The sequence below is a fragment of the Pelmatolapia mariae genome, linkage group LG4 (assembly GCF_036321145.2).
Source record: "Pelmatolapia mariae isolate MD_Pm_ZW linkage group LG4, Pm_UMD_F_2, whole genome shotgun sequence".
Lineage (NCBI taxonomy): Eukaryota > Metazoa > Chordata > Actinopteri > Cichliformes > Cichlidae > Pelmatolapia > Pelmatolapia mariae.
Window position 1 is genome coordinate 12,526,208 of NC_086230.1, and position 60,948 is coordinate 12,587,155.

General features: G+C 41.1%; 2 protein-coding genes across 5 annotated transcripts in view; both read right to left on the minus strand.

Annotated features, from left to right (window-relative positions):
* rbbp6 (retinoblastoma binding protein 6) overlaps nucleotides 1-14,321 on the minus strand; it is a 27,128-nt gene extending 12,807 nt beyond the window's left edge. For 3 of the 4 annotated variants that reach the window (XM_063471495.1, XM_063471493.1, XM_063471496.1), the window contains exons 1-6: nucleotides 6,590-7,125; nucleotides 5,621-5,708; nucleotides 3,105-3,153; nucleotides 361-405; nucleotides 156-244; nucleotides 1-9 (exon numbers count right to left, since the gene is read on the minus strand). The exon at nucleotides 1-9 is cut by the window's left edge and continues 88 nt beyond it. In XM_063471495.1, coding sequence (XP_063327565.1) covers nucleotides 1-9; nucleotides 156-244; nucleotides 361-405; nucleotides 3,105-3,153; nucleotides 5,621-5,708; nucleotides 6,590-6,755 — 446 coding nt within the window. In that variant the 5' untranslated portion in view covers nucleotides 6,756-7,125. Of the gene's footprint in view, nucleotides 10-155; nucleotides 245-360; nucleotides 406-3,104; nucleotides 3,154-5,620; nucleotides 5,709-6,589; nucleotides 7,126-14,271 lie in introns of those variants that run through there. The other variant, XM_063471497.1, reaches the window with a different exon arrangement.
* A 10,033-nt stretch (nucleotides 14,322-24,354) lies between these two features.
* cacng3b (calcium channel, voltage-dependent, gamma subunit 3b) lies at nucleotides 24,355-58,880 on the minus strand. The gene is made up of 4 exons (XM_063471498.1): nucleotides 57,480-58,880; nucleotides 34,455-34,538; nucleotides 31,288-31,428; nucleotides 24,355-28,847 (listed from the first exon to the last, which is right to left on the minus strand). The coding sequence occupies exons 1-4, from the start codon at nucleotides 57,694-57,696 to the stop codon at nucleotides 28,336-28,338; spliced, it is 954 nt and encodes a 317-aa protein (XP_063327568.1). The 5' UTR covers nucleotides 57,697-58,880; the 3' UTR covers nucleotides 24,355-28,335.
* Nucleotides 58,881-60,948: the final 2,068 nt, after the last annotated feature.

Sequence of the window (60,948 nt, forward strand, 5' to 3'; positions counted from 1 at the left end):
GTGTTTACACTGGAGAATAATAGGAAGAGCCGAGTGAGAATGTGTAATGTAAAAAGGACATCAACCAATAAAGAAGGAAAACGTAAAGAGAGATATGAGAACATGAGAAGAGTTTAAGAGATGGAAACTCGACAGTGTGATGATACATGACTCACTTCATGGGGTCATAGATGGACTGATTTATCATAACTTTGATCTTATCCTCCTCTGATGCATCCACATCAACCAGGTTAGCCATCTGCATCTAAATGCATGATGCGCAGCATACACAAAGACGTCGGGTGAGGATCAGTGTTCAGCTTGGACTGAAGCATGTAAACCAAGATAAACGTGCGTAACAGAAATAGAAAATAGCATTACCTTGGAGAAAAAGGACAAGGCTCTTGTCGAACTGTGATCATCCATCTGTTAGAATTAAACACAAAAAAAGTTTCATAAAAGTAATCATGACGGCCGCCCCCGGTTACCCAGCTCGTGGAAAAAGATTAAAATTGTTTATCCAAAAATGTCTGAAAATAAAGTTTGAGGTTTGACATACAAGCATACACAAAACAAGACATTTGAGCTACAAACTTTTACCCCCAAACTGGGCTAAACCACAATTCACAAAGTTTTAGTTGTGATTTCGTAAAACAAACTGAAAGTAACAAGTGTCATTTAAATGAACATAAAATTTGCATCAGCATCCATCTGTGATTTTCACAGTGTGACTGATCACTGTCCACACAGCTCACACTGCATTTCTCCAAACTCTTCAATTTAAAATGTAAAGAAAACTTTACAAAGCATCCTGGGAATGTACACTTGTCCAGCCAGCATTTTTCTGAGGGGGGGGGGCATTTATTATTATTGTCTGAGCATCTATTTATGTTATCCTCCTCTACTGTGCTGGAACAGAGGAGCAAAGAAAGAAATCCAAACTGCATGTGTGACAGAGGCTGTGAATTGTTGGACAGGAAAAACCTGTTTAACAGGTTCTGGTGTAGTAGACTTTAAATGGAAACACTGTAGAAACACGCATGCAGAAACACGCATGGCCCCAAGAGGATTAATCCTGTGAGCTTTACCAGCTTGAAACTGAGACTTTGGCTAAGACCAGAATGTCTCTGTTGGACTGTTGTGAAAGTTTTGTGCAACTTTCAGAGCTGTAACTGCTTTAATGAGTCTTTAGCCTCATGTAGATCAGTATTTTGATTTGTACAAATGTTTGGCTGATAGGCCAGAAAGCATGCCAAATAGGGTAAATTAAACTAAGATAAAGATAAAACATCCCTGAAGTGAGCCATTAGCTGAAGCTCCTACTATACAGAGAAATTAAATTCACCAGCATGGGAGTATCCTCATTACTTCAAAAAGATATGCAACATTCACAAAAAAAGGCACATACAGTACACATATGACTCAATGTTCAACGTTATGAAGGTCAAAAGATGGTACTCTGAAACATCTGTTTGTTTCGCTCTGATATCATCATTTAAGGACGTCAGCTGTAATAATTTATACTCAAGTTATGTTATACAGGAGCTGCTGATGTTAAGTGTTGTGGCTACAATTCTTTGTTAATGTAACACATTTTTGTAAACATCTAAAAAGTCCAAATTCACACTTACACCACTTACAATGTAATTTATAGCTAAAGCCGCCACTTAAACCTTAAAGTTAATGTCACATTTAAAATGCAGCATTCAAATCAAAAAGAAACACCTCTTGACTGAACTATATGATATTGTTAATGTGAATTTCAGGTGATGTCTTTTTGGTCTGCAGCTCTCTGTCTCTACAGCTTTGATTCCCAATACCAGTATTGTGCAAGCCCCCCAGCACGAGGAATCCAGTATAAAATGGGTGGAGTGGCCCTATAAGCTTGTTAAATGGCCTGTGATTCCATTGTCTTTTCTCTGTGTAGAAGTGTATTAGCGTCACCCTCCACAGTGAAGAAACACATACTCAATACATAACACAGCTTGATATAAATAACTTTATTGGTAGAAAAAAAAAACAACAACAACACAAAATTAAAAAGTCTGTCCAAGTCGGTCCAACAGACTCAAAAGACTAGCAGACACTTCTCCTACTGAGAAACCAAAGAGAGAAATCAGGTCAGTGCACACCAGTTAAGACTGCAGCAAGTGAAAGCTTGACTTTACCATCTTTAACTGAATTACACACAAGACCGCACTATAGTGTTTTAGAATGAAATACTTACAATGCACAGCTTGGTCCCTGAGGAATGAGCTTCTTTTGTTCTTGTTATAGATCAGAGAATAAGCCTTTTTAGCTCTGTTACTTTAGCAGTCGATGGCATTTATTACTTAAAGGCATGTAACATGACATGGCTATACAACTCTAATTTCAGCACAAATCTGCATATTTCTCCACTTGAAGGGTGTCTTCTAATAACGGTGTCCATTACACCAAGGCAGTGATTTCAATTATGGTGGTTCTAAATTAATCACATTATAAATCATCAGTAAGAATTTGAAACTTTACAGCAGCCTGATAAATTAAAGCTATGCAGTATTTGCCCAGAGTTGATAGAATTTAGACCATAAAAAGTGCTAAAGTGGCTTCTGGATGAGGCACAACTGGGCAGTGCCAGCATCATTACACAGTTGGGTTTATCAGCTGTGAATAGCTGGCCTGCATGATAATGTTTGACCCACCCGCGCAGCTCCACCTCCCACAGACAGATACTGAACAATCTTCAACAATAGACGCTGACTGGTGACACAGCAGCTTGATAACATAACAGCTGAGAACATTTATTTAATAAAAGTGAGCACATACGACCTGTTTAATTGTAAACTTTTTTCTTTTTAAATGTTTTTTTAAACTTTTTTAATCAGTTATATCAAACACTTAAATTGTTATACTGTGATTGTAAAATACATATACTGAGATTCCCATCAGCTTTGATCCATTTTGTCTGCTTAATTAAAGAAAACGATGCATGTCACGTGTATTCTATGTATTATTATTCTTTGTTATAAAATGCAGCCTGCCATTTTTAAAAGACACAGCCTTTATTAAAAAAAAAAGAAAAAAAAGTGTGTGTTTTGTGGAACTGAAGGCAAAGTGCTGTGGGATGTGGTTTGGCTACATACTGCTCTGCTGGCTCCAAAGGCGTGGTGAAGCTGGACCTCTGATCGCTCACTGAAAAACAACAAAAAAACATTTTTAAACCAGAGTCCTCTACGACGGTGTGAGGCACAGATTTATTTTTTTTTCCCTGACAGAAGTCAGTTGTCCATATCCAAACAGTCTTTCCATGTAAATTAAAGAGCACTTTTAAAAGCTGCTTCAGTGAAAGTGATGGATAATGAAATCTACAACGGAGTGCTTTCTCTTGTTAAGAAAAATGCAGACAAAGCAGGCAAATCAGGTTACAGCAGCGTGCATTAAACAAATCAAGAAGATATCTTCCCGCAGTGACCTTAAAATAAGATTTCTGTGTTTTTCCATACAGAGCATTCCCTGCCGACGTGCACAGCAGGGACAGTACCACACATACATAATTTTATATATCAAGAACAACAACCCTGAAAGCTGCCTACTTGATTTGCCTACTCACACTGCTGAAGCTCCACATTGGCCTAAAAACAAACAGAGCAGGAATGCAGAGTTTGTCCCCTGTGATTACATTGGAAATACCCCAGGAGGGCAGTTCTTGATGTCCACTCAACGAAAAGGGCAATTTCTGAAATGCCAGCAAAGCCAGTTGTTCACATGGGCACCTGTGAACAACTAGCAAAACTGAAAAGGATGAATATTTTCTGTTTCTGAGAGACACATTGGGAGTGTTAACACACTCAGAAGAGTGTATCAGAAGAGCTAATACAAAGGTACAGACAGGCTAAAGTTCAGTTCTTGTGTTGTTTAGATCTGATGGAACAGAAAACAGTGAATCACCTCAGAGTTCAGGGTTCTTCCTGATATGTGGACTAAATCCTTGGTGTGGATCTCATGGGCGGAAAGCTAAACTGATATTGTTAAACTTCTATAAACCCCCATTCCTCCAAAATTTGGATGCTTGTGTAAAATGTAACAACATGTAGAAAAAGTGTCTAAAGATACAACTTATTTCTATTTGGTTCTTTGGTTCAAATGATTATTTTCCCAAGTCGTCTTATGCATAGGTCAGCATTAAGGGGCTTACCAAAGCAAAACCACGCCTCTAAGAATGATCAAGGATGAGGACTGGACTGAAAATGAGTAAAAAAGCAGCCAATGTCCAAAGAAAAGCATTGAAAGACTTTCAGAAAGCCTTGAGAACTATTGCTGAACACCACTTTAAATTAATTTAATAAATAAATAAAAGTCTGGCTCCTGGGAAGTAAAATATACAGAAATGATAAGATTTGGGAAAGTGTTATATGAAATGAATAAGCGCCTTGAGGCAACTGTTGTGATATGGTGCTATATAAATAAAATCAAATTGAAATGTAATTGAAAGATGTCAACATTGACAATTATTTTGTTTGAAAATATCCTCATATTGAATTAACAACAAAATGTTCACACAAAGTTAGAACAGGGACATTTTTTAAGTCTCTGGGAACTATTAACCTGCATTTGTACATGCAGCAATGAACCACATGACCAACAATAGTTTTCTTGAGCACATACAGTTAGTTCCACTCCCTCATCTAGAGATTTTGCTAGATTACAAAAATCTTTTAATTACATTAATTACAGAAGGTGACGAAATCCTTTTTTTTTTGTAGATCTTATGTTGAGAAATACTATTGAGAAAACTATTGGCCAAAGCATAGCATGCCTTTCATTACAGAATATTTTCTAAATTAGATACACTTGATATTTGTTTGGACAATGTTTAATAAAAACAAGGTATGAATGATCACTGCATTGTTTTTATTTACATTTTAAAAAGTGTCCAAGCTCTTTTTAGAAACATAATTAGAAATGATTGTGATTTATTGTTGATTTTTTGTTTGTTTGTTATTGCTTTTTTGAGGATAAACAAGTCCCCTCATGCAGGTGGAGAGCTCATTTTCTGCTTTTAATCTTGTTGGCAGTGTTACGCCACTAATTAGCCCTCATTCCTCTCACCAGTCTGTAGGGTGCTGACACGGCTAGTCACATGACCGCCAGTCTGTTCCAGCGAGGTCCTGCTTTCCAAGCATAAAACCCACAACACTGCTGGTTCTACTGCGTAAGCCTGACCAGTGATTTGGGTAACCACTGAGTTTGTCACCATGTAGTTTCCTCAGAGTATTTTCTCATGGTCATGTCATGCAAAATCCTCAAACTGAAATGGCCTCTACCTGCAAACCAGTGCTTTTCATGAACCACAGCAAAAGCTTTACAGTCAATGACAAAATAAAGCAAATTAAGATTCTTTTGCTTATTAAAATTATTGTTTTTTGGGGGTTGGTTTTTTGGGGTCAAGGTAGACTCTTATTAGCTTAACTGAATCTTTAGCTAGTATCCACTGCTACACCTGGCTCTTGATAAGTCCTCTTGCAGTGAAACCTCAAAACTGTAGGTAAAGCTTTGGATTCCAGGTTGTAGCTTGCTCAGGCAGGGTGGAGCCTTTGCTATGGCAGGGACTAATAACAGTGCAGGAAATCAGATGGCAACTCCAAAAACATAGACTCACTTGTTGTGGGTCTTGCTGCTCGAGCTGGGGATCCTTCTGACGATGACAGATGAACCTTTGGGGATCAGACTGCCACTGTCAGTGTACTCTGAGAGGGAGAGATGAAGATAGTGAGGCTTTAAGGGTAATGATTAGCTCACGAGAAAGAATCTTAACTGGAATCTTACAAAAAGAAAGAAGATAAGAGCATAAGATTAGGTCTCAGCTTGACTGACAAGCCAAATAGGTAATAATGTAAAGTCTTAAAATATGCTGGGATTGCAACAAAGATAGATTTATCCATTTGTGAAAAATGTCTGTCTCAGCAGCCAGCATTGAGCCCTTATAACTTCATGAAAAACTTCTGATTGCTTGATGACATGCTCTGTTACCTGAGCCACAGCCGCCCCACAATAGCCAAACATCCCAACGAACTTGTATCACCCTCATGTGCAATATTCACAACAAACCTGCTCCATTACACTCATTTGATCCACCCCCATCCTCTTACAAAGTTCATTACATATTTAATCTATTTTTTGGCCATGTTTACTTTTGTTCATGCCACAGTATATGACAGCAAATACTCTAATAACGGATTCATGTGCATGCGCATCTGGGAGCTCTTAAGCGTATGGTAATGAATAAAGAGGTGCTCCTGTTCCACCTTTGCTATTTTTAACTCAGGCTTCCCCTGAGACTTGCACATGCACTGACAGGGCTCACCCACCACCACCGTCAGGCCTCACGATTAAAAGCATGAGGCGTAAAAGCGGCAGGAATGTGGTCCATTCATTAGGCCCTTTTGTCCTAGCTTGACTTTTCTGGACCCCCCACTCCCTGCCCTGTTTAACCTGAAAGAGGTGACGCACCGCTTACCTCTGTCTCCAAACAGCTGTGATAGCAGAACCACGTGCTTTCCGACAAAGTTGAAGACGTTGACTTCAGTTTAAACAAGCTTGTTATCAGTGCACACTCATGTTTTATTACCTTCTTTGGTCTGCGCGTTTGTGATCTGCAGGTCGCAGTCCGCGGCTCGGAGCTTCTCCCTGCCCATGATCTGCCTCTTCAGCTCATTCAGCGTGATGTGCACGCCATCAAAAACCACCGTGTCGTAGCTGAGTCTGGAGGAAAATTTATAATGAATGTGAGGCATGATGAGAAAAAAAACCTCCTTCAGTCCAAAGTTGACTAAAAACCGACAGCTGACAGCTTTTCTGCGATGCCAGGAAACCTGCACTGTGCCAGTTGCTATGGGACTACAAAGTTAGCTAGCTGACGTTAGCAGCCGGTGCACCGAGCGATAGCGGTTCAGTGCTAACAGGCTGAAGCGTCAATTAACAAGTGCCTCACAAAAAGTGGCTTTTACGGGATGACATGACCCGACGTCTGCTCCGACAGCCGCAGAAATTTAAATAAGAGCGCCTTCAGTCGGTTTCGAGTCTATTTTGAACTTTTATTCGCAATAACGTTGCTCTCGATCTCGAGGAGTTCGCTGACAGAAACCACCAGCTGTTTCCACCAGCAACGGCTCGTCAGCACAGGGCACGCTGCAGCTGATGCCGCGTTCACGTGACACCCCGCAACTTCCGAGCCTCCAACTTTACGCCAGCTCACTCAGCCGTGCGTGGTGATTATAGAGCTAACAGATCGCACATTTTCCTAACGCTTTCAACGCATCCAAATAAAACGCTTCTAATTGCGCAATACCAAAGTGAGTATTGCGCAGATAGCAACGAAGGGAGAAATACTGCAGCAAAATCTTCGTTTCGTCCGTTAAATCGTTAAGAAAGGCATTTTAAAAAAAACCCAACAACAAACACATCAAATCACTCTTTGCAGAATGTAGTTATTCTAACCAGCGCATATGTAATTTCACCAATGTCATGTTTTGTTGTTAAATAATTAAACATTTCTTTAATTATAATATTATCTGTAAAATCTTTGCCGTGAGATATCCTGGCACAATTCTTAGTGAGGACAGCGAGAATTTAAGCCTGCTACATCATGTCTAATCATAACTATGTTTTGTAGCTGATGAAGATTGGTTATACCATAATGTTGTAATTTAATAAAATAATAGTAGGCTAAGTGAGACAGTGTCTTGAGGTTAGAATTTAAGATTTTTTTTTTTTTAAACGCTCCTATGAGCACTTGTCATTTATTTGGGTCTGTCGTGTCTTTCTCAACTAGTTTTGCCATCCAAAATATTTGATTTGATAACTTAAAATCTCGAGTTATTTTCTTAATTTCTAGCTATTTTTTCTGAAATTTGAGATAATAAACCAAAATTTGAACTTTTTAAAATGTATTTGTTTGTTTGCTTGTGGCAGGAACAAGCGTCCATACATTAAAGGGTGAGTCCGTGTTCTTGTTGTTTCTTAGCGTTGAAGGGCCCTTCTTTTTAGTTCTTTTTCCTTTCTTCCTTCTTCTTTTCTTTAAATTACGTCCCCTTTCAACGTAACCAATATCTCCATTAAAGAAAAACAAAGAAATAAACAAACAGCAAAAAACAACAACAACAAGGAAGTTATACAGAGGATGGAATAAAATCACATTATTTATATCAAGTAAGACTACACATCAGGCACCATTGGGTTAGTGTACAGTATAAATAATCCACTAGAGGGACACAAAGCACCATTTATGATGCTTTCCTGTTGGCTGAATTTTAGTATGGTGCAGTATGAAGTCAGTCTAAAAGGTTCAGATTTTGACTCATTTGGAGCAACAGTCAAAGTAAAACATGCTTCTTTTTTTGCCCCGTTTTATTTGTATAAGTCTCCTATTTCAGTTAGTCTAATTTCTGTAATTAGTGACTTTTGGGTTTCCAGCTGTTCTTAGTAGATGGTTAGTAGATGTACATTTTAAGGTGTTTTTGGCCTCCATATTCAATATCCCTTCTTCAGTGCATCCACTATCCTCTTTGCACTCTTTAACTTTGTCTCCAAACCGCTCACCCTGCGATGTCCCTCTGTCTCCCATAGTGGAGCTCCTTCTTCTCCATCAACACTGTTACAGAAAGCATCACATCTGTAGTGCTCTTTTTCAGCCTGAAAGCCACATTTCTGTTCACTGATCGTGACCAATCATCTAAATCTAGTTTCAAAAACTCTTTCTCATGAAGCTCATTAGCTTTAGCCCTCTGTACAACTCTGCACGTCACCCTTCTTTTTGAAAATGAGTACCAGTACACCTTCATTCCTCAGACATCCTCTAAATGCCCAGGATTGTCTTAAAAATTCCATTTTGGTGAAAAAGTCCATTGCCCTGTCCTTCCCCTCCTTTCCCTGTGTTTGCATGGTCCTGGGTTCACCAGGCTTCCCTGTGTTAGCTCTGTGATATACCGGTGAGCAGGGTGTTTCCTGCCTCTGGGCCTGTGACAGCTTTTCCTGAATTGGAAAAGCTGTTAAGAAAATGTGTGGATGTACAGGCTCACTGGCTGGTGACTGCAGTTTCATGTTTAGGGTTCAGCTAATCTTTAAAAAAAAATCGAAACTAGTTCTGCAGCACTAACAGCAATGATGTAAATAGGAAGGAGGTGAGGAACCAAAAACTGAGGAAACAAGTATGGCTTAGGAAGCAGGGCCTGTGACATCATCGCCACAGGTTGGTGGCAGGGGACAGCCGTGCACCGACACACAGTGCTGGACTGCAAGCTGATTGGTTGGACTCAGATAAATGAAGGCAGAGAAAGGAGAGATGAGAGAGGAGTGCTTCTGCACTCAGTCCTCTTTCTTCCTTCAGTCTCTCGCTCTGTTCCTTTCTCTCCAGCCTGCTCTGCTCAGAGGAGGGATTTGCCCTATCTTCCCTGGCTTAGCATACCATTGTGAAAGCAGTGGGAGGATGGAGAGATGCAGAAGGAAAAAAGAGGGGGAGAGGATGAAAGGGAAACAGCTGCTGCCTTTAAACTGATGTTCTTCTTATCGTGATATAATACAGGATATGTTCAGTGACTCATCCATCAAAGAGCTGCTTGGAAACAATTATATCCTCTGCTTTATGTGTGTGTGTGATTATGCATATTTAAATTCTAGGCATATGTTTTATTTAAATATGAATTTGTTTATAGTGTCTGTGTACGGAAATCTATATCAACTAGAAGAAAAGGAAGCATTAGATGCAATCATCTGCGTCACGACAAAAAATTATAGTTAGATACAGTGAATCATCAAAGTATCACAATCAGTACTTTTATTGTTGCTGGAACGCCAGCAGGTTCTAATTTTCTGTCTGACATACATTATATAGGTTCTTGTCACATGTATAATTATGCATCTGGTCTATAGTAACCATATGGCCGGTCTGTTTATAGGCTGAGATGAAAAGCTGATTGGTGGATAAGTGAGAACTAATGAGGCTGAGTGTGCCACCAGCCCTTGTTGACAGTTTAAACACCACTTCGGTGAATTTGAAAAGTACCGTGGGGTTTTCATCTCATTGTATTATTTCAGATTATTCCTTTCTGGCCTGGTTGTTTAAGTTAAAGCCTTAGAGCAGTGGTGTCAAACATAAGGTCAGAATCTGCCCTGCAAAGACCCACCAGACAGCTTTGGAAAATGTGAATGAGCGCATATAGATTTTAACCTTTCATAAGTTTTACAGCTTTTCCTATCAATAATAATTTCCCCCCATACTACACTAAAGTAATGAAGTTTCACTGGTCCATCCAACGTAAGATCAATGTGAGCTCTGTGTGGCCCCTGATGTAAAATGAGTTTGACATCCCTGCCTTAGAGGATCCCACTGGTTTGAGCCAGGAAAGCTGTTTGTTGTTGCTTCCAGCCTTTCCTTTATGGAAAACTGTGGTAGATTTCCAAAAGAGATATCTGGCTGAAACCCCTTAAACAATAAATACAGGAGATACCTCAGGTAGGGGTATCCAGTGCCTTGATGATACTAATCAAAGCCAAGCGAAGGTTAGATTTTCTTTGGTTCAAATGTATTAAAATGAATAATACTGGTTTTTGTGATGCCCAACTTGCCTCTTTTGTCTACAGTCCAAATAAATGTAATTACATGTAAACTGTCCGTGTCATTTTGCTGCAAAAGTACAATGTAAAATGTTACATTTAATAAAATGTGGTCAAATGAAATTCATATATTTATAGTACACATTCAGTTTATACCAAGCATATTTTCCTCATTGGTTAATTATTTGAATAAACAAACCTTTTATCTTATATATTGCAGTTGCATTGTATTCAAACTAATGCGCCATGTTTATCGGTGTAGAAGGTTTGATGAGTTTAATAAAATAAAAGGGTCTGAGGATGAAGAATCCTTTTTTGATTGTATAAGTTGTCTTGAAACTGGAAATGCCTTAACCTCAACCCAACAACAACTGCTGCATGGAGTTGGCTACTCACCTGGGCTAATAAACGCAACGCACAAGTCTAAACTAAGCTCAGGTTTCATGACAAAAACACTGCATTGTTAAAAATAATGGATGTGATGAAAAACTGCAAATTACTTGTTTACATAGGAAGGTATGAGTCTTTCTAAGCTATCTGTAATTTTTTATTTTGGGGTTTAAGCCCAATGAGGAGTCTCTAAATTGTTCAGCTTTAGCTGGTGAACAGTCCAGAACCTAAAGATTTCTAATTCTCTTTACTAAATCAGGAAAAAAGCAGCAATTATTTGCATTGGTGAATTTCTGATTGTTTCCATGGAGTGAATCCCTTGTTACTCATCTTTTTTCTATATCCTCACTATAACAGAAGGCCCATACTTTGTGCCTTATTGCAGATGGAGAGAAAGCATACTCTTTGGACCAAAGTGCAAAAAAAGCACCAGTTTCTTCTTTTTTTGCCATCCTCTTTCGTTCCTTGGTATCATTGATTCTCCTAATCGTCCTTCCACCGATATCTTTAACCGTTGATGCTTTCCTCCCCTCCTCCCCTCCTCCTCTCGCCCTCTTGTCTTTCTGCTTGAGCAGAACTCACAGCTCTGAGCCTTTTTTCACGCTTCAGATGGCCATAGTGTTACTACACTCAAGCAGCACACACACACACACACACACACACACACACACACACACACACACACACACACACACACACACACACACACACACACACACACACACACACACACACACACACGTGAACATATGAGGCTGCACTCTTTGTCAGTGACAATGACTCTGAGTGCTCCTCACTCACAGCTTGACCTTCTCTGAAAGCTGAATCGTCTCTCTCTCGAACTCAACATTTACCCACTCAGTCTGCAGCTTTAACTCGCAAAGCTGGATGCCAGTCTACGAACACTGGACTGACATTACATGACTGAGAAAAGCATTTCGGTGGATTGGTAGCCATTATAGCCACATGGCTCTTGGGATGCTAGTGTCAGGACTCTGATGCTTTACACCAAACTGAACTATCTCAGCATTTACTGGAGGAGTTACAACAACCTTTGTTGCAGGCATGCATGTTTGTGATGATCCCCTGACATATTTCCTCGAGCCACTAGGCTGAAACTTGCAGTTTCATTTGGGAAATACTGTAAAACAACCTTTCAAGATAATCTTTGACTTAATGTCAAAATGTCAATTTAATCAATATTTTGATTTCAAATCAAGTGTTTGCAAAGCTAATCTTTAAATACAAAGATAATGTCATAGGTAAATCCTCTACAAAGCTGCTTGCAGACTCTTATTATGGGCATATAATTGATATTTTTGAGTTCCAGAGTAACATTTGGAACATGAAACACATTACCATACCTACACCTGTCCAACTGCTTGTTAACACAAATATCTAATCAGCCAATTACATGGCAGGAACTCAGTGTATCTAGGCATGTAGCCACAGCCAGGGCGACCTGCTGACGTTCAAAAGCAACCATCAGAATGTGGAAGAAAGGTGATTTAAGTGACTTTGAATGTGACATGGTTGTTTCTTTGTTTCTTCTTCACAGTTTGGGCCCTTAGTACCAACTGAGCATTGTTTAAATGCCACCGTCTATGTGAGTATTGTTGCTCACTATGTCCATCCCTTTATAACCAGAGTGTACCCAATTTATGATGTTGGTTGTCAATAGGATAACACACCATGTCACAAAACTCAAATCATCTCAAATTGGTTTCTTGAACATGACAATGAGTTCACTGTACTCAAGTGGTCCGGTGTTGCTCCCAGTGTGCCGTATAAAACACAGGATAGAAAATATGAGCTCAAATAACAAGTTTAACAGTGCGGGTTAGGTTAGTCAAATACTCGTCCATGAGTGAATTAATACTCACTCAGTCACTGGATGCATGTATCGAGACAGACAAACAGGCAACCAGACAGACAGGGAGATAAATAATTAGGACATCAAAGCTGGCAGCTATTCTCCCTCAGAGCCTCATTCAGTCACAAACAGCTGTTATAGGGGGGTGCCCAAGTGGGACACAAACATTCACTCACAAACACTCGTACTTGTGTGTGATGTTCGGCACTTGCCTGGAACATTACTAAACAAAAACTTGGTACAGAAACCTTCAGTATTCAGACAAAAAATATATTTGTCACAAATTTCTGTTTTATTTTTAGGAGGAAAGACACTACTGACTGCCACTGCGCTATGAAATAATCTGACGTGGGGCTCCTGCTGGTAAATGCTCAGTGTCTTTATGGGCTATTAGCATAACGGGGGCATTTTCTGTTATTGGGCTACTGGAGCTGAAGAAAGCAATCACGATAGTAGCATTGTGCTCAGTGGGAGGGTGGGGTTTTAAAACGGAACAATGTGGTAGTGGGGTAAAATAGCTGAGAGGATCACGAAGGAGGAAAAAAAACACTGTGTCAAGATGAAAACAGGAAAAAAGAAAATGCAATAATGAAACATAGGTGACGGTCATAACATCTCTTTGAAACAGAGGAGATGAGCAGCGTGACAGGCTGACAAAAAGGCTCATATGGAGGCAGTTTGGAGGAACAAAAGCAGAGTGGCATTCAATCCTAGTGTGGCACGGAGACTCTCGTAATCCCGTCATCCATTTGAATCGATAAAATCAAGACGTGGAGTGCCATCTCTTGACGTCAGAGTCATGAATATTTATGTGGTGAATCCAAACTCTGTGCTAAAGCCTTCCTCCACGTATTACATACATTCTTACTGCCCTCCTTTCAAGTTATATTTAGATACTATATAATATGACATCTATAAGAAACTAGGGTAAATACACAGCATGCACTGTAAGTAAAGCACTATATCGTTTCACAGCTGTCAGTCACATTGAAGACACAAGGAAGAAACAAGGATAAGCCACGTAAACTTCAAAGGGAGCTTTTAAGTTAATTTCCAGCTCCATAATTGAATTCTTTTACAGTAGAATCCATTTTCCAGAATTCATATATGATCTTTATGTAATCTTTGTTTTAGCTCTTCTTTGTTTAAGCTAGCTCTCTTCTGATTGGCTGCTCTTCACAAACAGAAGGTCTAAACAGAAGATGGGTGGGACTTCTGTGTTCTCAGCAAATGTGCCTGAGACAACTATTTTAGGTATATTCAGGATTAAAGAGGGATGGAAATATCTGGAACTGTGCTCTTGTGTGTGCTCAGTTAATGAGTTATTAATCTGATAGGGAGGGTAATGAATGTCATTACTAAATGAGGTTATTTTTTTGTGTGGTGCAAAAAGGAAGCACTTGCTCAGTAAAAATAATAAGATAATGAGATCCCACCTTCAGCATTCCCCTCTTTCCTTCTCTTCCGTGTAATACGTTCATGGTGCAGAGGTAAAGTTGTGGTTGTGGTAGTTCGCAATCTAGCTAGTGGCACAGAGGAGGAGAGGGTATAAACAGAGTAGCATTTTTTTTAAGTTGCAGATAATTTCAAATGGAACAAGTATCACCAAACACAAGCTGTTTCTGTGCAGTTTAACAAAATGTGTAACAAAATGTAGAGTTGCTGTATTTCCCAGGGAGAGAAACGTTAATGTGCCACACGGAGACAAATGGAGAAAGATCTAAAGGACACAGGTAATTTTAAAAGGTAAGCACTGCTCAGCAAATGAAATTTTATATACAGGAATTTTAATATATAATAAAATAAAATAAGTCATTTTAGTGTTTTTACATTAGATATTAGATCTATAGATGATGTTTTTATGAAACATCTTATACTTTGTATACAAATTTTGCTTTATTTGAGGGTTGCATAAACATTAAGTAAGTTTAGTGCAGCTGCACTGGTTAGTTTGCATTGTGATAAATGTTACAGTTATGCTGGACTGGTTGTTTGTAGAGTATTGTTACTAGGTTACATCAAAGATAGGAGATGTCAATTTCTATTTAAGATGATGATGCTGATTAGATTCACTCACTGAATTCTTTTACACTACCTTTAATAGTGTCTACAGGCTTGGAAGTCAGCTCTTCATAGTTAGATCCACAAAGAGCAGTGAATATCAGAGTAGCACCTCAGGTCAACCAATCACAGCCTGTATACAACGAAAAATCAAAAAAAAAAAAAAGCTCATGAAACAAATTACTTGACTGCTACACCTGATTTTAGTGTTCCTCCATCTGCCAACTCCCACTCCTGGGTACATCTAGTCTTATTGACTGAAACAGTTTTTAGAACACTCTTAACACATGAGCTTCACTTTTACTTGCACAAACACTGAACTTATTAATCTGAGAGTTTGACCAGAAAAAATATGACAGACAAATTACCCTAAACCTGGCCCCCTTCAACGTGCAGTCCTATAAAAGCGAGCTCTATTTAATTTTAAAAGAAATACACTTTGTATAACTTGACTTCAAAATAACTCGCAAATACCAGCCTATCAATGTAAATAAGAACTTCTTAATGTTAATTCTTAATGTCTTGCCTGTGCTGAGGCTCCTGGCCTCCAGTGACCCCACAAGGTACATGGTTAGGAAAAGGATGGACAATAGAGGTGGGCGGATGGATCCAAATATTGATAATGTTGATACCAATGCAGGTATCGGTATAAGATCAATACTGTTTATATCATTTAAGTTCAGTATGTAGCCCAAGGGTAGGCAACTCCAGGCTCAAGTGCCGGTGTCCTGCAGGTTTTAGATATCACCCTGGGTCAACACACCTGAATCAAATGATCAGTTCATTACCAGGCCTCTAGAGAACTTCAAGACATGTTGAGGAGGTCATTTAGCAATTTGAATCAACTGTGTTGGATCAAGGATGCATCTAAAACCTGCAGGACACCCGGCCCTTGAGGCCTGGAGTTTCCTACCCCTGATGTAGCTCATTGAATAGTGTTAAATAAATAATAATAATAATCATTTTTGGGTAATGAAAAAGCATACTTCTAACATGCACAATAAACAAATGTCTTAACCTTTTTGTGTTGACTGTCACATCTGTTTTTTATAGCCTATAGCACATTTAAACAACACAAGATAACCCAAAGTATTTTAAACACAGGCACATTCATGTCCCGAGTACCCATAAAACCCAGTTTCAAAACACATGAAAAGCCCAAAGGTGAGTTTTTACCACAAAGTAGAAATCAGTATTTTTTAAAATGTGCTGAGAGTTTGGCAAATTACCCTACATAGGTTTTTATAGGTTAAAGTATCAGTATTGGTATCAGCAATATTGGCCCAATATTTCAAGCAATCAATCAATTTATTTATAAGCACATTTAAAAACAACACAAGTTGACCAAAGTGCTGTACAAAGTAAAAAATAAAACAAACACACACAAAGAGAACAAAACAAACACTCAGTCACAATTAAAAGCTAGGGAGTAAAGATGTGTTTTCAGACGAGATTTAAAAATGTCGAGTGTTGGAGAGATCCTAATTTGAAGAGGCAGACTGTATTAAAGTTTAGTTTAGTTTAAGATCTGGTCTCCTCTGTGTTTTAGTCTGCCTCTAGGAACAATCAGAAGCAACTTATCAGCTGACTGAAGAGTTCTACTTGGAGTACTTTTTGTTAAAAGATCAGAGAGGTACGAAGGAGCTAATCCATTCAGAGACTTAAAAACAAGCAATAAAATCTTAAAATCAATTCTAGAGCGTACTGGAAGCCAGTGTAAACGAGCCAAGAATGGGGAAATATGGTGATGCTTACCTGTCAAGAGTCGGGCTGCAGCATTCTGAACAAGCTGAAGACGACAAAGCGGAGCCTGGCTGATACCAAAATAAAGACTATTACAGTTATCAAGCCTGGATGAAATAAATGGATGAATCACTTTCTCGAAGTCAACAGATGATTAAATGTTCTTAATTTTTGCAAGGGCCCTGAGCTGGAAGAAGCTGGCTTTGACAACAGAATTTATTTGTTTCTCAAATGAAAAACTGCCATCAAAGAACACCCCCAGATTTTTGGCAAAGGGACTTCTGGACTTTTCCAGATTCCAGATCACCCTTAAGAGAAAAACGAGGGTCAGAAGGTCTATATAGTGCAATCTCTGTTTAGCATTAAAGTACAAGAAATTTAATGCTAACCATGATTTAATAATGTCATAGAGGCGGTCTAGAAAAACTTTTAAAGAGCCTATAGAATTATTTTTAAGAGGAAAGTAGATTTGAGAATCATCGGCATAACAGTGAAATGAGATTCCATATTTTCTGAAAATAGAACCTAATGGGAGCATGTAAAGGGAAAAAAAGTACTGGGCCAAGGATAGATCCTTGAGGGACATGCAAGCAGGGTGGATGTGGATGAAGAGCCACCAAACCTGGCAGAAAAACCTCTGTCAGTTAAATAAGATCTAAACCATTCAAGTGCAGTGCATATTTACTAGGTATTGGATCTATACCAAAATTTGCAGTATCACACAGGACTAACGGACAAACTTTGCTCTTGAAACTTTAGCCATTTAAAAAATAAGTGAAATTAGAAGACTACAATCAGTTAACTAAAGACACTGACTGCATTTCCAACTTGGAGGTAGAAAATGATTTGCCAAGATGTTCAGGTTCCAGGATCTCAGCCAGTTTCCTCACTGGACTGTCAGCAAGGACCTTCAGGTCTTGTTTGGGTATTATCCTCCCATAGATATACACACACATGTATTCATGCAGTCCTAGAGGAATTTCTCTCTTTTTCACCTTCAATCACCCCAAATTCTAAAAATCCTCCAGTCACCTAATTAACTTTTTCTTTCTCTCTCCCATTTCCCCTCTCAACTCTCATCTTCCTCCCACCCTTCCTCTTTCTCACCATCATTCAGGCATCTGTGGGGTGGCTGTGGAGATAAGCAGAGACTTTATCTGTCAGAAAGCCAATTCAGAATGGTTGACACAGCACATCTGATACACATCTCATGTGTCCTGTGTGTGTATGTGTGCACGTTTAGAGGGGAGTGTGTTACAGAACTGATCAAACTGGCTTGCATTAACAATTAAGGCAGTTTGAAATATAAAAAGAGACAACAATTAAAAAATATCAGCCCAGTAAACATTTTCTTATTGAGCCTTTGTAGACATGTGACCACTAACCACGTGGCATTAACTAGTCAATCATTTTGGACATGTGACAAACACATGGACAGTGTAGAATAAGTGAATAAGGCCCCCAGTCAAATACCTGTTGTTAGGGAAAAATGTGTATTCCCCAACTGATAGGCAAAAACCTTCTTATGATTACTAGCATATTGCTGCAGTCATAGTTTGAATGGAAGTGACAGACTTGTCTACAACAGCGTCCAGTTACTCTCTGAGCTTTAGTGAAACGGTGTAAAGTGTGAGACTGTTTTCCTTCAAAACCTTTGTAGGTGAATCTCCTCCAGTTTCAGTTTGTGTCACACTTTATCAAGTTGTACTACGGCTAGTAGGTAGAGGATATTTGCAGACTAACATGAAAAATTACTGGCAACCATGACAGTATGCTAGCAACCAAAGCAATTACAGCTCTTTCTTCATCCAGTGAGAGCCAGCAACCTACACAAACTACTGCCAGCCACCTGGGCAGTACTTGTTTCTCAAGCAACCAGTGACTGTAACACATGAGAAAATTGAATTGCCAGTTTACATCCATTCAGTAAATTACTGCCATCTTGTGACTGCAATTAGCTTCTGTCAATAGAAGCTAGCTTAACTTGGAGCCACTGGAATACATAGCTTCTGTCATTTTAGTGGGTGAGACCCATGGACACAGGTTGGATCTTGCCAAGCTGAGTGGCTCGGTTCAAGCATTGTGGATAAGCCTGTTGCCTTGGACATGAGACTAGTTTGATATCGCGTGCCTTGGGCAACACGTGTTAGCCAAGACGAGTCAGAGCTTATTATTCATAAAAACTTGACTAATTTGACTAAAAAGAGATTCAGGTGATGGACTGAGGACATAACTCCTATGATTCTGTGTTTGATAAAATGGGCAGTTTGCAGACTCTACCAGTATCTTCACATTAGCGTGTATCAGAAACTAGCTAACCAAATGGTGTAGCCGGGTTGTTCTGAGCTCATAAAAAAGCTATTTGTTGGGGGGGGTTAGAAAGTTTATATCACAGGACAGCCAGCCTATAAACATCTGACTTTTAAAATCACTGTGGATTAAACAGAGTATAGCCTTAAACATCTGCAAGTTTCTAAAAGTAATAACGTTTCACAATTCCTTATCCAGGGTGTAGTGGAGAGATGTAAAGACGTCTATGCTGACTGCAAGATGCAGGACGCTGTCAGCATATATAACACAATAAAAGACAAGCAGCATGAAACAGTGTTTTTGAATCTGATCCAATTTGTTTTGTTGGTGTTTTAAACATTATCAGCTTCCTTTCTGTAAAAACCACATTATTGTCCTGTGGGGGAGAAAGAACAGGATGTAACAGCAAATCACAGTCACATGGTACACACAGTCGAAAACAAAATTAACTCACCACAGGCACTTTGAAAAGGTGACTCTTTATTTTCTAATATTATGATGTATATAATATCCTTCATATAGGTAATCATATTTATACCACGTAAGTAAAAGTGTGCTTTTAATCACAGCATGTGTCCGTGTCAGACTGCTGTTAGTTGGAGGTTTACATTATAAAGTATACAGTGAAAATGGCTGGCATCTGTGTGTATGTGTGTGTGTTTGTTGGTAAGTGTGTGTGTGTGTGAGAATGATGCAGTCAGTGTTCCTGTGTATAGAAAGACAAATGTGAGTGCCAGCATGTTTCTGCATGCATGTGTGTGTGTATATTTGTTTGTAGAGGACTAATTATCTCATGATAGGGCTCAGAGGTATGGAGCAAGGTAAAAAGCTGCCCGCTGACACTGATTTACACAATCTTTAACACTTAAACCTATTACCATCATGCTTTTAGTGTTACTTTTTATGTTACTTGACGTTTCAGCTGTACATTTGACTTTATACTTTCATGACTGCTGCAAGAAAACACCCAGAATCTCCAGTGTTAACCCTAAAGACACACAGAGTAACAGCTGATTGTTACTAGTCCTCCTTATTAACTATCAACTGCTTCATCTTGAAGCAAAATGCTACAATGCCTCTAAGATACACTCCCTGAAAACAACTTTATGCTGGCCACCGCCGTACTCACAATATACATATGAACAGACAATATTTCTGGATTGTTTGCTCTGTCTTTGTGGCAAATTTTGTTGCTCTGTTCAGAAATTAATAAACTAACTGACAAATCCATAAGAAATAAAATAAAATATCAGGCTCTAACCCTGAGTTTGTGCTCTGGCATTTTTTTCTAACAGTCCTCAGGTCAGTTTGAAATGGATAAAGTCAGGTTACATTTATTTACCACCAAAAACTGTCAGTGTATCTCAGTTCAGATACTTCCATCTGCTTACCAGCGTAATGTGAGGATGCTAGTGTTGCTAGTGGTTTAATCTCTGGTTTGATCCCGGGAGGAGACACATGTCCCTTATGGGGTTTGATTAGGAAAGCGAGCTGGCATAAAAATAAAAATCTACCCACTGTGGGCGACCCCTGTGAATAAAAGAGCAGCTGAAAGTAACTTCTTCTTCTTTTTAGAGTTGTATCAAAAATACTGGATCGCTAGCTGCTGCTTTTTTTAGTCTCTGTCTTTCTGCAATAATAAATTCTTCAGATTCTTCTACAGAATTCAAGACATTAACAAAACACTAAAACATGCCACAACAAGTGCAATATCTGTTAATTAATACTGGTGTGTGTGCTAAGTACACAGGACATAGCTTTCTCACATTAGCTTAAAAGAATTATGGGTCTTTGTGCGAAGCAGGCTAACCAGCATCACGACCGCTACTGGACAGACGTTTCCACTCAAATGTTTTGCTTAATTTAAACTGTAGGTGTACAGAAATATGTAATTTGAGGCACAGCGCAACAGTTTACGGCCATGCTAGCCACTTTCTGTGGAGTTTTTGTTGACATCTTGAAGATGTTAACTATGTCTGCTTGAGTATTTCTTGACATTCTTGTGAGACTTTCACATGACACTGAAGTGGTCTGATCTCTGGGTAATGACGGTCATATCAGGGACAGAGAGGTGATGGCTGTAACAACCTGACGCATTGAGTCCAGGGTGCAGCAAAGGAGGCAGATTTTAGATGTACAAATGGCTTTTTAAAAGGTTACGGTTATACTAGTCTGTGGACAAGGAGAAGACGTGTGCATTGAAATACTATTTTTACTTCACCTCTATTTTACGTCCTGTATATGGTTTGCTGGGTTGAAGGATGAAGCAAATCTAATAGCAACTGTTGATTTAATGTTTTTTACAGTCTGAAATGAAGTAGTGCACTAACTGGCTTTGCCAATCACAGAGTTATGCAGCAAACGTGGCAAAAAGCCCACAGCCAGTGCACCGTCACACTGGTTTCATACACTGAGTAGCCTGACTCTACCCATTACAACATGGCTCAGTAAAAACTCAAGGGCAATTTAGACTCTTTGGGGCGTGGCTTTCTCATAGAGAAACCTGTGTAGTAATCCAATACAAGTATGTCACATTAAGTGTTGTAGATATTTCCCTGCGAGTCTTCTGTAAATCTCAGTAAAAACAGTCACAATCTTTTCGTTTAAGGGCACAGTCTGATTTCACTTGTTCAGGAAGAGAAAAAACATGTTTTGTTGCTACTTTCAAAAGAAATTTAAGCAAGAAGGAGCTTGAATATTCCTGATGCAGAGCGAAACTCTCCAAGCTTGGTAAAACACGGTACTGTTTTGGGCCTTTTATCCTTGGTCAGTCAACCGTGCCAGCCACAGATATATTCTGTAAACTACGTAAACAGCACTGTCTGAATGCAGGGCTTGAGGCAAAACCGTTAAAAGCACATTTTAATTGCTCCGTATTCCCTGTCAAAATAATTCATGTGAAATATAGAACAGGTACAAAATCTCTCTTCCTAAAAGGCTAAAGGTTGGCACAACCCCCCCCAAAATAAAACAGGGAAACAGGCCCAACAGTCACCAAGACTGGAATAATTCTTGTAATAATGGTTGCTATTCTTTATCTATCAATAGATTATGTTTAGAAAACTTAAAACAACAACTACCATGTCCACAATCCATAAACTGCCACCGCCGTCAACAATGCTTGAAGTTAAAGTGAAATCATTTGGGGGAGGGAATCTGGTGAGTGAAACTTCCTAAAGGACACATTTTAAAAAGCCTAACAATTTTACAAGTAAGTCTTTCAGAGCAAACACACAGCTTGTTTTCCCAAATTTATGGGACATTTGGGAACACGAGGAACAGCAGGCAAAATCAGCTTGTGCTGATTCAGGACCAGGTGTCACTAGGGACTCAATAGATCATAGTCTATCCCCAAGCCCCCTCTGCTGATCCTAAACCAGCTGCACAGACAGCGACGGCAATGTAAGAAAAACAAGATCCAAATTAAAAAGTATAATAAAAATGTTTCCGCCAGAGCCGACTGAATCCAGAACAGTCCTATTAGCTTGTATGGCTGCGTCTGCTGAGGAATGATCGGGGCAGTTAGCTCTAAAACTGATCCCGGTCCAACCATTAAAGGTCGCGAGGATGCAGAGGAGGTTATACTGGACGCCCCATGGCTGATCTTGGAGCTGTCTGAAGGCAGGACAGGCAGGCACTGGGTGCATGGGTGAGGAGAGGCTAACTGCACACACGCACACAAACACGCACAATGTAAATATTAACACACACAAACATGCAGGCACATAACTCCACCTGTAAGCCCTCCTCACACAGTGACCTTAAATGCGTTAGTGTGTGTTGGTGTGTGTGTTGCGAGTGCAAAGTGTAGAGTGCTTATAGCAAGTGTTTGTCTCTGAACTACTCCTTCAAAACAGTTTTTTTCTGGTCCTCCGTGGTTGATTAGCTGGCTCAGTGTACTGAAGTCCCATCGAGGAGCGACACAGCAGCGACGCAGTGGTAACAGTTTGTCATTTTCTTCCAAAGAAACACCAAACATGACACAGTGATAGTTGTTTTTGTTTTTTTTAACCCAGAACAGAACATTTCTCTCTGCGCCACACCGGGCAAAGCTGAAGCTGTGAGCATGTATGTGTGTGTGTGATCATTAACGAGGCTACGTCGTTGTGTGCTGTGTTCTTGTGCTCCTATACTCATGAGGACTAATAATCTCAAAGCTTCGATTTGTATTTCAAGTTAAAGTTTAAGTGTGCAAAAGTTTGATTACGCTGTTCGGTCATAACTGATATCAGCTGATTACCTTTGATGATGATGGCATTATTTTGATGAGCTTACATGATGCAGATGTTTATTTCTGTCCAGTTTTTTTTGATTCTGCAGCACATCCTAAAGATTGTCAATCATCTTGGATCATCATGCCTGTGCCGTGAGGAAAGAAAGGAATCATTGTTGGTCATTCATTTTAATCACGTCATCAGCTGATCCCCCATTTTTTGAGGGGCACATAAGGTTGCTGAACCTAGATCAGACCAACTGAAGCAACCCCAGATGTAAAGGAAACGCTGGATCTATCTTACCCTGATGCATAAATCACTCTGTAACACGGTAAATCTGGACTCATCAGACCACATGACCTTTTTCCATTCCTCCAGAGTCCGATCTATATGCTTCTGAGCAAACTGAAACCTTTTATTCACTAACTAGCCTCACTAATACATGCTTTTCACAGCTGTTTAGTTCTCTTGTGCGTGTTTAAATACCCTTAATTTTGCTATTAACATAGCCGTGAGTTCTACGATTGGATAACAATCATTCTGGGGGTTTTCCAACCATATTTTTCCTGGAAGTCGATGCATCATTGTTTCAGGTTTTAAATAATGCATCGGACAGTTCTTAACCCTGTTTTTATTCTTTAATTAACAGTCATTACGTCTTCCAAACTCGTGAAACTGGAGGGTTTACTGATGCTTGTAGCCTGCTATCTGAGGCAGTCTTCTCCTGTGCAAGTGCACACAACAAAAACTAATGTTGAAGCTTTGGGTAAAAGTCCTCAAAAGTAGAGGAATTTGTATGTATAGCTACTTGGAATGCATGTATCCGCGTGGTGTGTGTGTGCTGCAGTGCTGAGTGTCCTGCTGGCAAATTGTAAAGTGACCTCTGGCACCGGTGAGGTGAGGTTTATGTCCATGAGCGATCGTCCGAGTGCTCCACTCCTCCTAATGTCCCTCCTGTCAGAAACTTCAGATGTGATTAAAACAACACAACCTCACAATCACATCAAAGTAGAAAATGAAACTAGAATAATACAATATTAGAAAGACTACAACCCCTGCTTCCCAACTCCGTCCCCCTGCGATCAACCCTCCCCAGCCCCCGCCCCCAATGAATAGATTACTATAATATGTGACAGAGTTTATCATCCTCTGCACAGTGGCACCTTTAGAATAGAATAGAATAATTTTTTTTTACTAATAATATATCAGAGTATCAAAGCTTTATGAAGAAGAGATAGACAGCGGCCTAGTCTCAAAAAGCACCCTGTGCTCTACTGAAGTAAACATCATTACAGCGCGGGCTAACGGGCCCGCGCGCCCTTGTAAGGCGTCTTTTGTGTAGCAGTCGAGTATCCCTACAGAGTATAGAGATTAGGGTGCCATTTGAGACTACAGCAAATGTAAGCACTGGAAGCAAATGGATATGGCATGCATGGTTTGAATGGTCAACGCTGACATGGCTCATGGATGGCAGTTCTGAACTTCGACCCTAAGCAGACCCCTCGAAGTCTGAGCCGATGAGAGCTACGAAGCTACCGCTACTGTTGAGTCAGTAAATCCTACGCGGATTAGAGTACTTACAGCTGCAAACCTAAAGCTAACCTGGAGGTCGTGATACATAGAAAACATCTGGAGTAATATTTGGCACCAGGCATATTTTGCTAATTTATGTTTGAATCTTAAGCAACTGAAATAACTCTTAAATATGCTACCTTTGCTTAAGGCAATAGTCTTCATCTCTAATTACGTCACAAAATTACTCATCTAACCTAAAGTTAAGTCAAAACAAAGTAGCAGAGTAGAAGAGCGTAGTCTGATTTTCCTCTACTTCAGCTTCTCTTTTACACAAAGCATGCTGTATTAGCGGTTAGCTTGTTCAACAACGATTGTTTCTGTGCAAATGTACTTTGCTTTTTCTCCCCCTCCCTCCCACGTTACACCCTTAAAATGAAATTGCTGCAGTGCTGAGCATAAAAAGCCCTTGTGTGCTCCTGTCCTTTAAAAATTAAAAGCCCTTGCTTGGAGAAAAGTAGGGTTTTTTTTCCCTTTCACAGCCCATGACAAAAGCTGATGCCCCTAGTTGCAGTTGCAAAATTAATATTTACATGTAGAGGACAGTAGCAATGCACGTTTGTCCCTTTAAGCTCCCTTTATGGCGTCGGAGACAGGAGATAAAACAGCAGCATCATAAATTAAACAGTGTGTGCGAGGTTTAAAACATATTTTATTATCAGAGTAATGACTGTCAGAGTAGTAGCTTGACAGTGTCGGGTTGGTGTTGTTTCATGTCGACTTTATACAAAACAGTGCAATGGCTGTTTATGGGAAGGTAAAAGAACAACAACTGAAAAACTAAAAAAAAGCATTTTTTTTCCCTCTTTTGAGTTTCACACTTACTTGTTACTCACAGTCCCAGAAACAGGTTGAGAAAAATGGTGTGACTAGATACTCATGCTCAGATTTCACAACCCTCCCTGTCTCCTCTCTGTAGATTTTATGGCTGTGTTGCCTTTTTTCTCACAGTGTCAAATCCTGTCGCCTCGTGTCGTGAGAAGATTACTGAGTAAAGTGAATAATTCAGCTTGTTTTCTTAATGTTTTAGAATATGCCTCCTCTTACTAAAAGGCTGGAATACTTCAGAATTACAGTAGTTGCCACTGCTTACAAATGCACAGATGCAGCATTAGATTGTTGGGAAACCAAGTGGACTGACTGTGTAAATATTAGGCATATAGTAGTAGATCAGGGGCTTTATCACAGTAGTTTTTTGTGCTGCTTTTCCTGCAGAAAAGTAAGGCCATTACACACCGAGCATGCTGCAAAAAAACCAAAACGAAATTCTAGATCTTTCAGATGCGAATTTGTCGTGTTAGGTATATGCACACCAAAAGCCGCAATTTTGCAAAAAACGTCCTCAAAAAAGACGCATCAAGCCACAATGAACTGGTCCTGATGTTTCTAAACAACAAAAGGAAAGAAGCAGAGATTCTTGGTTCATTCAATTCTCACGAGAAGGCAGCAGCAGGGAGAATTTCATGGTTTGATCCAGGAGTTGAATCTTTATCACGACTGCTGTCGTACATATTTCAGGATGTCAGCAGGGCAGTCTGAGCTCTTCCCACATCTGAGGAGGCAGGGAAATTATTTCAGAGTCGACTGACCTGGAGCACCATCTAGCTGTATGTCTGAAAAGAAACAGTACTGTTTTACTATTTCTATTTATTTTTATCATTGTATGTTCAGTACTTGCGTTTCAGTATGTTCAGTAAGTGCGTTTTGAGCTACAAGCGCACTTGTTGCCACATGCAGTGGTCTGATTGGTCAGATCTGTTAATTCGTATGCAAAAAATCTGAAAAAATTGTGCTTGATTCCATAAATTAAATCCAAATTCATCTTGCAAAATTATGCGGTAGCTGTGAACGCCTGCATTGAGAATAGGCGAGTATTTTTAACAAACAAAATATTGGTGCAAATTTTACGTGTCCGGTGTGTAAAGGCCATTAGTTTGAAAGGCGTCCAAACACTGCTGCTCAGTCAGATGCACACAAAGTGTTCTCCGGTGCCTCGATGCGTGGATCGCAGCAGTATTTGACACTGGTCCTCTTTTAAGGCTGGAGAGGTGGCAGTGGAGTAAGTAACTAGTTTGTCAGCCAGAATGTGTGTGAGCAGTGGAGATGAAGAGCAATAAGGAGGCTGTGAGTGACTTAGTAACGTCTTAAATAATACAATTGGATATCCTCCAATTCCATCTCCCGCTGCTTAATTTGTGTGCTACATACAAACAGTTTCCTCCTATTGGAGACGTCTACTTTAGCTTGTGTTTACTCCTGCAGCTGTAAATCTGACAGGTTTTAATATTAAATCAGAAATGTGTTCACCAAGAGGTAGTGGGCAAACAAACGGTGCTGCCTTAAAGCCTATTCACAGCTCAGCGGTCTCCCCTCCACAGTACCCTGAACCAACAACCTCCAGAAAACCTAACTAGTCTCCAAAAACGCCACCAATGGAAGACAGGAGCTAAATCTAGTGGAGAGGATGGGCAGGGTGAGAGGACGTGCGGAGGTGTGGCTACACAGAAAAAGGTGAGAGGTGACACATGGACGCAGACAGACAGCTTGGCAGACAGACCACCTCTTTTTAGGTTTTAGGTGAAAAAATAAATAAATCAAGAAGTGGCAGAAAAAAACAGAAGGAAGCACCAATGGATCTTCCGTTACCATCTATAAGAGATTCTTTAGGTTGTTGAGTCAGACCTTTTCTACCCAGCCTGCAACAGCTAATCCGCGGTTTCTTCTTTACTCATTGAAACCGCCAGGCAGGTTTAACCACTGACCTGGAATCAGAGCGATGAGGGGAAAATGTGACCAGGGAAGAGCTCAATTCATTTTCAGTTCAGTCGTGAAGCGAGCTTTCCGATCGATCAGTATGAAAGTTTATATACAAAATGTATAGAAAATGATAACTGCTTCCACAAATGCACTGGTTTAAATGGGCAAACCGATCTTCAGTTTATAATTTGAATCTAGCTGAACTGAAAAGGAATCAGAACCCATGACGAGGTGCTGACGTCTTCACGTTTACTGTAATCAGAGGGTCAGCTGGGAGCTCTAAGGCCGGTCCCCTTCCCTGACCCGACTCTGCTGCTATCCAAAAGGTCAGGAGGACAGAGGTTCACACAAAGTCTGTCACCCCTTCTCCTCAAATTCACATTGTAGTTTTTTTTGTGGCGCTTTTGTTTTTTTTTGTTGTTTTTTTTTAAAGAGAAGTTGCCCCAAACAGAAAAAACACTTAATATATTTTACATTTCCACTAATTCCCATTTCTCCTGTGAGAAAAAAGCCTGAAAATCAATTTATGAACATAAAACTCATGAACATAAACCGAATGTGCCTTGATATATAAGGAGTTACAAGTATTACTACAGTGATATGTGCTGGGGCTGGGAACAACTTCTCTATTAAAACCAACCCTGCTACACGCACTCTCACAGGGCTCAGGATTCACAGTTCGAAGGCTAAAAGTTCACAGTTCACAGTCGAAGTTTAGCAACCCCCTCCCTTCCCACCCCATAACCCTGTGTGTCCCCTGCTTTTGCTTGCACTCCCCCCTGCATTTCTCATCCTCCTCCTCTTTGATACTCTGATTGGGGCGATATCTGTAGCCAGCACCTCTCAGACAGGTGTGGTTCTGCGGTTGGGGTCCTTGCTGTAGTCTTTAGTGAGCGTGCTGCTCTGGAGGAAATCCCTCTCCGAGTTAAGCAGCCCGCCTAAGCCGCCAACAGGTTTGCTGCCGGCATTGCCGGCCTCTCGTGGGTTCAGCGTGTACATGGGCATCTCGGAGGCGGCGGGCCCTGTGTAGCCACCTTTCCCCAGTGGCGAGGCATCGCGGCTGGGAGCCTCTGAAGAGCGAACGCTGGAGCGGCGCCGGAAACGGTAGCGATAGGAGGGGATGCGGCTAAAGGCGGACTTCTTGATGAGCTCAGTGCGGGACTTGGCCCGGAGCTTGCGGTGCTTCTCAATGAACATGTGCACAGCCAGCACACCCACCATTTCCGCCATAATGAAGGAGAGGGCGCCGAAGTAAAAAGACCAGCCATAGGAGTAGGACTTCTTGCTGTCACTCTGGCCTGGGTCGCCAGAGTTGGCTGAGATATAGACAATAATCCCAATGATGTTACTGAGGCCTGGGACAGACATAAAGAAAGAGAAACTGTGAGAACCACAAACTAACAAAAATAACACAACTACAGTATACTAAGAGACGGTCATGGTACCTGTGTATTGGACCCAAGGTTTAGAGCGTTCATGATTTATTTCTGGGTTTGTGACCTGATTTATGTTAACTTATTTAGTCTTTTGAATATATTATTAGATTTTGTCTTTGTTTCTAGTTCTTGCTTTCTTGGTTGATGAGGTTAGTTCCCTTTCCTGTCCAGCCTGTCCTCGTCTCGTCTCGGTGTTTCCGGTGTGAAGTCTGAAGTTTGTTCACTTTTCTCTCGTTGTGTAAACTCTGCATTTCTGTTCCTATGGTCTTTTACTTCCTGTTTTATTTTGACAAACTCTTGTCCAGTGTGTGTTAAATTCAGTTTTCCTTCCACTTGTCTAATTGGTTAGATTCAGTTCAGCTGTGTGTTTTTCCCCAATCTGTCCTCGTCTCCTCTTAAACCCTCAGTTTGCTTGCTTCTTTATTGTGTCCTCCTTTGTGTTGTGTGTCCTGTGTTTCTTCTGTAGTTCCTAGTTTGTAAGTCCCTGGCTTTTGCCTTTCCTGAGTTTTGTGTTTTGGTATTTTGATCCTATGAGTTCTAGAAATATTGGGTTCAAAACCTGCCTGCCGCCTGATATATCATCTAATGTATTTTTTTTTCTTTCAGGCACACAACATAATCAGATTTCACTATTTGATATGTATAGTTATTTATTTACTTGTTTACCCTCTGCTCAGATAAGCTTTTTTGTGTTGGTGGCGTTCCAACACATGTGGTCAACAGGGAAGTTGCCCTCTGGTGGACAAACTGTGCCACATCAGCCATTGTAAATAACAGATACCGCTAGAATAACAAATAGCTGATCAGCCGACAGTTTCAGCCCATTGATAAATTGGTCAGGCTCTAGTGAGCAGTGTGCAGTAATTGAATACTTTAATTTCAAAACCTCAGTAACTGAGGCTCTTCTAAAACTCTAAATGTCCCTTCCCTTTATCAACCAAAACAATTATGTTTACAGCACTGCCAATCAGAGGAAACGAATCAGATCATGTGGACACTCAAACAGGTCCAGTTCCATTTATCTGTCAGTGCATGAACGCTGTAAACAATATGAACAATTTTGTATCTTAACTTACAACACCACACCCTTTTTTTATAGAGATTTTTTTCTGTTAATCTTCATTTATTAAAGCAAGGTGTGTGGTGAAGCTACTGTGGGATATCTCTTATTTGTAATGTTTTTGTTGGCTATTGTGTTTTCATTTTGTGCCACTGCATGAGCCTGTACTGTGTTATTGCTGACCAGTTTGTTCAGCGATTTCATTTGTAATGTTTCCAGCTGCGTCTTTAGTCCTGTCTGGTGGACATGGTGCATTTTTCTACAAAAGACAGTCGCATTTGTTAAAAACTAATGAAAATAAAAATTTTCTGTGACTAATAACCTTTTCAATGCAATTAAAGTGAACTTACTAAACCTTAACATGTGAGTCAGATAAAAAATGCTTAGTTAAAACTAATAATGTTGCACAGATTTAGCGGTTTTGTTTTTTTTCCCCGCGCATCTCAGGTCTTTAATTACAATTCTGGCTACCGACGAGACAATCGAGATAAGACGATTATCTGCGTTCTGTTTTGCAACAATGCCCCCGTTTTATATTGTGCTACATAATAAATTCAATCCTTGTTGCCTTTAATTTGGTTTAAATTGATTTTTTTTAAACTCCTATTCAACATTTAAGGAAATCCATTGTTAAAAAAGACAAGGGTTCAATAAATGCATCAGTAAAGGTTAATGAGTGTTTTTAATAATTCCGATTACAAAACCGACCAATAATAATCACCTTGCGAGACCCCGGGAACATCACGAGGATCATCACAGTACGGATACGTAAGTACAAGGGTGTGTGCAAAGATGCTTTGCTGCGTCTCAATGAAAGACTCTATAGGTGTGTGTGTTTGCACTCTCACACCCTCACAGTGCATCACAGTGGCATCATGGCATTCTTGTTGATTGATTAATCAGCTACTGTGTCCCATATCCACACTTTGGTGCCTCTCATGGGCTCTTCTGTGTGCTTTAGACGCTCAATGGGCTCCTCAACAAATATCTGAATGCTGTGCCTCCTCCGTTTAGAGTCGGCCCACAGTGACACAGCTGCACACACTCAGACACATGTGGCTCACACAGACAGCCGCCTTGTTGTTATCTCAAGCTCCTTTCACCAGGTCAGAGAATGTAAGGCATTTGGCTGGTACTATATTTAAATGAAAAAAAAAGTGGTATGAAGTGCTGAATTTGTGAATTAGTAAGTGTGGTTTCATGTACGCTGTTCTGATGACTGACGATCACTGTAGCTAAATTCCTAAGAGGAAAGAGGACACACATGGACACGCAGAGACACTCGCAGTGATGACTAACCTGCTGAGACGAAGAAGATTCCTGCGCTGAGGATGACGTTGTGTCGGCTTCGGTAAAACTCACTGGCAGCCACGCAGAGCCCACCGAGAAACAGCAGACCCACACTCATGATGGGGAAAAGACTGGAGGCACGCACAGCACCTGCACATACACACAAAGAGTGGAAACGCGTTCATAACAGGTGCAAACTTTTTATTTTGCCGTGTAAAGACGTCACCTTTCAGATCCATCAGAAACTGATGAAGGATCATTTGTGCTGGAAGAACAGTAGCTCCACCACTATGTCGTCAAAATCACTGGTGTGCATCACTTCTGTGCTGGAGGATGGAGATGCAAGGGGAAGAAAAAAAGAAAGAAAAAATGTTCCACTTTACACACGGGAGGCAGCGGGCTGCTAAATGCTCGACTGAACCTGAATTCTGAACATGTTAAAGCATTCAGAGGCTTTACTAGAGAGAGCAAGGGAGAGAGACCGAGAGAAGGACGGAGAAGGGGAAAAAAAATGGACAAGACCCAAGACAGATGGAGAGTCACGCTGACATATGCGAGGCAAAATAATGAATGTGAAAGTGAGGCTTCAGTGGGAGTGAAATATTTGTCATATGTGTGCAGGATGCGATAACATATTGAGGAATATTTGCAAACAGCTTGTTGCACAGAACTGAGATTTGGGCTATTTTGAGACACCGAATATATGAGGAGAGCCCATGCATCAGAGTTTTATCATATACGGTTGTGTCTTCACAAAAAAACTAAAAGTAAACGAAGCAGATCGTTGTCGTTTTTTTCTCCATCTGTTTTCTTTATGTTTGTTGTTTCTTGCGTGGCAAAACATTCCCGCCGTGACCGAGAGCTGCAGATATTGCGCGTACAGACTCCGCCCCTATGGCCCACAACCCTGGGCTGCATGAAATGCTGGTCACTAGGTCTCTGCTCCTTATTGGCTTATCAGCTCTGAGGACTGTGATCTAATTGGCTCCCTCTGGGGATGTTGCTCTGTGTTCAGTGGAGCAATGAAAAAGAGGCACAGGCTGAATCCATTCCCCTTCTTTTCTGTTGTTGTTTTCCACCTTTACTTCTAGAATAAACTGAGAGCTCACTTCTCTGTGTTTTCTACTAAATACTCTCTCTTTATCTTTTTATCCTCTTTTTTTCTTATAATCCTTTTTAACCCTATGAAGGTCTTTTTTAGGTTCAATTTCTTAACTACTTGCCATTAGTTTGTGTTTCTTCATTATGTAGTGTTATGGAAAGCCATTAAGGTCATAATTTGTTTCGTTGTTCCTGCTATTAGACATTTTAATATTGCCAGCTGCTGTTTATAAACACTGTTCTGGGTACATAATTATACCAGCTGGCATAGAAATGCCAGTCACAATAATTATTGTTTTGTTTTGTTTTTTTTAATAAACTTTACCCGTTTCCCATTATCCTCTGGATGAGAAGAGTGATAAAGAGTACTGAGTGAAAGTCTTTTTCTTTATATTTCTTTATGTTTTGCTTCAGAGGTGCCAGACTTTCTTATAATGAAAGAGGTCTTGGACAGCTGTTCTCTGGCCTTTTTCCAGATGAATGTTCTTTTTGTTTGTTAAGCTGCTTAACAGTGACCTATGAAACATTCAAACATAAAAAAGCCAAATTAAATTTTTTTATAGGCATACAATACTATTTTTGCACCAACAAGGTGATCCCCAAAGCGTTATTAGCTGACACATTTCAGCATGGTGTGGAGCTCGGCCTGAAATCTGAGGTAAATGGACAAGTGGATGACAAATGAAGAAGTGGGAGGCCCCAAAAAATATCTACACCAGATAAACAGTATCTGAAAGTCATATTCTTAAGAAATGGAAAATATCCACACTTGACACAGGACCTGAGACAGAGATGTGGCCTTTCAGTGGATCCTGTTATTGTTTGTCAAAGCGAAAGAACTGTCAACTTTTGAACCACCATGCAATACCATCAGTAAATTGCCAGACTGGCAACAGATTCAATTTTCAACACGATCACAATCACAGTGCCAAAGCAGTACAAGCATACCAGGATAGATAAAAACACAATAAAACATATCAATCATGGACTGGCCTCCCCAGAGCCCAGGCCTCAACAATACTGAAACAGTGTGGGATTACCTTGATGCTAGCATGGTGGCTCAGCTGTTAGCTAACTTTTGCCTCACAGCAAGAGAGTACTGGTTTCAAACCTGTAAAGGGACATGCTCCATTGAGTTTGATTGTTTTCTCCATGCTCACACTCAGGTTTCTCCTGCAGTTAAAAAAGCATGCAAGATGAATGCTGCTCTTGGCCTTGTCTTGCCAAGCAGATTTGTAATCTCAAGAGATCTATTTAATGGTTAAGGGAGGATTAGAGGTTTATTGCCTAACAATAATGTGATAGCTGGAATATTTCAGTGCAAGTTTGTGTGGCGAGGCAAAGTAGCAGGCCACCATCAAAGGAAAAACTTCAGGGGTTCAATCACATGCCTTTTAACTGTAATCAAAACAGTATGCATAAGTACTGTGCACATAAGGTGAGCTGTTAAACGCCTAAACAGTGCTCCATACAAGAAATGACAAAATAACTAACTGGTGTTATTTTAACTGTATTTGTAACACCTCCAGTGTTCAGCTGCTTACTGACTACTGCTTTCTCTTCCCCAGAGAAAAAAGGTTAGTGGGAATATCCCACTCCTAGAAGAAAGATTAACTGTCAGTGTTTTGTGATTTCCAATTGGTTAAATTTAATTTAAAAAATCCATTGTTCTGTACTCTTGCCTCTACATCAGTCTTAAGTTGCTACTACAAAATAGTGGATGGAACTAACTTTGTGATCCTTAACCATACTACCCCTGTAGTTTGTCCTGCAGATGGGGCTAGAGAGGGGGGCACAGTAATGTTCACGATTGCCTCACACCCACATCATGCTTGTGTGCTGTTTCTAATGCAGACTTTACAAAATAATTCTCTTTTCAAGCCAATATGAAACATTGTTGTCACACACCTAACAATGGAATTGGCTTTACATCGCTTGGGAACATACGATGTGTTGAGATAACAAAAAACAAGTTTAGTGATTAGTCAGACAGTTCTACTCTAAATATGGTAACACTGGCCAGTAAAAGCCTAGTTGTGAATGCACAGTGCAGTGTGTGCTCATATCAGACTCACGTAGGAGGTATTCAGCTGCGTCTGCTTCATAGTCAGCATCTTCTGGGAAGTGATCAATTTTCTTACACACACCTCTGAATGTTCCTGGAGAAGAAACACACATCAGTTTAGATAGTATAGTAGTAGTTTATTTTGAACAACACAGACATGAAAAGTTGTTTTATTTGATAAATACTAATTTTCAGATGTATCTCATTGTATACACGGGCAACTCTGTGGTACTGTCCGATCAGTTCTGCAGCATTTTTCTGAATATAAGCAGAGAGTATAGCGATGCACGCTATACATTTCATCCTGCTGCGTGTATCATTCGCCACAGATGCCCACCACGTTTGACAGATGATGCGATATTGTTCAGGTCATGCTGTTTCTCCCTTTTTCTTCTTCTCCACACTTCTAATCTTACTAGTACAAGTTAAAGACGTTTTCTGTGAAAGTCCAAGTGTAACTAGTGGTTTGCACCTTGTTGTAAACCCTCTGTATTTTTGATTCATTAAGGTATTATAGAGTTTTGATTGGTTGTACACACCTCCTCAAGTGTTCTTGACTTGGTCAGATGTTTTTTTAACCATGGAAATAATTCTGTCAACATGGTTTTTAGTTGTATTTTTTTAGTCTTTTGGTGTTGCTGAGCTGCTCAGTGCTCCTTTTTAAGAATGTTTGACCACTTCTAAATGTTTGCTGTTTCTCTGAAAGGTTGGTAGGATCTTTTCTTTTAAGATCAGATCTTTTATAAGCCTCATTTGTCATGGCATAATGAGAGAACAGGCCTCACCTGCACATGATTCTAGTCAGTCAGTTGTTCAATTACTTTTGAGCCTCTTAAAAATGTGGGACTGTGTTTAAAAATGGCTCAGTTAATGTGATGCTCATGTTAAAAACTCCTTGAACTACATCTAAATCAGGTTACCTCTTGATTATTTGACTTAAAAACCACTGTGGTGGTGCAAAGAGGCAAAACTAAATTGTATGTACGCACATGTTGTCAGAGGTATATTTAGAAGAGAAAAGAGTGATGTCACTGTTTAGTAGTGTTCCAGCAAATGTATTTCACAAACTACTTAGCAGCTTACCCTGAAGATGCCGCTTAGCTCTGCACCACCATCTGCTCAGCTCATACACATCCTACTACTGAGAGTCTTACAGGCTTACAAGGAGTCAGACCTAAATTATCCCAAGCATCTTTTGCTGTATATTCTCACACACATTAATAGGACCCTTTATTCTATCCACACACACTATTTGATGCACATTCCCATCAGTCACAGGTGTACCTGTGCTGACCAGGTATCAACAGCATAGCAGGAGCATACAGTGAGGGTCAGCACAAGGTTAGGACAACCTTTTCAACAACTGCTTTCTATCATTTTTAACCACTTCTTCTTGAAAGCGTAAATGTCATTGCCAATGGTCACATTATTTGACTGACTTGACATCCAATATAAATTTTGGGAGATGGAGCATGTGCACTTCCTGTAAGCAGATGTGAAAGTATATCGACAGGCAGAGAGAGAGCTGATAGATGATGCAGGGCAGAGCTGTAGCCTTCAGGCTGTGTATGGGAAACACTAATGAAAAGCCTTATCACACCCAGCACACACAAACGCACACCGTTTCAATGTAAAAGACAAAAATGCACAACAGCCAAAGTAAAGACATCAAATGAACACACACGCGCACCGAGCTCATTAAAATGATACATGAACACTATCAATCATGCATGCAAATAAAAGCCCCGTGTATTTAGATTGCTTATATGAGTGCATGCTGGTTTGTCCATGTGTGACTGAGAGTGTGTGTGCGTTTCATGCAGAGAGTGACTCATCCTCCTCAACACCGACTCACAGAGACACACAAACACACCCACCAGTAAACTCTGTGTGTGCGCGCTCGTGTAGGACCGTGTTTCTATGTGCCATGCACGTGCACGTCCGCGTGAAACTACACTGCATGCAGCCTCCTTCCCACCCATCATTCAGTCCCATTCACACATGGTCAACACCACGGGGGCTATGAAAGAGAGCGGCACTGAGGAGGGATGAAGGGGAGCAGCAGAGAAAGAGAGATGAAGAAGGATGAAGAGAGAGGAAGTGCGGGCTGAAAGAGGTTTGGTGGTAAAACGGCACGGGAGAATTAGAGAGAAATAGGAGGATAGAGGCTGGCAATGAACAAAATAAACGACTCGAGCTAATTGCTTCTTTGCACATGAAGAGGCTTTTACCAGCACCCACACTCAGAAAGTCATTCATAAATTGATTCATCCAACTCATGCAGTAGGGGATGGAAACTAACATCTGACTGTGAAACTGATTGACTTTTATAGTCTTTTATATCTCCATTTATTAAGATAATCATCTGCAAAAAACATGTGAATCAAACTTTGTTATGCATCATTCTTAAGGCAATATACCGCCACAAATGTATGCAGAATATCACCTCAGCACACCCTCTTAATCCAAAGTGCAACACGTCCACAAATACATACTTCAACAGAAACTATTTGGTGGTTTGAATTTTCTACTATACACCGAGCCCTTTTTCTGCTCCCCTCACCAGCCTCCATCCTGTTTGACAGTGTTGAGTATGAGCAAAATAAGCTTTTGTATTTCCAGATCACACAACCCATTGCTGGGAAAATACTACAGCTGGAAATTTGAAGATTATAATTTAGGCTCCACTCACAGAATTCCGGAGACTCTTTAGTGAATCTCTAGCAACCATTGCTCGCTGGACAAAAATGTGCATTCCATGACTAGTTGGAGAGTTTCTGGCAGTTGCTAGTTATAATTGGTTGAAAAGAGGTACCATGCTACACCAAATTGCTTTGGTTGATAGCAGGTTACCCTGCTTGCCTAAAGCATATTTTTCCAGGTGTCACCACTGCCCAGCTTCTAGTTAATGAATCTTTGAAGGCAACAACAGCAATCTGCTAGCAAACAAAGCAGTAACAAGAAGGTTAATGATGGAGCACTTTCTTTGCAACCAGGAATTTGGAGCACCCACTTTCCAACCTGTTGGAGAACACACATTTAGCAACACACTTAGCAACTAGAGGTTGCCAGGGGTCACCAGCTGGCCTCTAGGCCTGTGTTACTGAGGCCTTGTTTATCAAAAACTATTTTTATAGCCACCTACGCATTAAACAGCTAAGATAGAATGCTTATATTTTTAATCAACGAGTCGCAGTACACCGAGTTGCAGTATACAGTATAGTCTTTGATAACCAAAACAAGCATCGCTTACATTTTATAATTCAAATCATGTATTAATTAATCAAGCAAGAAGATATTCAGAATCTGTGCATAACCAACAGGCTTACTGCCACCCAGGTAATCACTGAGATATTCAAATGCTCGAATTGAAACCGAAGGGAGAATTCCAAAACTCCACACATGGCGACTGTCCCAACTAGTGCTGGGCGATATGACGATATATATCGTGTGGACGATAGAAAAGTGTCTATCGTGCCATTTGTCTTCTATCGTTTCTATCGTTTCTAGCCCGAATTTTACAAATTGTTACATAAAATATATCATTAACCCTTTACAACCGGTCGGAGCAGGCACACTCCGTTTTGCCTAACTATTTTTAAATCCCTGTAGAACTGTAACCACGTAAGGTAGCGCAATAATGGGGTTTTTTTTGCATATGAAACCGTAAGCGTTGTACTTACATCTTATTCCATTAGCTTGCCCTAGGTCACGGTTTCCTTCCACATATAGCTTTGCAAAAATTGCATAAAAAGCACTTCCAGCAACAAAAACATAATATTCCAGACTTGCAGCAACAAAAACATAATATTCCAGAAACAGGCTTTGCCGATCCAATCAGCTGTTCATAACACTTCCTAGTTTGTATATAAGTCAGCGCGAACTCTCGCATGTCCGCCATTACCTGCCCGAAACCGGAAGTGACGTCATTTTCGCGGAAAATGTAGTTTTTTAGCTTCAAAGCCTATGTTGGTGTTTTTAAAAGTCATGTTTGACTTTATGTTCTTCTGTATCGTTTCTGGGATGCTTAGAAGTCAAATTACACTGTTGTAAATAGTTTATTTTGATGCACATGCTGTGTTTTTGCAAATTTGCATTTATTTATTTTTATTTTTCCTGTAGTATATAAAAAATTGTGTGTCTCAAAAATAAAACTAAGAAGACACTCAAAATAAATAAATGTAAAGATAAGCTCTGGCGGACTTGGTTCTATGGTAGGTCTTAAAGGGTTAAATAGCCTGTGCAAATATATTAGTGTTGTCTTCTCACTATACATACTCTTAACAAGAGAAAATAAAGTATTAAAAAATGATATTTTTCGCAAAGAAACTCTGTCTTGTGGTTTTGCAACATGGTGCTGCTTTACGTGCACCCGGATTTGCGACATGCTTTACAGTAATTCAAAACAAAGACTGCACCCTCTCCACTCGCTGTTTAAAGACTGCATACTTTCCAGATGACCACAGGTCAGGTGGTATATCGTGATATATATCGTTATCGTGATATAAAATAATTCATATCGTGATAAATATTTTTTCCATATCGCCCAGCACTAGTCCCAACCATAAAGAGTCAATCAGCTGCCTTGAACCATCTTTTTTTGGAACCAGGAAACACATGAACCTGCACTGTTTTTCTGTAATAAAGAATTCACAGAGCTGTCCATGATTTATTGTGACAATTTCAAGGTGCCCTCAATCCACCAAGAAAGTACACACTGTATTCTGTTTAACTTTTTGATTTGTAAGATTATTAAATTGCATTTTTCTGCCTAACCAATGAAGCCGTGTCCATTATTAATGTAGTAATGATGCAGGCGAGTATATATGAGTTTTCTTGGTTTACTGTATCCATAAAGTGATGGATGCAGTATGGCAATTACTCAGTGGTCTGGTGGGAGTAGCCGCTGATCATGTCAGCAGCATTTTTTTCAGCTTGGACCGGTGACTCTTCGTGTCCTAGTGAGCACTGGGATTAAAGCTTTCTCCCCATTCACTTAGATAATGGCCGAACTATCTGCCTGGGTATTGCAAAGATAGCTGCCAAAGGGTGAGACTTGCTTCAGGAAGGACTTTGATAATATCACCAAATGCCACTTAAAAAACAAATTTCCTAACAATACAGCTACTCATGTAGAAGTAAATGGCCATCTATCTTTAGTACTTTAGATCAGTGGTGTAATTGGGAAAGACCGTGTCAGTTCCTCCAGTGGTATGACTCAGCAATTTGTTCTATGCCATATGTTTTTATGGCAGTAATAAAATATTTTCCTTTTTGGGATTTAGGCACACTGGATGAGTTTGATGACAGTGAGAAATAAAAATGATTAATGCGGATGGTTTACATGGATGTTACAGGTGGAGTGGAAGGTAACCGGAACATCGGCTGCTGATGCTGTAAAGCGTCATCAGTCAGAGCTGCTTTGTGTCAGGCGGCTGGGAAATTCATTATAGCTCCAGCCTTTTTAAGTGAACAGATTTGCATCAAACCATTATGATGAATAGAGCACTGAACGGCACAGTAAAATTGGGGATGTACCAATATATTGGCTGATATCGGCTTTATTCACTGCTACCAGATGACACAGGCTGATAACATGTTGTCTGCAATCAATTTTGTGCTGGGTAAATTTTCAAATATACCCCTATGAAGAGCTGGAAGACATTTAGGTTAATTCTCTTATAATAAAGATTTCTTTCTTTCTCTGAAGCAAAAGCGGAAATAAATAACAACAAAAACAAAAATAGCCCAGCTCACGGACAAGTGGGAGGAGGGAACATAGATAGATGACCGCTTTTATCTCTCTCTGGGACAAAGAATCGAAATCACAACTGAGAAAACACAGTTAAAAAGCAGATGTGCGCGCACACACACACACACACACACACACACACTTTGTTTTTGTACATGATGTCACACTATCCATTTTAAAAAACAAAGACATCTGCTAAAAATAACTTCAAGACTCGTGTGCTGGACAACGCGAGTCTTGAGCACAACACATGTCTTAAGCATTTTTTTAATATATATATATATATATATATATATATATATATATATATATATATATATATATATATATATATACATACACACACATCTGTGACCTGTCATCAATAGTACAAAGCCAGGTGGAGTGGAGAACACATATGCCATAAGGCGATTCCAATGTCTTTACAATGTCCAATATAAATAAAGGTTAAAAAACCCAACAAAACTAGATTACAAACATTATAGATAAGATCATCCATATATTTTAAAAATCACAGGTTACTGCCTAAATTCATATTACAAATATGACCTTGTGCACAATTTGGATGAAGACCCATTGGATGATCACTGTGAATAAGTTTGATTAAGTACTGTGCAATACTGTGGAAGGAGGAGCAATTCTTGTGAATTGTAGACTCTATGGAACAAGCTGATCGATCAGTAAGCCGAAGCGGCTAAAATAATTAAATAAATAAACTACAGATCATATTTCTCAAAGCATGCTGTTAAAATTCAGTATTGAAGTGTGAGATCTATTTTTAGAGGTATCATCCAGCAGCTATTACACAAACTGCTTCTTAAGGGATATCGCTTGGTGGTTTCCGCTTGGGTCAAAATGTGCTAACGGTCTGCTCTCTGGTTGCACTGCTGTTTTTAAAGATTTATGCCTTCAGGAGAAACAAATGGACTGTGAGCTTCTGACTGAAAATATGCATGCAAGCGGGATTAACACACTTCTCAGGTTGTAATTTCCAAACATGCCCAAAATAAGGGATGAACACTTTATTCAAAAACTTTATAATAACAGGAAGAATTAAGTACTGCGTGTACTGTGGATGAGTAGTGCTAGTGTGTCTCTAAATGTGTACTTCACTACCTGATTTTTTAATGACGCAGTAATGATGAAGGGGGAGGATGTTGAGCCAGTCTCCAACAGGAAAGTAAATAATCAAAACACATGGTGATTCCAGAGTTTGTTAGCTAACTGTTGCAGATTTTTACACTTCTTAGAAGAATTTTGGCGCATGATGACTCGGACGCTCAAATACTGAAGCTGTCATGTCTAATATTTCACGCTTTCCACGTCACCCTGTCAAGCACTAAGCAAACAAGTATGTGTTGTACACATTTTATTGCAGTGGAGAGTACTAAAACAAGGATCCAAACTGGGAAGCAGGTAGCTGTCAGACAATCTCGATGTGGATCTCTGTCAGTCAAACGCGCTGTCTGGCCCTGTTACTGTAACTAAAACGTGTGTGTGTGTGCATGGGGCTATACGAGTCACATATTTTTAGCCTACAGTGATGTTTCAGTGATGTACCTCCAAATGCTGTATCAGTAAGTGAGTCAGTTGTCACAAACACTTATGTCAAGTGTCAAAACCAGCCTATGATCCCACACTCGCTTCTCTCTCTCCCACACACACACACACACACACACACACACACACACACACACACACACACACACACACACACACACACACACTCAGCCAAACCACATGGCAGCACTTGGTGCGTTTAGGCATGCAGAAATAGTGAAGACCACCTTTGAACATTGACATTCAAAGCAAGACTATGAATGGGAGGAAAGCTGATTTAAGTAACTGTGAATGTGGCAGACAGCACCAACAATCCAAATTCAGAGATTTTACTGCACAGCCATCACTACGGTTACGGTCCAAAAAGAGACCATATCCAATGAGGAGCAGTTCTCTGGGGGGGAAAAAAATCACTTCTTCCACAGAGGTAAGGGGACAATGGCCAGATTGCTTTAACTGATAGAAAGGCAACAATAACTCAAATAACCACTCATTGCAACCAAGGATGGAAGGAGAGCATCTCTCAATGCACAACACACACAAAAAAGTTAATAAGCTAATAAGCTATTCACTGTGGCCATTCCCCACAGAAGCAACTCCTAAAAAACAAAAAACAAAACATTCAAATCTGCACCATGACACATTTGTAAAACATTAAAAAAAATCATAAAACAAACACTGGAAATGAACAAAGGTGTGTGGCATTTAAAGAAAAATCCAATGTGAGGCTCTCAGGTGGCTGCTTAAATTAAAGCCCCTCAGTTCAGGCTTAACAAATTGGCTTAGAAGAAAGAAAATCTTTCCGTCTCAGTTACAGAAGATTAATAAGATCATTAAAATAGAGACACACATTTGTCTCACTCCGGTAAGGAGAGTGCGCTATTATTTTTTATTTTTCTTAATCTGACATACATCTCATTTCTTTAAGTGTTTTCCTATTCATGAGATTTTACTCAAGCCGGCACACATCCAAATCTTTCCACGAAGGCGTTCAGATGACAGCCTTTTAATAAATATCTCTTTTCAGGACGAAACCACAGCCGAGGCCACCTTTCTGGGACTCCAGCAGGCAACCATTTCCCTCATTCCTAAAAAGCACTTTCATTTATCCTTTCCCTGCATACCACAAGTGAAATTATATCCTTTGCCAGCTGGATATTACTTCTCTTTATTAGATGGGGCTCCTAAAATAATGGGACTACTTAGTATGCTTGAAAAGTTCGTACGTGCACTGACGATGGTACACTGGATCAATTATTGCTCGTGCAAGTGTTATATTGTATCTCCAGCAGTTATATTAATGTGGGGGAGCAGAAAAGAGTGCCAGGTCTTCTCAGTGTTATTTGCTACTGCGTACAAGGTGTTATGTTCCTACATTAATTGCCTTCCAAAGGCTTAATTTCATTATAGTAAAGAAGGAGAGTTGGGTTGTTTTGAGGTCTGAGGACAGTGGGATAAAATTCAGTAGACTGGCCCCAGTCCAGTTGGCTATTTTATCAATTTCACACACAGATAATCATTTACCGTATGTATTTTTTTTTTATCATAAGCAGCTACAGACATCAATCTGAACATGGGGACACTGGCACGCGAGGTAATCTGTGAAGTCGTGCACGTGTGTGCTTGGGCAGTCAAGTGTAAGTGCATGGAGGAGACTGCATGTTTTCAAATTTGCTGTTGGTTATTGTTTTTTCAGTCTAATAAACAGCACGGTAATGATCACAGACACACACAAACAAAAAAAGAATAGAACATAGAGACACACACATGCACACACACATGCATAGTGGGAGCATCTATCAGGAGGCATTTCCCTCACAAAGGTCACAGTAGCTCGAGGGCAGCTGCAGGCACAGCCACAGCAAGGCATTGTGGGACACAGCAAACAGGAATGAGAGTTCAGAGTATGCATGATTGTCTGCCTGTGTGTGCGTCTTTGTGTGTTTTATCTGAGTCATGTGGTTGAGTTTCTCCTACTGGGCCCAGCATGCAACTGTTGTCACTTATGCATAAAACATATGAACATAAGCGCAAACCTGCACACCCCCTCTTGTATACCACGCATTCTTTAATACACACTGTAAAAATAATTACTACCTTAAAAAAAACTCTGGAGAATATCAGCATGTTACAGATGGACACACACACACACACACACACACACACACACACACACACACACACACACACACACACACACACACACACACACACACACACACCTGAGAATTATTTATAATAGTTACTGAGTTAAATTGTCAAATTATCTCATTTGCAAATCAGAGCATCGAACATTTTAATGCTTTAATTAAAATACAACTATTCAATGCCGTATCAGTCTAGTTCTTGTGAACTAAAATATACTGAACATTGAACATAATCCACTCCTAAATAAATAAATAAAAATTTTGTGCCTCAAAACAAGGTTGAAAAAGGGGACGCATACAAACAACAAGTCTGCGTAACCCCATGACTGTGACAAATTAGCCACAAGGTGGATGTTTGTCCTTGATCCAACTCTCACCCACGCACAAACCCTGTATTCACAGAAGAGTCCAACACTGAAGTCAGCCACCCACTAAAAGACTAAAACTCAGTGTACGAGATCCCCACAATAAAGCACAGATAACTTAAATAACACAATCCATACAAGTGTTGAGTAGAAAAGCACATTTATACACAATTTTTTAACAGGCAGAAAAAGCCGAAGCTGGTGATAAACTGTCCTAAAAACTCCCTGAAAAGCCTTTAGTTGATCAAAAATGCTGCAGCAACAGTGTTGACATCTTATGTTAAAGACCCAATAGCACCATACCACAAGGCGCCTTGAGGTGACTGTAGTTGTGATTTGCACTATACAAATAAAACTAATTGAATTTAATGTGAATGATAAATTAAGGGGTACTGCAATGTGTCAGCAACAAGCTAGGCCTGCCTTAAAATACAATCTAAAATATGTCATTTTTGACTCTAATGGGGACCATTAACATCCTGTTGCATTCACTAAGATGTGATTGACATAATCAGGAAAGTGCTTACAGAGGCCTAAAAGTGTCATTTTCCTAACCTGCATACATTGCAATTCACAGAAAGGCCACTTAAGGCACACCTGCACTGCCCTTACCCTTTCGAACTGCAGATACATTACTGTTTCATACACAGTCTATTGTAAGGAAAATATATATCCTGTAGATAAAACTGAAGTCAATGTTTCCTAAACATTGGCACTACCTGTTCTAGTTTCCTTTTTGTAGTCAGGGTCAGGGGGATATGTCTGCATTTCAGTTCAAACTAAAGCAGAACTTGTGAAATGGGTGATTAAAAGCAAGAAGTGAGCTTTACTTGGAAGCATCCGGTGAATCTAAACCACAGGCAAGGTTATTATGATTTTTTTAAACACAAAAAAAAAAACCCCGAACGGGAAGCCAGGATGCTACAAGGCACAGATTAACAAACAGGCAAGTGAGACATGGTGAGCTGAGGGCCTCATTAATGAGGCGAATGCAGGTGAGGAAGGGCATTTGTGGTGACTCTTCAGACAGCAAATGGCAGGTGGAGAAAGTCATAATGTCTGGAATAATACTGGTTTTCAGGCTTATTTCAAAAGCAGAAGAAAATTAGAAAAGAATTTGAAAAGGATGTACGCTGGCATTAAAAGTAGCTATTGCTTTGAAGTAGCAGCTAAGAAAGGTGTAGTTTATGTCTACGAACAGTGAACACCCGTGTGCACACCTGTGTGGATCAGCGCGCTTGTATACAAAAGGTTTCTCCATGTAACGGTCTGCTAGAGGGTGTAGAGGGCCATAGCCCCGTCCCCCAGGGCATGAAGCAGGCATGGAGAAGATCCAGGCTTCAGACATCCAGAGGCCCCAGAGTGCGAGAGCCCAAGGTGGACCACCGGAGGGGCATCCGTGCCACCCTCCTGGGAAGGGCTGAGGAGATCCCCAGACGAGGGGTCACCCAGTAGCCACGGAGCAGAAGCCAGAGGGGGCTGCACTGGCGTGCCCGCCGGCTCTGCCGGCAGCCAGCTGTGCCAGAGTGAACCGAGCCGCAGACCCCGAGGCCGGAGGCCCGGGGGGTCCCCTTTGCCCCGGAAGAGGCCTGACCGAGCGACAGGCACCAGGCCCCGCCAAGTAGCCACCGGGAGTGAGCTGGTGCATACCTGAGCGCCCAGCCCCGGACACCAAGAACCATCAATGCACCAACCCCTGAGGGCATCAGTCACTGGCAGGGAGTGTGGTGAGGGGAGATAGGCCTCAACACTTTGGAGGGCCTGGGTGTTCCCAGAGAGGTGGAGTCTAAGACCCGACCTGACATATAGACACAGACAAACAGGCACACACAGACACAAACATGCATTCCCACCCTCATGCACACATATACAAACACTCAGCACTCACCCAACGTAGTAATAGACATACATGGACATGTACACACAATCACACTCCCCAAACATACTCTATACCCCGGGTCCAGGTACCCTCACCCCCAGAGGGGGAAACGGCACCCAGACCCAAGAGATGTGACCCTTTCCCCCGGGGTGGAGGCAACCAGACCGCCCCAGGCTCCGCGGCAGCAGGGAGGCCCATCGGACAGCCAACACCTCCTCCCAGCCCCCTGCCCCGATGGCTAGTAGAGAACGGGGGTGTGTGAAGACCCCATACCTCCCTCCTCCCGCTCATGTGTAGTATTGCTGCATGTTGTTCTAAAGTGCATTTAAAACAAGGGAGGGCATGGTGCTGCTGCCAGAGAGCAGCAGGTGTTAGCACGGCCCCTCCCGAGAACCCTCAATGTCTACATGGATTTAAAATTGAGAGGTGGGCACCGGTGCCAGAGGTAAGGTTGAATACACAGACCGTCCACTGGACGGCGTTAACGTGGTCACCCTCAAGGCCCTATATATATGTGTGTGTTATGAGAGTGTGAGGAAGTGGACAGAGGGGGGGGGAATGCCTCCCCTGCACCCTGGTGACACACCCGCACCCCAAGGCCCTACCTGTGTGGGTGGGTGTGGTGGAGCGGGAAGCGGGAGGGAGGTACTTCAAAGCACATTGTGCGCTGTCTGTCCTGTGTGCTGCACAACAACATTCAATATTTAGTATTTACTGCTGTTTACACTTAGCTAGATTAACGGGATGGTGTTGTGTTTAGTATGTTGCTTTGTTTTTTTTTTGCTTGTTTTCTCTTCTTTTTCTCTCAACAGGTGATCCAGGAGATTTTTTTTTCTTTTTCTCTTTGTCTTTGTAAGTGCCCTTTCTCACTGTCCCTCTTCCCTTCTGTTTTTTTTTCCTTCCTCTCTTTCCTATCCCCCAGTCATGTCTGTCCCATCTGTAACAACTGAAAATAAAATAAATAATAACAACAAAGGTTGATCAAATGGACCAATACGGCAATGCCATGATGATCCATTTGGCAAAATAAATCCATTTGGTATCCTTGTTGGTCTTCAGACAACAATTCTGACGGCTAAAGAACCAAATGGGACAGACAAAAAAAAAAAAAAAAAAAAAAAAAAAAAGTAGCTATTGCACCCATGACGAGCAAATTACATACACTTACAGTCTAGCACATTTTATTTCCTAGAGGTGTCATCCTTGTGTTAATGTATATAGGTTACACCATATATTACTACCAAAAGAACAATTGCGTACCTCAACTTTTGGAAAGGTGTCTAGATTTAAAAACTGCTGACACTGCACTACGTGTGAGACAAGTTGCTGATTTAGATTAGATGTTCACTATTTGAACAAACTTCAGAGCCTTTGAAATTCAGCCTCAAGATAATGAATTCTAGATTTTGCCATTTTGACGCTATGACTTAAAACTTTAAGCAATATCAATGGCTTGATTAATGGCTACAGTTATATATCGTTAGCAGTGATTGCTGTGGCAATGGGGCATCAGTCAAGACCCCTGTCATCCACGCTTTGAAACTTGAAAACCACCACTCACTAGGGAAAATTATACATTCCTGGTGTGTCTGACTGGTTGGAAAGTGTTTCTGGAGTTTGGTGGCAGTCTCTAGGTGAAACTGGTAACAAAGGGGTATAGGCAACTGTGAAAGTGTGGAGGAAACCAGACTGTTTACCCTCAAACAAAAAGCAGTGTCTGGTTGCAGCAGAAATGCAAGACAGGACACAGCCAGGAACCTTCAGCAACCACCAACCAACCAGGAAAGGAATATATTGTTTTCCCCTAGCAACCAGTGGTTGCCAGGAGGTTGATGATTGGTCTCTAGGCCTGTGTGATTGAAGCATAAGTGATTAATTAAAACAAAAACAGGGTGCCTTTCGTTTTTCCAGTATCTAAATGTGAACAAGACCAAAAAAAAAAAGCTTAAGACCCAACACAGTAACATGACTTTGATTATGGTGCAAATGTGGCTAACTGGAACTCCTGAAATCCAACCTAAACTGATCAAATAACTGAAATAATTTAGCTTTTTTAGATTGCCAGTGTAGTTAAAACCATTTGGGATACAAAAAATGTAATTCATATGATCCTTTTTGGATAGCATCTACAGCCACGTTACTGCTCATTATGCTTACTGTCTGAGTTTAGTGAGCTGGCATGCTACTTTTGGACAAAATCTGTGACCTGATTTTGGCACTACATGGAAAGTCAGGGGATCATCAAAGTGATTACGGTCCATCCCAAGAGTAGCATGGCAATCCAACCGACAAAATGAGTAAATTCTCTCCCAAACATGTCAGCTCCACGGCTCAGCATGAAGGAAAGTCAAAGTAATTTGAACAGAATACATGAATGACTACTGGCTAACTTCTTACCTAGATTTGTATTTCACAATAGGAACGCTCTTATACCTTTGATTCTCTACGATCATAAAACATTTAAAATGCAAACATAGGTCTTTTTTTTGTTAGACATCTGACAGATAAACATTTTTGTAGTTTCTATGGGGAGGACAGCCTTTGTCCCAAGCAAGCTGGCCCCAATGAGTTGGCATGTGATCCAAAATCTGCATGTAAGTGGTCTGTGTAAACCTGGCCACACGTGTCCACGAACACACGCACTCACAATTTAAATGGTTTTGTCAACTAGATAACAGAAGAGGAGGGAGTGAGCAACGGACAGGAAAGAAAGTTGAAAAGCAGAGCAAATTGGACTGCTTGTTTCCTCGGAGCGCCTCTGACAGCTCAGTCTGGGTGACTGTGCTGCTTTCTTTCTCTCTCTCTTCCTCCTTCTCGCTGTGCCTCTGCCTCTCTCGCTCTCTCTGATTACCTTTTTGCAGGCGAAGGAAAGAGAAGCTGGGAGGGAAAGAGGAGGAGGAGGAGGCTAGTTTCCACGGTGATGGCTGATGAAAGAGAACGAGGCAGGTTCTGCTCGGTTGCACACCTCTTCTCTATCTCCCTCTTCTTCCCCCCTTCTCTCAGTCTGTCCCTACTCAAAGCCCCCCTCTCTGGTCATGTTTCAAATCTTCTCATCGCTCCTCCTTCACTCTGCCTAGTTTTCTCTCACATTCACAAAACATTAATTCATCCCATTCCAGTTTTCCCTCTTATCTGTTATCGCTTTCATACATGGTTGTTTCAGGATTCCCTCCACGCGGCCAGCAAACATTACACTTACATGTTATTGTCTCAATTTAAATCCAGGACCATTAATGTGCTGCCACAACAGCCTCTGCTCTTTTGGGAAGACTTTCCTCGAGATTTCGGAGTCTGGCTCGAGTCCTTTCAGATGTTGTTGTTCAGCTGCCCTGAAACAAACTGCTGCCATGAGGCTGGAGACACTGTGTGGTCTAAAACTGCTCCCCGGGCGCCCAATGGCTGCCCACTGCTTCACAGAGTGAATGGGTTAAATGCAGAGAGGAATTTCCCCACGGGGGAATCAATAAAGGATCAATAAAGTACACATTATTATTATTATTATCATTATTATTATTATTAAAACAGTGTCATGCAATTACACACATCAGTTCTGATATGAAAATAAGAAGGCTTGATTAAGTATAAACATTAAAAAGAAGATTTTTCTATACGTATGACATATAATGAAAGAAAAATATATGCATGCTAGACTTAGAGTCATGGTTAAAGAACAAAAAAGACCCATCCTCTGTCAATTCTAAGGATTTACATATCTTGACTCAATGAAAAACACTGGTGGTGGTCAGTGGTCACCCTCAGCTTCCAAGTCGATACACCTATAGTATTTTACAATTTACAAATCCCATGTCGCCTTGTTCTCAAGTTATTGCATTCGCAAGATTTTCAGAAAACTTGAATTTTGACCTTAAGGTTTAGGTCACTGAGATTCGAAATGGTTGATACACCAAATGTATCAATTTGAAGCTCCTACTCCTAAAAGTGGGGCAAAATACAAAAGCAGTGGGTGTAAAAACTAAGACTCTATAATTCAATAGCTTTTAGCAGAAGTAAGTTATTTAGAGTAAGGATTTTCTTTATGACTTCATCATTCTCTCACATCTCTGTGGAAGACTTTGCCCCACTCTGTTTTACCGCGTTGCTTCAGTTCACTGAGATTTGCAGGCATTTGTTTATGCACAGTTCTCTTAAAGTCTCACTATTGCATTTCAAATAGGTTGAGGTCCGGACTTTGACTGGCCTCCTGCAACACCTTGATTCTTTTCTTTTTCAGTCATTCTGTTACAGATTTGTTGCCGTGCTTTGGCTCACTGTCTTGTTGCATGACCCAGTTTTGCCCAAGTTTTAGCTGTCAGACAGGTCGCCTCACATTTGACTCTAAAATACTTTGTTATACAGAAGAGTTCATGGTCCAATTGATGACTTCGAAGTGCCCTGGTCCTGTGGCTGCAAAAAAAGCTTGAATCACCATGCCTTCTCCACCATGCTTACATTTAGTGGTAGGCGTTCGTGCTGATATGCTGTGTTTGGTTTGAAATTTAACATACTAACTGAGGTCTGTACAATCTCAGATTTTGCTTTTCTTAAGCATTGCAAGGTCTGACCTTGGGAATTTGGCAAAAATCTGCTTTGTTTTTTTTCCCTTCTAACTGCATCTCTATTACACCTCCTTCCCTGTAGCTACAATTGCTATCTTCCTTCAGTCCATCTCTCCCGACATTCTCTGATTTATCATTTTTACTTTCCAGATGCAGTAAAACTTTTCATCTTCTACTAGATCTCCTCCCTTCATCCTTTAGCCTACCTTCCCTTATTATCCCCCTCCCTTGATACCTTCTTTAGAAACACAGCAAAATGCCCTGCGGGTCTGTCTGAAACCCTCCTTCCTTTTAAGCCCTGGAGCCTTTATTTTACATTCTCTTCCAAGCTTTTCAGCTGTGTACAAACTCTCCTTTTGTGCTATTAATTCCATCACAGCTGTGATTAAATATCTGTTTCCCGATGATGTCTGTCTCTCCAAGATGTTGCTTTTATCCTGCACATCGCCACATCTGGCTTTCTTCTCTTTCCAGCTCCTTCTTCTACCATCTTTTAAAATTCCCACATGCAGGAGGAAATTTACAGTTTCCTCCTGCATGTGGATCTCTTTATGGATCAAGGACTGCGGTATTAACAGCAACATTGTGAATAAAAGGAGAAAATTTTGACCACACGCTACAGTTTTCCTATACACAGGGGTGTGTCTAAAAGGGGGAACATGGTGACATCAGCCCCTGAGATATTGAGCAACTTCTCTTCTACATTTAGTTACTAACAGTCAGCATAAGGTAAGTATTATTTTGTCAATTTAAATTTATTAGTTAGGATTTTTTCAGATTGCATGGAAGCACATTTGCAGTGGGTGAAAACCCCTCTCCAAACTGAAATGTGTAGGCAGACATGCATTTATGAGTCCTTGCTAAGATAACATAACAGTGCAGGTTAAAAAGAATCTTCTATTGTGGCAAGTCATAGATTATGTGTATACACCCGACTTTGCTTGATCAGCTGGTTGTTGTGTTTGTGACGTTCCAAACATGTATATTGCAAACAGGGAAGTTGCACAGTGCCCTATAGTGGACAAAGTATGCAATGTCAACATTCATAACATGGCTTAAGTGTCGTTCTCCCTTTTCTTCTATACTTTTTAAATTTTCATTTATTGGAGGATAAATTAAAGTTATTTTCTTGATGCGCATTTTTTGGGCAAAGAGTTATATTTCTCGCAATAATATCGTCCTGTTGATTGATCAGTTGGGCTATTCTTTGTATTTAGTATTTTGATGCTAATACTGCTGGGCTTTTACTTCAGCGCAAGTTTAGTATTAGTATATATTACTGTTCGTAACGAACAAAAATACTTTCTCCACAACTATGCAAAGCAGTTATTCAATCCAAAATACATTTCAAGTTCTTGTGCAGCACCAATTTACATGTAAAACCATCTGCATTAAGCTGCAGAGCACTGCACAAGAGCCTGATGATCTTGCATACCCACTCCCCTCCCCCTGTAAATGGAGCTTCCAGGACGTAAGCAAATAATGGGAACATGCAAAAGTAGTTGACTTTTCTTTTAAAGGACACATATGAAGGTTTTTTTGGTTTAAAAATACAAACTCTAAAAATATAAATCATAAAATATACACCTCCCCTTTTCTTTTGTCTTTTTTGGTCATGTTACCTCTCTCTTTGTTTTTTTCCTTGAAAATCTTGCTTCTTTCTCTTTTATATACCTGTCCCCTTCTCTCAGTATTACCCTCCTTAACGATTCCTCTTACCTCCTCTGTCTTTACCGCTGTCCCTCTCAGTCAGGTGATTGCTTTTATCCTAGACATGGTCAAACACCCCACATATTTAATTAATGCTTATCTCCCTATGCTGTGACCTCCTTTTCACTCTGTCCTTCAATCCTCAACCCCCACCTGCATCTTTAAACCTTCTCGCCTCCTTCCTGCAGCCACCTGAACGATCACTGCTACCTCTGTCTTTGTTTAAAACCCTATTCCTTCATTCTGTTACCGAGTGATCATCTAAATCCACGTTGTGGTCACACACTCCTGAGAGATTCACCTGAAACTGAGGGCACGCGGAGCTCATCCATCACTTTTCACTTGCTGCTTTTCTCCACCCCTCTCCCCCGCTTCATTCATGTGCACTGTGGTTTCTCTTCATTCATGTTTTGTCTGTTCTCTAAAGGAGTTTTTCTTGTGCTCATTTATTCGATCGCAGCACCTCTTTAGAGAAATCCCAACGTCATCACACACTGCTGGTCCCTGGTAACATCTGGTATTAGCAAGTGCATGTAAATATTCATCCTATTACAGGCCTTTGTATTTATCTCAGAATCTGGAAAACATCCCTGTTATTTAAATTCTATAAGAACTCTACATTCCTGTGTGCTAAATTACAAGCAGCCCATTAAAAATTCCTCTAGAACTCACTTTATGAACTCTGTTGTTGTTAAATGTTAATGCTTATTATGCTATTTCCCTGCTCTTTTCTTTTGGGCTTTCCTTTTAGCTGTTTGCTTATCTAAAATTGCAGTTTGCTGATGCCTTGCATTGAGGCTGCATTACCGAAACACTGTCCTGAATCTTAATTTATAATTTAGCAATGAAGAGCTGGCATATTAATTTTTTTAACAAATACAGTGCATCTGAAATCAAGGCAAACAAAACTATACCATTTAAGAATTCTTGCTATATGCAGAAAAAGGCCTAGTCTTTTAACTTTTTTTCAGGCAGCTTAAGATGGGGATTAATTATACACATGCTGACCTCATTATTTGAACCACTGGACAGGTTTAAAATGAGCATCCATCACTGTAATAGTGTATGTGACACAAAATAAAAGCACAACAGGTTCCATTTAGGAGCGGAGAATACGTGCATGTGCAGGTGCATTTACGTCTAGTTAGTTGTATTTAAAAATCAGTGATAACTTTAGAATAAGACCACCTGCTCGCTACTAGTTATATGCTAATTATTGCCTTAAAGTAAATATTTCTTTCAATTAAGGTCTCTATTTGCCTTGGTGCCCATTTTCACTGCTAAATAAAACTGTAAATGCTGCACATCATGCATGTGTAACTGCTCTGTGTGTTCGCCTCCACTGTAAGAACACTGCATATATGAGGCTTCACTACTTTACTGTCTAAGTCACTCACACGCTCCCTGATGTCGGACACAGTACAGGTTGCTAGTACACACATCCGCTTCCTGTCAGCTTATGGGGCAGCTATGAATTATAAAAGCATGGCTACCACTGTGCTAAGTGGATATAAGATGGACAGAATGACAAAAGAGATAAGAGAGCTTCTTCACTTAAGTAAAGCAGTTGTTAAAGGCGTGCATGAAGGAGTATATGTGCAAATGATGTTTCGTTGTCTGAGCCTGTGTGTGTGTGTGAATGCACTGACATTGTGCTGACATTGTGTTAACTTCCTGCTCCCACAGCTGTGCCTATGTGGAGGATTGGGAATATCCTGGAATTTGTCTGTTTATTCATTCAATAACATGTGCGTGTTGCTGTGTGTATAAACGTACAGCAGCATACCTGCACCATCTGGCGCTGTAACCCCCCCCCCCCCCCCCCCCCCCCCCCCCCACACACACACACACACACACACACACACACTTTGACGTGTTGACAGTGTCAAAGTCCTCTATCTTGTTCAAGTTTTAGATTTTTCCTTTTTAAGTTCACTTCAGTTGTCTATTAATTGGAACACTGGTGGGTCAATCCCAGGCTGCTCCAACCTGCATGTCAGAAGTATCGTTGGGCAAGATACTGAACCCCGAGTTGCCTCTGATGCATCCATCAGACTGTTGGCATATGTGAACGTTAGGTTAAAACTGCTTAGGCATAGAAAAAGCACTTGCATGAATGGGTGAATGAGGCTTTATTAAAAAAGACTTTGAGTGCTCAAATTCAGTAGAAAATAACTATGTAAGAGCCAATCCATACAGCCAAAAGGCTTTAGAGAGCCAATCAAACCCTGTGATCAAGGCACACTCTTCTGTGTGGTGCTAAATACGATGGATGTGCAGCCAAATGCCTTGAGAGTTTCTAGAAAAAGTCCAAATTAACAAGAAAATCACTCAGAGTTTTTAAAGGGAGAAATGCTGCAAATAAGGACTTGAAAAAGTAAGAAGCAGCGGGGGTGATGTATATGAATTTTAATTTGAATCATATTTACTACATCTGGCTTTTTACTTTTTTTTAAATTTCCTTAAATGTATTGTACAATTTTTTTTCAGTGAGAAAAAACTGTCACACTGATGTAGAAGTCTCAAAAACCCATACATCAAATATGATAGACTAGATGTTAAAGGCCTAGCTGACTTCATCTGATTTTGGGCAATAGCAAGGTCTAAGTCACATTCTTGGAACCAAAACTTTTTCAAGACATTGTCAATTCTTCCAGCTGATAAGGAAGTTAGATTACATGTTAGATTAGATTAGCCACTGTTGTCTCTGGGGAAATTTACCTTGGACAAGTGAGGGAAACATGTAAGATAACACACACAAACAAACACTCATTTACAGTTTCACTTATTACCATTACCATGTTGGCACTCATGTAAACCAGCTACAGTGAACACAACAGCTGTTAGCCTAGCTTGCCGTCCCGTATTCTGTGCACTTTACTCGCACAAGGGAAAAAAAAACCCAGCCTATTTAAACTGCTGATATCTAAATGTTCAATATGAATTTGTGTGATACTGTTACAACAGTCAAATGTTGGTCAGTGTCACACAAAGAAGAGTCATCTGACTTCTTTTTCAGTGATGTAGTAGCTGATCGTCACTGACATTATTCCTCCTGTGTTTTGTCGAATGGGAAATATGTTTATCTGGCTTTTGGAGTATTGGGAGTTCCCCATTATCTAAATGTAGATTGCTTGTGAATTGTAAAGTTCACTGCACCGCCATGAAGTTGAAGTCTAACGTGTCACTAATGCAAAGGAGAAATCCAACAGCTGCCCCATGTCATCAAGGTCAATGCTACAGCCTATGACAGGGGTGGGCAATTCCAGGCCCCGAGGGCCGGTGTCCTGCAGGTTTTAGATCTCACCTTGGGTCAACACACCTGAATCACATGATTAGTTCGTTACCAGGCCTCTGGAGAACTTCAGGACATGTTGAGGAGCTAATTTAGCCATTTAAATCAGCTGTGTTGGTTCAAGGACACATCTAAAACCTGCAGGGACACCGGCCTGGACCTCGAGGCCTGGAGTTGCCCACCCCTGGCCTATGAAATACACTCTAGATCAGGCGTGTCCAACTCCAGTCCTCGAGAGCTACTGTTCTGCAGCTTTTTGATGCATCCCTACTCCAACACAGCTGAATCAAATGGTTGGATTACCTCTTCAGCATGCCATCAAATTTGGCAAAGGTCTGATAACAAGCCATTCATTGGATTCAGGTGTGTTGGAACAAGGATGTGTCTAAAAGCTGCAGGATGGTAGCTCTCGAGGACTGGAGTTGGACCCCCCTGCTCTACATATAAGAGTCAAGAAGTCTGGATTCAGTGGAAAGACCAACTTCTCTTCAATGCCTGGTGTACCCCTCTGTTCAAGGATGGTTGTTCACAGTGGACATAGATGGCCTCTCTCACTCCTCTTTCAAACAATCTGTCTTCTTTGTCCATAATGTGAACATTGGCATTCTCAAAAGAGTGACCTTTGTCCTTTAGATGCAGATGTACAGCTGAATCTTGTCCTGTCTGGGTGGCTCTTCTATGTTTTGTGGTGAGTTTATGGAGTGGCTCTTTGGTTTCTCCAGTGTAGAGATCTGAGCACTCCTTGCTGCACTGCACAGCATATTTTATGTTACTTAACTTGTGTTTAAGAGTTTTGTACTTGGAACGAGCCAGAGCCATTGAATGGAAGAGTGGCGTCATCTCCATTCACAACGTTTTTTTTTTTTTTCTTTTCTGCAATGACAGATCACGGGGCCTCGCAGTATTTCTGAAAGTTAGCAACATACTCTAGCTTCGTCACAGAGTTACAGAAGCACAGTTTGAGGAGTTAAAAAACAATGCTGTATGTTATTAGCACACAGTCCAACTGCCAGCTAAGCACTTGCAGGAACTATTTCAATGCTACAACACCCGGCTGATAGGACTCTGACTTACTCAAGGGCTCTGGGCTGAACCAGAACTGAAAGGTAAAACATTTTCATGAAATTTAGAAATCCAATCACTTTCTTTCAAAACTCCCGAATGACCTGGATGACTGAGAGCCTATGCAAAAACTCTCTGGCAAGAATTCAGTGAACCACCATTGCCTTTGGTTCCATAATCAACAGGTGCTTGCCAAATTCACACCCAGTTCCAGCGCCATTCATGCCAAAACAAGCTTCTTCTTTTTTCCCTCTAACCTGGAACAACAGTGCAATCCACCTTCAAAGGAAAAACCTTTCCCATCATTACTGTGGTGGTGCCAGGGTGCACATGCCTGGTTCATGGTAGTGGTGCAGATGCCTGGCTAATAACGCTCAGTTTGCCCCTGCTAGTGCTTTATTTCTACCTAGAGCTATGCAGCGTGATGACAGCCACATCTACTCAGTTGCGATCTATTCTGCGGTGGAGGGTGAAGTCGAGAAGAGCAGCTTAAGAAGTGAGTTACAGGGATTATAGGCTGCTGTCACACTCTCATAGGCAAACACACAAACCTCCTCTGGTATTAAAAGGCAGACAGTAGGGGAGACAGGGCGTGTGCGTGTGGAAACAGCAACACGCACGAGCACTCACACACACACAAACACACACGCGCCGGCCAGAAGCAGAGAGAGGAGAGACAGACAGGCAGCCAGTCAGACTGATCACGTACCTTCCAGACAGCAGGTTCGCCAGAGGCCGGAGTGCGTCATCACCTCCTCGTTCTTGCGGCTCGTGTCGTTGTCGCCGCTGCTCTTCACGCGGCAGACCCCGCGCGAGTACAGCCAGTAGTCGGTACCGACGGCGATGGTCATGAGGCTGAAGGCGGCGAACGCGCCCACCGTCGTCACGAGCATCTGGACGCCGCGGTCACACATCAGCATCTTCATATAGGCGGCTCCTGTTCGTCTTAATCTGTTTTCGCGTGTGTGTGTGTGTGTTTCCTTTCCTTTTCCCCTCCGCTCTTTTAGATTCACCCCTTTTATTTCCTTTATATCCCGCGAGACTTGGAGAGTCAGGGTGAGGGACACGCGCTCAAATAAATAATAAGAGCAATAACAACAACAACACGGGGAAGGTGGGTAAAGGTGGCGAGTTTGTGAGGAGGCTATGGAGAGAGAAATGAAGCTGGACCCGGCTGCCTGGTTCGCTGAGTTGACTTGAGGCTCGTGGCAAAGGGCGGGAAGGTAGGAGAGCGGCACGTCACTTTCTCGCGCATCAAAAACCGGTTCTCACCATCACCATCCACATACAGAGGCGCGTGCACGCACCCACACAGCGTAGGATTAACGGCCAACGGTTGTCCCCAATTGCTGGCACTGCCCACACTCACTCGAGTGGAAGTTAACGGCGGTAACGCATCCTGCCGTGTTATTCGTCCCGGGGTTTGGGGAGAGCTTCTTGTCTTTGCCTCTTCTTCTGCTTTCCTTCCTAACTTATTAATCTGTGAAGCATTAACAGCCAGGGTCTGTGTAGGGGGACTCCATCTTTAAAACAGCAAAACAGGGGATCATTTTGTCTGTACCGATGTCACCCCCGCAGCGTGAATCTGTACTAAAGCATCACTCACCGCTTCTGTGACCGGTTCTCCTCTGCCCACAGTGTCTCTGACAGCAGGCCAGCGTCTGTTCAACTCCCCGTCCAGTGAATGAATGAATGAATACAAGAACGGTGAATAAAGACCATGTGCTATCTACGAAGCGGAGACTGACCGACATCCATCGCGTGTTTTCCGCTCCAGCTGTTGACACAGTGACATGTTTTATCTCCCTGGATGACCAATGTCCGGGCTTTAGACACTAGTCCAAACCGTATCCGGTGAAATGCTCTATACAAGTTAAATTGGTCCAAAAAGCACAACAAGAAAGGATTAATCAGATTTATCCTCCATAGAAGTCAGTGTAGAACCGCAACCGGGACACACCGGCCGATGACAGTTACACCCGCTTGCGTTTGCTCCCAAGAAACGTGCCTGCTGGTAGGCGACAAATAATAAAAAATAAAAAATAAAAACAACAACAAGAAGAAGACAGCCGTCGCCTCCTCCACTTCGTCCTCCTCTTCTTCTCCTTCCTCCTCCTCCTCCTCTCCGTCCAACCAACACAAACTAAAATTAACCGCGGGTCTCCTCAAACTCCGCCCGAGGCAGAGGCAGTCGGCTGGGATTGGGTTCCCCGGTGAAAGAGCCCTTCAGGAGCTAATAGTGTGCCTTCACTGCTGCAAGTCCCGCCCACCACCTTCTCTATAAAGCCAAGCCAGTTTCACTTGAAACACAAACACACACTGGTTCAAAAGTATTCCCACGCCTGCGCGACCCGGCTGGGTAGCAGGAAAAGACCCCGCAGTAGAGAGTTAACAGAGGGTATGTATGGCAGGTCATTAGTGCCACACATACAGCGGTGATCAGGACAGATCAAAGCACGCTGGGCTTTGATTTGACCACGTTTCACTGTGAGTAGATATTGAGCTGTCTACACACACACACACACACACACACACACACACACACACACACACACACACACACACACACACACACACACACACACACACACGAAGAATAAAAGGGAAATAAGTTGTGATAGCACAATAAAACGAACTGCATGTGTTCAAAGGCAGGGTTGCGTGTAGTTTTGTGGCTTGCTGTCCCTGGTGCTGAGTGCGGCGCTGTCCTTGGTGCTCATTTGAAACGCAGCGTCATCCCCCCCCTCCTCCTCCCCTCTCTGTTTTTCTGTTTTCTCCTCTCTCCTCCGCTTGCCGCGGCGCCAGCAGCTCCTGCGCCGCACTGATTAGTTAGAAAAGAGAGAGAGGGAGAGAGATTGGCAAGCGATGCATGGAGAATCGCGCTCGGGAGAGAAGCACAGACGCCACTTAAAGAGCCACGGACCGTTTTTAATGACTCCACTTCAGCGAGGATTCCACACGAGGCGGTCTGCTCTTCATACTTCACTTAACACACCGGAGTGCGTGTGCGCGTGACCGTGGGTGCAAGTATCATAGGTGTATACCTGAGTAACATGTGTACATATGGAAATCAGAGGGGGTTTTAAAGCTTGCTGTAGCCTGCTTCCATTCCGCAAGGAATGGAAACGTGGCTTCTTTTCTGGAGCCCATCCATCCATCCATCCACTTAAGTGTTTAGGTGCCACAGCTCACTGACTGATTTTCTGACTCTATTAAAGGCGGAGGAATTAAAACAATCAAAAACAGAGAGACAGAAAAGTGAGCACAGAGCACAGAGAGCGGGGGGAGAAGGATTACAGATAAATAAATCCATGAACTGATCACCAGAGAGTGCAGTGACAGGTCCTATCATTCTTCTCACTTGCTCTTCCTCTGTGTATCTGTGTGTGTGTGTGTGTGTGTCCGAGGCCCTTGCTCGGCTGCGTTATCTCACAAGAAGACTCATTAACATAGAAATGACTTTAGGAAGAGAAGTACAGCGTTTCACCTCTGGTGAGAGACGGAAAGCAGGGAAGCCGAAGAGAGGAAGGAGGGCGGGAAAGGAGATGTCGAAGTGAGTTTGGATGGTGGCTGAGAAGAAAAGTGGAGAGATAAGGAAGAAAAAGAATGAAGGGTGGGCAAAAGGCAACAGAGGAGGCAACAAGTGAGGAAAGGACAGGTGGAAGAAGATGAAGAAAGGATATAGAAAAAGAAATGGTTGAATGGTGACATGTTGATGCAATCAGTTTACAGAATACAAGCGGCATTTTTCAGTAGATGAAATGTTCTTGTTTTTTTAGTAGAGCATAAAAGTTATAGAGCCAAAGTCTGACCAGTGGCACAGCGAGGGAACATTTTGTGCAGCCTGCAAGCGTGTCAAGAAAAGATGAAACACTAACAGTTCGTGTCATTCTATAAAGCAGCACAGAGAAAGACTGAGGGAGCATTTCTCTTCAGTTTCAGATCTTCTTTCTATCCATCATACATGGCTAACCCTTCCTAACATTAACACATGGAGCTGGTGTCAACAAACACTGCCTCACTAATGGTTAAAAATGGTAAACTCAAGGCAGCACAAGATTCTCTGGGCAGGTTACGAATGCTACCTACAATTTTTTGGATGTTTGCATTTTTCTTGTTCACATGAGCCCAAACTTTGAGACCCCCCATTGCAGAGAGTTGACTTTTAGATACCCATT

Bases quoted from the DNA above. Each gene is read 5' to 3' on its own strand.
- cacng3b (XM_063471498.1), bottom strand. From the start codon at position 57,696: ATGAAGATGCTGATGTGTGACCGCGGCGTCCAGATGCTCGTGACGACG. The intron at 31,429-34,454 runs GTGAGTCTGATA...GTGTATGTGCAG, and splicing joins CGCAGCTGAATACCTCCTAC to GTGCTGTGCGTGCCTCCAGT. The intron at 28,848-31,287 runs GTTAGTCATCAC...TGTCTGTCCCAG, and splicing joins AATCTTCTTCGTCTCAGCAG to GCCTCAGTAACATCATTGGG.